The 72089-nt window shown below is 42.5% G+C and overlaps 1 long non-coding RNA gene and 1 pseudogene across 1 annotated transcript; both read right to left on the minus strand.

The window, feature by feature from the left end:
- Positions 1-8498: 8498 nt before the first annotated feature.
- Positions 8499-31893, minus strand: LOC134735586 (uncharacterized). The gene is made up of 4 exons (XR_010118813.1): positions 31705-31893; positions 31423-31476; positions 21531-21671; positions 8499-8588 (listed from the first exon to the last, which is right to left on the minus strand). It is a non-coding gene; the product is annotated as an uncharacterized lncRNA (long non-coding RNA).
- A 14411-nt stretch (positions 31894-46304) lies between these two features.
- On the minus strand, positions 46305-51125 carry LOC129462258 (small ribosomal subunit protein eS19-like; annotated as a pseudogene).
- Positions 51126-72089: the final 20964 nt, after the last annotated feature.

A 72089-nucleotide genomic window follows, 5' to 3' on the forward strand; every position in this document is an offset into this window, starting at 1 on the left:
TTCCTGTAATAAACTCTAATTGTTAATTTTATTATCCTTTGATGTGCTGCTGAAGTCTGGTTGCTAATATTTTACATTGGATTGTTGTATTGATATTCATAAATGAGATTGGTCTAGAGTTTTCCTGTGCAATCATTGTTGCACACTGTTTTCAATGTTATGCTGACTTCATATAAAATAACTTGGGTATTTTCTCTTTTTATGCTCTGAAACAATTCAAATAGCTTTGAAGTCATCTGGATCTTTCATAAAATTTCTTTTTTTATGATTCTTTGCTTTACCAACTTTTTCAGTTAATCAACTATCTACTGGTCCTAATTGCCTCGGATAAAAGTATTTTTATTATTTTTATATTTTCTATAATAAATACTGTATACAATATATTACTCCTATAATCACAAGGGTACTAAAATGAGGAAATAATCAGACAAATGTGCAATTGTCTATGTGCAACATTTTCAGTTTAGTATTATTTATAAGAAAAGCAAAAAGCAAGCAACTTAAGGGCCAATGTTCACAGGGAACTGGTTAAGTAAATTATGGTGTTTTCTATATAAGAAAGTGCTATGCAGCTATTGAAACGTATGTTTTGGCATAGAGGAATATACAGTCCTGAATCGTCTGAGGTTTTTATACTAGGATGTTATTACTTTTGTAATAAATAATATGTTTTTTTTCTTTTTTTTTTTTTTTTTTTTGAGACAGAGTCTCTGTCGCCCAGACTGGAGTGCAGTGATGCAATCTTGGCTCAGTGCAGCCTCTGCCTCCCAGGTTCAAGCAATTCTCATGCCTCAGCCTCCTGAGTAGCTGGAACTACAGGCGTGCACCACCACAGCTGGCTAATTTTTATATTTTTAGTAGAGACAGAGTTTCACCATGTTGGCCAGGCTGGCCTTGAACTCTTGGCCTCAAGTGATCCACCAGCCTCGGCCTCCCAAAGTGCTGAGATGATGGGTGTGAGCCACTGCGCTTGGCCAATAATATATAATTTTAAAATGAAAGTAAAGATGATGGCCTAGTTGCATATTTATTAACGTAGAAAGATGTTCACAATATAGGACAATGCATACACCTGTGTTTAATAAACTCCAGGTATTCTGAAGCATACTAACCACTTACATAAATATCCTTAATCCAAAATGATTGTCTGAAAGGATGGACAGACTGCTAGTAGGGAAGAAAGGTCTCTTCCCTCTAAGAAATCTTGAAAAACACTACTTGTTCCCAGAAAATTTCTAGAAAAGTTTAAAATCAGTACTTTAACTTCTTTAACAGTACAGTACTTTAACCTCTAAGTTTTGAGGAACTATTTCCAGTGTTAACCAAGCTTTTTAACATTTGTCTGAAAGTATCTTTGTTCCTGAAAATAGAATCCTAGAATAAGAGAATGTTGCAGTTAACTGGACCTCGGAGGTCATTCTAAAACAACCCCCTGGTTTTCACCAGGGGACACTGTTAAAAAAAAAAAAAAAAAGAGGACCCTCTGCTGAAAGAGGTGATTTGACAAACAGCAAAGCACGAACAAGGCAAACAGAAGGTAGATGCCAGTTTGTTTGGATTTGTTCCCAACAAACTCCAAGAGATCAAACTACAGTTACTTAATAATGTACCAACGTGTCACCCAGAACTGCCAAATGAGGACATTCTGGAAGAAGACAAAGATTCTATGGGAGTAAGATCCTTCCCTCTCCAGACCAATGACAACAGTCTCTGGACAAACCTGACAAAATCCATTCTCAACACGCTTTCTCACTGCAAATGAATTTCAATTTACAGCAAAACTCAACATGAAACCCAAACCTCCTTGGAAAGGCCAAGGGGAAGAGTCTAATTTAACTATTTACCTCCCAAGTAAATGCACATTAACTTTTTCCTAAAACTCATTTTCCAGATTAACCTTTAAAACAAATATATGCTCCTCAAGGATGTTAGAAAACACTGAGTTACATTTAGCAATTCTTAAATTAATCATAATCTTTCATCAGGCAAGATTTCTTACTGTAGCTGAAGTTCTGTTCAACAAATACTAGAGACACAGCCAATAGATAATTATTTGAAATAAGTGGGTCCACGTCCAAGACTTGAGTCATTGTTTTGTTCTGCAAACATGTTTTGCTATTGTTGTAATAATCTTTCTCTATACAGCCTTTTGAGTTTATGATGTAACTCCTTTATGGAATTTGGACTCCTCCATGAAAATTTTATGTGTTCAAGTGAAAAAAAAGTACAGTTGACCCTTGAACAACACAGGTCTGAACGGCACAGATCCACCTATACGTGGATTTTTTTCAACCAAACGTGGATTGAAAATACAGTACTTGAGGGATATAAAACCCACCTGTACAGACAGCTGAGTTCTCCTATGTGCGGGTTCGGCATGGCTGACTGTGGGACTTGCCTTGAGCATGCATGGATTTGTTATATAGGTGAGGGGGTGGGTGAGGCAGAGAGGCCTGGAACCAATCCCACGCGTATACCAAGGGACGACTGTATAATCACTTTGGAATCACTGTACTGGAAAGAAGTGTTAATATATCAATATATTCTTCCACACAAGTTAGTTTGCTGATTACTGGGTGCACAACCAGAGAGGTTTAACACATAATCCCTGCCTTAAAATAGCTTCATTGCCAATAAAAACATTTATCAGCCTCATAGAGGCAGAATTCAAAGCAAAGCAAGTTCAGAAAAGGTTTAAAACTTTACTGGTCATGCCCTGTTTTTGCCATTAGGTGTCCTTTCTCCTGCGTGTGCACAAAATCTTTTCCTCTGGGAGCAACCTCACCCTTTGTTCAGCAGAGACACATCCAGGTTTTGTGAGACTTCAAGTTTATACAACTTGGGGGAACCATTTAGAAAATTAAAAATTATAAATACAAAGTTATTTAGAATAAGAAAAGAAATCACAATATTTTACACATTTTAAAAAGCTGACAAATACATATGTGAAGTAATGCATATGTTAATTAGCTCAATTCAGCCGTTCTACAATATGCACATGTTTCTTTTTTTCTTTTTCTTTTTTTTTTTAGACGGAGCCTCACTCTGTAGCCCAGGCTGGAGTGCAGTGGCGTGATCTCTGCTCACTGCAACCTCCGCCTCCGGGACTCAAGCGATTCTCTTGCCTTAGCCTCCTGAGTAGCTGAGACTACAGGCCTGTGCCACCACACCCAGCTAATTTTTTGTATTTTAGTAGAGACGGGGTTTCACCATGTTGTCCAGGATGGTCTCGAACTCCTTAGCTTAGGCAATCTGCCTGCCTCAGCCTCCCAAAGTGCTGGGATTACAGGCGTGAGCCACCACGCCCAGCCATATGTACATATTTCAAAACAACATGTACACAATAAATATATGCAGTTATCATTTGTCAACCTAAAAAATTAGTAGGGCCAGGAGCATCACTAATGCCTGTAATCTCAGCACTTTGGGAAGCCGAGGTGGGCAAATCACCTGAGCCCAGGAGTTTGAGACCAGCCTGGCCAACAAGGCAAAACCCCATGTCTACAATAAATACAAATATGACCTGCACATGGTGGCATGCGCTTGTGGTCCCAGCTACTCGGGAGGCTGAGGTGGGAGGATCGCCCGAGCCCAGGGAGGTTAAGGCCCCAGTGAGCTTTGATGGCGCCACTGCACTCCAGCCTGGGCGACAGACTGAGACCCTGTCTCAGAAAAAAATTAATTAATTTAAAAAAATACATAATGTTAAAATTTTAAAAAAGAACACAACGTGAAGGTAGAGGCACACAGAACCTGCAAACCAATTCAGATGAACACACGTGGACACGTGCCCACCCGCAGTAAAAAAAAAAAAAAAAAAAGGCTGACAAATATTATTTAAAAATCACAAAATCTCAAAAACTAGCCTAATATTTGTATTAATGAATGTCCTGGTCCTCTCTATAACATTTTTATCCTACATGACATTGTTTTCTGGATCAGACCTTATCTGAGTTCAACTACCTGTGAATTTTCTGTTATAGAAACCAATATGTTTCTTTGTTACTTGAACTACTTTGAGTTACTCATGCACAGATATATGAAGAATTCATACTAAGCTTTAAGGATAGATAGACCTACAGTTACGAAGAAGAGCACTTCGAGATTTATCCCAGCTTACAAAATACAGAATGATTTGTGCAATCACATACCAATTTCTTCCAACAGCAGAAAAAACAGAATCACTTAATTTTTAGCACTGTGTGATTAAGTATCATTGAACTATACAAGAATACGTGGGAAAACAAGAATATTTGTAAGGCCAGAACAAGAAAACAAAACATTATTATTGCCTTTACCAACTATTTAGTAATGAGACCTTAATAGAAAATGCTAATACAGCTTCTTTGATGTGGTTGCCTAGAATTAATTATTGCCAAGTACTGCTTTGTGTCCAGTGGAATAAAGAAATAATCAAAGATGAAAAAAAAGGTAGAAAAAAGTTTGACAAAAAACTGTATTTTCTAAAAATTCATTAAGGAAAGGCATTTATAAGAAGCAAATGAAAATCATAACGTGCAGTAAGCATTAGGTAATGTAGCTTTGGGATATGAATGTGCCATGGGAAAACAATAGCGGCTCTTAGAAAATGCCGCACCGCTTTCTGCAGTGTGGGGAAACAGTCGTTTTGAAAGTGTGTGAGCTCAGTGGGATTCTGTTTGCAATAATGAAAGAAAGGAGTCAGAATAATAACTGCAGAATATGATTTGGAATGGAGTCCTGCTAGGGTTCATTGTTTTATTACGGCCGGCTAAAGAGCAGAGACGGCCAAGCACACTAAGTCTTAGCATGTCTTTTATAATTGGGGCTTATTTAATGATGACCTTCTTGGATTTACTTGGAACCATAAAAGAGGAAAGGGACAGAATGACTTAAGAGGTTTATAAAAACAGTTAATAATTGGGATGGATTTTCTTTATGTGTATTTTAAAAAACAACTTCTCCCATTATTGCTCAGGAAAAATAGGTCCCGTGGCAGAATCATTGGGCTGTGGGCTGGGGCCTCAGAAAGCACCTCTTCCAGGACGTGCTTTGCACATAAAGGGACTTGTCAAAGTCCACCCAGGCACCTGGTAGCACAGTGTGTGGCAGCTAGCTCTGCATAACTCAAGTGAAAAGGAGAGTTGAGCCTAACGAGGAAAGCACATGTCTGTTCCAAGCTGTAAAAATTGTGCCTCCCATTTTCCTGCAAATTCATTCTTCAGTTCTCCCAACCTCCCCTCTCTCTTCTACCTGCTCTCACCAGATACCTGAGGATATCATCTTTTCCCCCCCCCAATTATTTCGATTATAAAAATCAGATTTATTCTTACAGAAAAATATATCTCCATAGATTATCCAGTCGAAGAAGGAGTGGCCTGTCTCACCCACAATCACACCTCATCATCTTAGCCTGGTGCCGGCTCTCAGCCGGTTTTTAAGGGAGTTGTTCAGTAAAGGGGCCCTCCCCGGCACCGCACCACCCAGCTGGCCTTATGCTTCCTTGGTTTTTGGTTTGCTAGGACAGCTTACCAGCTTGCCTTGCCAGGGGACATGACGGTCTTCACTTGCCAATTCAGGTTCTTTTATGACACAACTGTGACCATCTGTCCTTCGTCATAGGCAAAACTTCACATTCACCCCTTGCGTGACTGCCTTTCATCACCTAGCCAGTCAGTCTCAGCTGATCCTAACTTCCTATTGCGCCATGAAAATAGAAACAGTTAGTACAGAACTTCTACACATTCCCAGCTCTACATCTAACCCCTCTCCTGTGTTTATGCTCATGTATTTTGTTTTCCCATTGCTATGAAGGACAAACTCTTGTGCTCCTACCTAACGCCAGCCCTACAACCTGTGCACTGGGTCCCTAGCTCCTCTCACATACTCAAGGACGCCAATCCTCAATTGCATCCTTAGTGCCTTTCTTCCCTGCGTTTTCCTCCTCTCGACTTGGGATCTCCCAACATCCAACAAGAATGTTGTGATCTTAGCATCCTCACTTGTTTCCACATCACTTCAAGCTACTGTCCCTTTTTTCTATTCCCTTTTTTTTTTTTTTTTGAGACAGAATCTCGCTCTGTCGCCCAGGCTGGAGTGCAGTGGCACTATCTCAGCTCACTGCAACCTCCGCCTCCCAGGTTCAAGTGATTCTCCTGCCTCAGCCTCCCAAGTTGCTGGGACTACAGGCACGCACCACCACGCATGGCTAATTTTTGTATTTTTAGTAGAGAAAGGGTTTCACCATATTGGTCAGGCTGGTCTTGAGCTCCTGACTTCGTGATCCGCCCACCTCGGCCTCCCAAAGTGCTGGGATTACAGGCGTGAGCCACAGCACCCGGCCTCCTGTTCCCTTTTTTTTTTTTTTTTGAGACAGAGTCTCGCTCTGTCGCCCAGGCTGGAGTGCAGTGGCGCGATCTCTGCTCACTGCAAGCTCCGCCTCCCGGGTTCACGCCATTCTCCTGCCTCAGCCTCTCTGAGTAGCTGGGACTACAGGCGCCCGCCACCACGCCCGGCTAATTTTTTGTATTTTTAGTAGAGACGGGGTTTCACCGTGTTAGCCAGGATGGTCTTGATCTCCTGACCTCGTGATCCGCCCGCCTCGGCCTCCCAAAGTGCTGGGATTACAAGCGTGAGCCACCGCGCCCGGCCCTGTTCCCTTTTAAAGCAAAACTCTCCAAAGAGTTGCAATTCTAATCACTGTCTCTAATTCTTCTTCTCCCATGTTCCCTTGAACCTACACAAGTCAGGCTTTTGTCCACATCGGTGAACTCCACTTTGCCAATTCCTGTAGTGCTTTGTACATCTTCTCTTATTTTACCTGTCAGCAGCATTTAAGAAATTAGATCACTTCCTTTCCCTGGAAACCAGGATTCTATGCTTCCTTGGTTTCCTCCTGTCTCACTGGCTGCTTTTTCTCAATACCTGTTTCTGGATCTTTTCCTTCTTTCTTAGTTTCTTGACATCTCACTGGGAAGTCTGATGGCCACTCAACCTTAATATGTCCAAAACAGGTTTTGTGACATTGATCCTGTCCCCAAAGCTGCTCGTCTCCCAGTGTCCCATATCTTGGTAATTGGTAACTATTTTCTTGGTTGTTTAGGCCCCAAACTTTGGAATCTTCATTGGTGTCTCTTTTCTGCTCACACTCTACACCTAAGGGTCAAGAAATCATGTTACCTTACCTCCAAAATGTGCCCCATTCCAACCACTTGTCACCACCATCCTTGCCACCACTCTCTAGTACAAGCCACTTAGTCACTTATCTGGACTATTTGCAATGGCCTGCCACTGTCACTGCTTTTGTTCTTGATCCCTGATGCCATGTCTATTCTCAACACAATAGCCAGGGTGATCCTTTGACTGTATGAGAACTGCTGTCTTAGAGAAATTTTCATAAGAGGACATGTACTAGAAACTATCGTTTGCAATAGAGAAAAGTTGGAAACAACCTGTCAATGGATTAATACATTGTGGTATATTCCTAGAGTGGAATACTATGCAATAGGGGAAAATAAGGTAGAGGTATCTCCCATAATGAGATCCACATGGGCTATATGGGAAGACCACGAAATATTGCCATATGAGAAAAACAATTTAGGAAAGTGCTTAAATAAATATGGTGCCTCTGTATAGTGAAATACCAGGCAATCATTAACAATGAGTTGGTAGAACAATATGTACTAAGTGGAAAGATGTTCAAGATATTAATATTTTGCCAAAAAAGTGAATAGAATAATCTTTTCTATCCAATAGAATGTCTTTTAATAAAAGTATACACATATATGCTTAAATATATACAGAATATCTCTGGAAGGACGTGCAAGAAACTGATAACTTGTTTTCTCCCGGGGAATAGAACACGAAGGTTGGGTGAAGAAAGGGACATTTATTTTTTACTTTACACCCTTGGGTGCTACAAAATTTTTACATGAGTACATGAATATATGTATGTGTGCACATGCACATATGTACACATACATATATATGGGTTTATTCTGTTGCTTTAAGGTTTGTGTTTCTTTGTGTTTTACATATAAAACCTCATCTGTGATATGGTTTGGTTCTGTGTCCCTGCCCAAAACTCATCTTGAACTGTAATCCCCACATGTCAGAGAAGGGGCCTGGTGGGAGGTGATTAAATCATGGGGCACACTCCCTCCTTACTGTTCTCATGCTAGTGAGTGAGTTCTCATGAGATCTGGTTGTTCAAAAGTGTGTGGCATCTCCCCCTTTGCTCTCTGTCTCCTGCTCTGCCATTGTAAATATGTGCACACTTCCCTTGACCTTCTGCCATGATTGTAAGTTTCCTGAGGCCTTCTAGTCAGGCTTCCTGTTAAGCCTGTGGAACTATGAGTCAGTTAAACCTATTTTCTTTATAAGTTACCCAATCTCAAGTAGTTCTTTATAGCAGTGTGAGAACAGACTAATACAATCTGGAATTTTTATTGGTAGAAAGAGTAAGATTGCAAGGAGCAGTGGCTCGCACCTGTAATTCCAGCACTTTGGGAGACTGAGGCAGGAGGATCACTTGAGCCCAGGAGGTCAAGGCTGCAGTGAACTATGATTGTGCCACTCCACTCCAGCCTGGGTAACAGAGTGAGATCCGACTGAAAAAAACAAACAAACAAACAAACAAACAACAAACAAACAAAAAACAACGAAAAAAGAAAAGAAAAAGGTAAGGATACATAGATACATTCTTCCAAATAACTGCCAATTGTCCCAAGACTGTGGAGTGACACTAAACCATTTTTTCTGCATTGATTCAAATGCTGCCTTTATCATATACTACACTGCTATTGCAACTATTTTAATTATGAACCTCATCATCAGGTTTTTAAAACTCAAGTAAATTATCAGTTTAAAAAATTTTCCCTTGGGTTTAAACTACAAGGTTATAAAAAAAAATTGACCCCAAACAAAGGTACATATGTATATATACATCATCAATTATGTATTAATTTATTTTAATAAAAAATATGTCTCAAACTATAAAGACATTCAAGCATAAATATTGGCCTTTTCCTTTAAAAAAAAAAAAGTGAAGGAGATCCTGTATTTCTTTTATAGCCATATTATTAACCTTGAGAAACTGTGCTCATTGCCTGACTACGTGCTTTCAGTCCACTCCGTGGGGGTGTAATTGTGTGTTTTACAAGCACTCACCTGGATTTATATAGTCATTCTTCAGGAAAGCGCCTCAGAATCAGCATGTGGTTAAGACTGTTCATCTCCCATTTAAATGCTGCTATGTAACATTCCCCAGCTGGGAGGTTTAGTACTTGGTACTCACAAGAGCTACATCTAAATATTGGAAAGGACCTGGAAATGTTCAGATTTTACTGAGATCTGAGCACTTTTCTTCTTCCCAATATATTCAAAGGGCAAAGTATTACTCTATTTCTTCTGCCTCCCCAAATAGGATAGTTCTGTGTTCTGTGATGAGATTGCACTACAGAGAAACAATTTGTACATTCCATATGATTGATCTATAACTATAATGGTAACAGGAAGAAAATAGCAGCAATAACGGGTAAGCAAATAATTGCAAACTTCTGTTTCCAGGATTATTGCAAGCTCAACTCCCTGAACATCCCTTCCACTATAAAACAACTAAAACTTCTAGATGAAATTATCTAAATGTGTAACATTTAAATTTAGATGAGTAACAAAACACTGAATTGGAAGTGTTGAGTGAAACACAAAGACATGATAAATATTGGACACAAAGGAAATTTTGAGACAGACCAAGATGAAGACATTCAATGCAAGTGGCCAAGAATATAGGCCACATAGAAGGCACAAAACAGTCTCGTGGCTCTCCCCTTGGAACTCCACTGGGAGTGGGCTTACAGGAAGAGTTCCTGGTGAGAGCTGCTGCTACCTTGTGAGGGGTGATGACACTTTCTCACCATAAGTCTGAAGAGGAGCTTCAAGGAAACCTCTCAGAGAGCTTGACACATGTCCCCTGAAATTGTGAGCCACGGGACAGGTTATCCAGGGTTGAGGAAACTAAAGCAAAGAGGCTATGGCTGTTGGCCTGGGACAACAGGGCAGAAAAGGGGGATGCTCTGGTGTGGCGATGAACTTGCATTCTAATATTTTATGAAAATGTAAAGCATCTAGAATAGCCAAATATCTTTGGTGAAAAAAGAACAGATGAAGTTGGAAGACTTATTCTATCTGATTTCAGGAATTATTAAAAAGCTACAATAAGTAAAACAGTGTGCATTGGCATAAAGGCAGATACATAGATTAGCTGAGCAGAGAGCCTAGAAACAGGAGGCCAGACACAGTGGCTCATGCCTGTAATCCCAGCACTTTGGAAGCCCAAGGTGGGTGGACTGCTTGAGTCCAGGAGTTGGAGACCAGCCTGGCCAACATGGTGAAATCACATCTCTACTAAAAATACACCCTTTGGGAGGCTGAGGTGGACGGATCACGAGGTCAGGAGATCGAGACCACGGTGAAACCCCGTCTCTACTAAAAATACAAAAAAAATTAGCCAGGCGTTGTGGCGGGCGCCTGTAGTCCTAATTACTCGGAGAGGCTGAGGCAGGAGAATGGCGTGAACCCGGGAGGCGGAGCTTGCAGTGAGCCGAGATCCTGCCACTGCACTCCAGCCTGAGTGACAGAGCAAGACTCTGTTTCAAAAAAAAAAAAAAAAAAGCAAAAATGAACTTGAAATAGATCAAAGACCTAAATGCAAGATTTAAAATTATAAAACTTTAAAAGATAAATGTACTAGTTATCTATCGTTGAGTAACAATGTTACTGCTCAACTGGAGGCACTTACTGGCAGAATTGGGTTTCTCATGGTTTTGGGACTAAGGACTTCAATATACTGCCTTCAGCTCCTAGACACCACCCACACAGTTCTTTGCCATGTGTTCCCCAGCGTAATCACTTGGTTCCTCAAAGCCAGAGAGAAAGAGACCCCAGCAAGATGGGTGCTAATATCTTATGTAACATAATCATGTAGTCACACATAATCACATACATCCCAACAGCTTTGCCGTATTTTATGGCTTAGAAGCAAGCCACAAGTCCGGCTCACACTCAAATCCAAAAGCAATAGGAGAGTAACTGCAGAAAGTATAGAACTCTACTGCTCTGAAGGGGAGAAATGTACATGACTATACAGATCTTTTGTGTATTTGTTTAAAAAATAGTTCTACATGGCCGGGCGCGGTGGCTCATGCCTGTAATCCCAGCACTTTGGGAGGCCGAGGCGAGTGGATCACGAGGTCAGGAGATCGAGACCATCCTGGCTAACACTGTGAAACTCCGTCTCTACTTAAAAATACAAAAAATTAGCCGGGCGTGGTGGCGGGCGCCTGTAGTCCCAGCTACTCGGGAGGCTGAGGCAGGAGAATGGCGTGAATCCGACAGGCGGAGCTTGCAGTGAGCCGAGATCACGCCGCTGCCCTCCAGCCTGGGCAACAGAGCGAGACTCCGTCTCAAAAAAAAAAAAAAAAGGAAAAAAAGTTCTACATGGATATTCCTTGTATGCTGCCTTGTATGGCAGTTTCTTTTCCGTGTATGTTTTTATTTCCCTATTTAGGCCATAAGTTCCTGAAGGATGGGAGTATATTACTTACACTTTGTCAATTCCAGGGGACCCAGCAACAGAGTCTCACCTGTATTCAGTACTCAGGAAATATTTGTCTAGAGAGTCATCTTGGCAGAATGGAAAGTGCATAGGCTTATAGAAACATGGGAAGTTAAATCAAATCCCAGCTCTTCCATTTACTAGTTAAGTAAACTACAGCATTAGTTAGTATCTGTGATCTTCAGTTTCCTTATATTACCTCATAGTTCTGAGATTGAGATACTGTGTATCAACTGTTTCACTAAATAATAGTACTTACTGTTATTTATAGATTAGGTTAACTAGTAATAAAATATCTTAAATGAGCAAGTGTAACATTAGACAGACAATTGAAGCAGAATTCTGTGATGGGTATTTCTTAGCATGTGTTGAAACATCAGGAATCCTTTTGACAGCTGCTCCCCTGGCTAAGAACGGCCCCTTCCAGGTGTGCACCCTCTAGAGTGCCCCAGAAACAACTCTTTGCCAACTACCTTCTGCAAACCATCTTTTCACTTGAACTAACTTCCCCCAAACAAACCTGATTAATTACTGAATAAAATACACCAGGGCGTGTCCTCGGATCACAACAATATTTCTGCCACAAGAGGGCACAATGTGACTGTGTATACTGTAGTTTCTTAACAATTACAATCCTAAAAGTTCATATTCATTACAGGATACACTGTGTTCCAGTAATTGTTTTTATTTGAATATTGTTTTTTATATACTTGAATTAATTTTATTTCTTAAGGGAAGAATAATGGAGAGCAGGAAATTTCCACAATTTCCTTGTGGAAAATTGTTCTCAGGCTATAACTGGTTAAGTACAAACATAACATCATTATTTTCTGTTTAAAATACTGTGCTTCATCTGCTTTCTGGGAGTCATTTCCTGTAGGGCCTTAAGAGGCTTTCTACCTCTAAATTACTCTACATTCCTAGTTCTTGTTATGTTTCCTGCAGGCCATCAAGTTCATGGATTTTATTATAGCCTTGCAAATTAGTAGAAAAAATTTACTAGCCCATAAATATTTTATCAGCTTCATCTTGCTCCTGGGGGCAGATTGGTAATGAAATCGCTGGAAGCACTATTATTCATAACTTACTCAGCTATAAAACTAATGATTGTTACACAACCAGTTTCTAGCTTTTTTTTTCCCTCCTTGGGAAGAGTGTGCATGTCTAGTGGATGTGGGCATGAATGTGGCCAAATAAGCCTGTTGCCCAACATCACATGCAAACCATGGCATGGATGGCAAGAGTGGTCCGTACATAGTCTGGTTTCATTGACAAATGGAAGTCAGTCTCTGCTATGACCTGAATATTTGTGTCCCCCTCAAATTCATATATTGAAATCCTAATCCTCAAAATGATGGTATTAGGAGGCAGAGCCTTTGGGAGGTTGTTAGGTCATAAAGAGCCCTAATGAATGGGATTAGTGTCCCCATAAAACAGGCCCCAAGAGACCCCTCACCCCTTCTGCCTTGTGAGGTTACAGTGAGAATCTGGCCATCTATGAGGATCGGGGCCCTAACCACACACCGAACCAGCTGGCACCTTGATCTTGGGGGTACCAGCCTCCAGAACTGTGAGAAATAAATTTCTGTTGTTTATAAGCCCCCTAGTCTATGGTGTTTTGTTATGACACCCTAAACTAAGATACCTTCCTTTGAGAAGTTCTGCTGGCAACAATACTCATCACCTGTTTGAGAGAATTACTGGCCAGAACGAGCCTGTTTCCTCCTCCTCCTCCTCTTTATCCTCCAGCCACTTATTTCCCCAGACACCTAGTGGGAGACTGGGCAGAATCTTGTTACACGGTTTTACAAACATTTCTATCTCTGGGCTGGAGACGGATGTTTCTGTGCTCAGGAAGCTGGTGTGCTTCTGGTATGGTACAGTTGTCCGAGTCATTGTCCATCTGTCTCTCTTTGCAAAGTCACACGTTTCCTTGTGGTTGCCATATCCATTTCAACTTAGACTTTATGTTGCATGCCAGCTTTCACCTGGCTAAGGGGAAGTGCCCTTCCCCTTGTACTTTGGGGGTGCCTGCCTTTTTCTGGAAGAATAGCTGCGGGTCAGCATCCTTCTTCACGCATTATGTCTATGCCCCCCTCCAACTGGTCCACAACTAGAATAGGATGGCAAATGAACTATACAGTTATTAATAGTGAAAGCAAATGTGCCACACAAAAGAAGCAGCCCCCTGTAGGCAAGAGGGTGGGTGAGGACAACCATGCAGAAGAGGCAGCTCTTCCCTCCACTGTCAGCTCCCCTCCCCTCTTAGTTTAAGCTCTGAGGAAGTGTGTGGGACCCTGATCTTCTCCATTATTGAGCCCTGTCCCATAAACAAAGGGAGTCGGTAAGGATCAGTGGAGAGAGGGCAGCAGCAGGATGGGGCAGCTGAAACCAGGATTCCCAGTGGATGAATGTGCCTGAGGATGCTGACAACTTGAACTTCAAGACAGATTTCAGGACATGTTTTCCTCATGGCTGTACTGAGAGAGGTTAATAGATGTCCTGTGAAAACAGAGTTCCACAAAATGTCTTTGTCACAGGACTTCTTGGAGCCTTTAATATGCCAAAACTCTTATCTCCCGAAGGGAGCTATTATTTTAACCACAAAACTTGTTTTTGAAGTAGTGTCATACAAACCTACTGTTTTGAGTTACGTCTATGGGAACTATTTTTCTAATTATCTAATTTGGACCAATTATTCTAAAAGCAACAATCACAATGTGTTGTTCCCTTATTAAATACGAGCAAAAAGTGTTTAGTTATGTGTGATGCAGAATAAGACGGAGGAGTACTTTGGGGAGGGTTGTTGGGGGATTGGAGGTGGCATTGTCACTACAGATTTGCAAATGCCTAGACTCTCTGTGAAGGGTACAAAGCTTCCCTGTTATCCAGGTACATATTTATTTCAACATGTAACCACCCATTGAATTCTTCTTGCCCACTGCCCAAATAAAGCTGACTTACCAAGGCAGGGGAATTGCAATAGAGGAAGACTTTAATACACATAGAGCCAGCTACATAGGAGACCAAAGTTTTATTATTACTGAAATCAGCCTCCCAGAAAATCTGGAGGCTACGGTTTCTCAAGGAGAGTTTGGCGGTCAGGGGGCTAGGGAACAGGTGCTGCTGATTGGTTGGGGATGCGCTCACTGGGGTGTGGAAAATGGTCCTCTTGCTCTGAGTCCACTTCTGGGTGGGGCCACAGGACTGGGTGAGTCATGAGTCTCGAGTCCAGGTGGAGTCATCCGGTCATCAGAAATGCAAAAGTCTGGAAAAACATCTCAAAAGGTCTACAATAGTGAGGTTATTTATAGGAGTAATTGGGGAAGTTACAAATCTTGTGACCTCTGGAACAATGGCTGATAATCCTTTGTGCCTACATCTTAGCAGAATTCAAGTCCCTCTCATAATCCTAAACTTGTGGCCTTTTATTAGTTTTATAAAGGCAGTTTCATTCTGGGAAGAGTTATTATCATTTAAACTATAAACTAAAATTCTCCCAAAGTTAGCTTGGCCCATGCCCAGGAATGACCAGGGCAGTTTGGAAGTTAAAGGCAAGACGAAGTTGGTCAGGTCAGATCTCTTTCACTGTCATAATTTTCTCACCATTATAAGTTTTGCAAAAGCAGTTTCTAACAAGCTTGCAGTGCTTCCCTGGCGTCACCTTGTAAGAATTTCCAAGTTCGTCAGATGTGGTGGCTCAGGCCTGTAATCCCAGCACTTTTGGAGGCTGAGGTGGGAGGATTGCTTGAACCCAGGAGTTTGAGACAAGCTTGGGCAACATGGCAAAACCCCATCTCTACTAAAAATACAAAAATTACCTGGGTGTGGTGGTGCATTCCTGTCACCTGAGCTACTTGGGAAGCTGATGTGAGAGGGTCACCTGAGCCTGGGGAGCTAGAGGCTGCAGTGAGCTATAAGCTGTGATTGTGCCACTGCACTCTAGCCTGGATGGCAGAGTGAGTACTTGTCTAAAAAAACAAAAAAAAATTCCCCAGTCCTAGAAACTGGTTTAGAGGTGGCCCAGCCCACGGTGTGATGGATGCGTAAATGAAGGGGCTCATGTCCGTTAGGCAGAATTTGAATGTCTAAGATCTCAGGGAGATATACCCAGCCCCTGTGTCTTCTTAGTGAGGTATAAGAAGCTGCCTTTTCCAGAAATCACAGGTTAGACTATTCCCCCATATGTAAATAATACAAGTTGATGATCTGAAAGAACAGAAATTGATTAAAAGGAGGCAGATTGTAGGCAAATAAAATCCCAGGAAAAGCTGGTATAACATGTAACTTGATGGTGTTACTATTGTCTTATATAGTAGGAATTGCTATGGTAACACACAGCACAAGAGTGCTGAAAAACATTTTGGCTGGTTCCTTTTGCAGGCTAGGGAGTGTTTTCACTCATGTGCAATATGTCCCTGAGCCCTGCTGATCTTGCTTGCTTGGGACCATGAGGATAATGAGAAATGGCAGTGTCCTCAGAGCACGTTCAAGGATGAGGGGATTGGAAAGCATTATCTTCTGAATTCCTAATAGAGCAAAGCAAACCAACGATGTTCAGGGCTCGAGAATAGAGAGCAATAACTACGTCTATATCTAATTCTGCCCATGTCATCTAGCCACAAACCATCAACACTTTGCACCTATAGAAGCTTCCTCTAGAGTGTCTTCTGTGAATACCTGTGTCGAGTTGGCCCAGAAGGATTCTGGCCTGGGACCAAATTCGGCCATCTATTCTGAGAGACCAAAGTCTGAATTCAAAACCAAAAACCAGAAACTGAAGAAAGGAAGAAAAAAAACAACAATCCTTAATCTCCTGAGAAACCTAGGGAAAGGGAGGAGGTGCATACAAATACCCATGGCCACACGGAGAGAGGGCTTAAATGGCCTGAGAAAAAATGTGCCATTGTAAGTGGAGAAGAAAACAGCCATTGTCTAACACTTAAATAAAAAATACTGTATAAACAGCTAACAGCTGTTTTTCAGCCTTTGCTTTTTAGAGCAAAAGCCAATAAAAGAGAAGACATGTGCTTTCAAATGTGGTTTTTGTTCAGAGCCCAGATTTTCTACAACTAATTTACAACCCAGAAGTAGACCCTGTTTCAGATAATGTTGTTTTGAAGAATAGAGAAAACTACAAAGTTCAGTAGAATGCCACAGGACCACATGGAGGTTGAGCCAGACAGACTTTGCTGTACCAAGGAAAGACTTTGCTGACTTGATGGACAAGTCAGCAGTGATTTTAGTGTTAAAAAACAGAAACCAGAACTCTCAAACCCCACCTCAGTAAGTGGACAATGAAAGGAAAAAACAGCAACTTTGCATGCAAGAGTAGGAAACAAGGTGCGTCTCAGAGAGATGCTGTTGCTTGATTGATTTCAGCACCCCTAGCTACAATGATCATCAAAGGAGTAAACAATACAGTCCATACATTGTCCACATGTAAAAGCCACCTGATAAGACTATGAGGACTCTAATGGGCATCCATATTGTAAATAAGGAAATTATAGGGGACTCTCCAAAGGGATATTTGTATACAAAATTACTAGCTAAATTCTGCAATTATGAAGCCAGAAGGATAACAGTGAGGCAAGGCCCTTGTTATAAACAGAGACACAGAGATGATCCCATACTTATTCCCTCCCAGCGCCTCTGTTCATGCTGTTTCCTCCACCCTGAGTACCAGCTTCAGTCCCTTAAAGGAAATCCTACACTTACTCAGGGTATCAGTTCTTCACCAATCTCTACCTTTGTATTACATATGAGGACATTTAGATGATACAGCTGTAGATATAGACATAGATAGACAGATGTAGACAGAGAAAGAGAGATAGAGAGAGCTTTGAAATGTGCTCTAGTTCTTTCCTATGTCTATGTCTTATTGTTCCTAAAATTTTGAAGTGTGGGCTACACCTACTCGTGCCTGTCTAATTCTCACCATTGTGTTCCTATGCCTTGAACATTATGAACACACGCCATCCATTCTCACTATTCTGACAAAACTGATCCTCTGAAGGCCTCCTGCTATAATTCTACTACATTCTGGCTACAACATGTTTTTTAATGCACTGCTGGACTTGCAGCAATGGCAAACAAACTCTCCAAACAAAGAAACAATGGCAGTGAGCCGAAATCCAGGAAAGAGCTAAAAGGTAAGTGTGGGACAAAATCTGACACTAAGCCCCAAGTCCATTGCAAGGTGCAAAAGTCAACTTCAAGTCTCCCACTGTAAACCATGACCCTTGAAGGAGGCTCAACCAGTCCTCTGGGCCATGGAAGAAGCAAGTGACAACCTCTTCTGGAGTACATAACTTCAATTTAGGCCCCCAAGACTTCCAATGATCAAGCACAATGTGTTCAGGATCAAAGACCACCACCAAACAGCAAGAGAATAAGCCAGCATATGAAAGAGAAAGCAAAAATAACAAACAATAAATTTACACTCCCAAGACTTTGGTATTAGAATTATTAAATGCAAAATAGTGCATTTTAAATGCAAAATCATGCATAGCAAGCGTTGTATAGGAAATATTAAAAGAAATCCAAGATGAGATCATAAATGTGCGAAAGTAACCCAGATACTATGAAATATGACCAGGCAGATTTGAAAAAGAGCCAAGTAAAATATTTATAAATGAAAAATCTCATTGTTGATGTTAAAAACTCAATGACCAAATTAAACAGTATATAAGAAACAACTGAAAAGAGAATTATTTAACTGATATATCTGAAGAAATTACCTGGAATATAACACAAAGAGACAGGAAGATAGAACATAAAAGAGGGGTTAAGACATAGAGGATAGAATAAGATTTAATATAATAGGAGTGGCAGAAAAGACTAGAGAAAATAGATGAAAAACCAATATTAAAAAAGATAATAAATGAGAATTTCCAGAACGGATAAGAGATGAGTTCCCAGATATAGAAAGTTAAACCACCCTTGCAAAAATTACAACAGTGAGAAAATTATGACAGTGAAAGAGATCTGACCTAACTGACTCCATCCTGCATTTAACCTCCAACCTGCCCCTCTTCCTTCCTGGGCATAGGCTGAACTAACTTTGGGAGGAATTTAGTTTATAGTTTGAAACAAAGCTGATAACAGCCCCTCCCTGAAACAAACCCCCTCCTTGTGTGGGGACCAAACTGCCTTTGTAAAACTAACAAATTAACCACAAGATTAGAAATTATGGCTTAGGAGTTATACAGCCAGAGGGCACCAGATCCCTAACCTTCCTAATTGCTTTTGTGAATAACACCTAAGATTGGTGTTTGGGATATTTTTCAGACTCTGCACTCTGATGGATCCAGCGGCGCCACCCAGACCAGTAAACTGGCTCCTCTGGTCTTGTGGCCACCATCCAGGAGCTGACTCAGAGCAAGAGGACAGCCTGGACTCCCTGTGATTTCATCCTCAACCCAACCACTCAGCACTCCCCATTCCCTAGACCCCTGCCTGCAAGACTGTGTTTCAGGGAGGCTAATGTGAGTAATAATAAGACTTCAGTCTTCCATTTAGCCTGCTCTATGTGTGTTAAACTCTTCCATTCAGCCAACTCTGCATGAATTAAACTCTTTCTCCGTTGCAATTCTCCTGTCTTGATAAATTGGCTCTATCTGGGCAGCAGGCACAAAGAACTTACTGGGCAGTTACACATGCACACCATATACCACGCAGGATAAAGTTTTTAAAATCTACACCCAGTCTGCAAAAGATAGTAATAAAATTGCAGAATGCTAAACTCAAAAAGATCTTAAAGCAGAAAAATGATAGATCATCTACAAAAATTATTAGCAACATACCTTTATACAGCAACAGAAACTAGACAATCGTGGAACAATATCTTCAAAGTGATAAGAGAAAATAACTGAGAATTGCATGTGCAGCAAAACTACTTAAAAAAAAAAATAGGGGAACTGATGGCCAGGCACGGTGGTGCACGCCTATAATCCCAGCACTTTGGGAGTCTGAGGCAGGTGGATCATTTGAGGTAAGGAGTTCGATACCAGCCTGGCCAACATGGTGAAACCCCATCTCTAACAAAAATATACAAATTCGCCAGGTGTGGTGGGCACCTGTAATCCCAGCTACTCAGAAGGCTGAGGCAGGAGAATCGCTTGAACCTGGGAGGTGGAGGTTGCAGTGAGCCAAGATCACACCATTGCACTCCAGCCTAGGCGACAGAGGGAGTCTCTGTCTCAAAAATAATAATAATAATAATAAATAGGGGAAAAGGTATACAAACTTATTTAATGTGTACACATGGGAACCTTCGGAATGAAGACCCAACTTCTCAGTGTGGTACAGCAGCTTACATGCCATCTTGAGGTTACAGAAAGAATGGGGGCTTGAATCTGGGTAGAATGGGTTATGGGAATGGGGAGGAGAATAACTATATTGAGGGGCAATAAATGATCACCAGGGAAAATGGTTGGATCGGGGAGCAGAAATTAACTTGTAAGTAGTTCTTGGAATTTAAATGATCCTTGGAGACAGTCATTATCTCAAAAAGGTTCTGTTCGGGTGTGGTTACATTCTTGGTCTTCTTTCTTGTAATGGATACTGAGATAACGGAGGAGAACAACAGCAATTGTTCTCCTTGGTGGGTCAGTCCTATCTTTATGTAGATGGGAAAAGCCTCTTCCAGTGCTTGTTGATCTCTAAGGTTATTGAATTCAACATACTCACTATACCAGGGAGCCATATTTTGGGGTGAAATATTTCAGTCATCACTTTGAAACTTAAAAAAATTCACATATTAAAAGCCAAGCAGATAGCTTTGGAGAAATTTGTTTTAGAGCTTGTTAGAGATAGACAAAGAAATGGAAAGACAAATTGGAAAACAGAAAAGAGCAAATTTAAATATATCATCCTCATATCTTCTTTAGTCAGTCTCTTAGTCCTGAGAATAGATCAGTTCAGTTAAACAGCTGTGTCTCATTCTAGGAGGTGGCATTGCAGACGGGGTGGGCCACTACATATGATGCGGGCAAACAGATCTTTAATAGGAGGCATTTCTACGGAAACAGAAGCAAAGCAAAGGTGAATGTCCTGGAGCAGTCGATAGACTAGTTTTTCTAGAGTCTCTCAAGCATCTTCAGGTTGCAGTGGCAACCTGACAGATTTTTCTGGATTGTGGCTCGAATCAGGTGTTCAAGTGAACTTTCTGAGAAATCCATACATCAGCAGGCAGGCACAAAAGTTGTGTGTGTATATATATATAGATATTAACTACATATGTTGCTATTGTTTCTCCCAAAGTTTAAGTTGCTAGCTTCAGTTTATAGAGCTTTAAGAAAAGCATAGTTTTAATTTCTAGTGATTCCAAGTCAGAAAAATGGAAGAAAATTTTGAAAACAGTTGTTTGGAGACTCAGCAAAATTTCTTTTAAGAATGAGTGTGAAATAAAGAATTTCCAGGTAAGCATTATGTATGAACAAGAAAATGAACAATACAGGGGGTGCTATGCTTAAGCTTCTTTCTGGGCTTCATACCAGGAACACTTTTATGTGAAAAAGAAAAAGATTTAAGTATGAGGTTAACATTTACTCCACTGAGTGACAAAGAAGGTTTTCTCATGTTCTCTGACTCTCTGGGAATTCAGGAAACAATTGAGTTATTGGTAGTTTAAAATGTCAGAGAGCAGTAATCACTTGCACAATGTGCTTCCCACTCTCAATTACTTCAGGCATTGTCTGATTTTGAGGCTATTCTTGAGAACTAAAATGTTTTTCTAGTGTATATTGTGTGGTTTCCACGTGCTCAGTATGACTAATGCATTAGTCACAGGTTACACTATGAAAGACTCAAGAAAAGACAGTCTTGATCTCTAGAATGACCTCGCTTCCCAACTCTAAATTCCTCCTCTCCAACCAATGATTCCCCTCTGCCTCCACCTCTGAGACTGGTTCTTTTCCTGGCAGGAGATACTTACTGAGCAGGTATTTGCCGATTCTCGAAGCCTTTAGTTCAGTAAGAAATCTCCACCGTCCTTCTTATGCAGACATTCTCTCTGGATTCCTCACCCCTTTTCCGGTAATCTCTTGCCTATCGGTGGGAAAATATGTGAGCACAGCTGTTAGACAACCGAGAAAGGAAGAAACAAGAGAAAAAATTAGGTGGGGTTGATGCAACTTGAACAAAAATATTTTGATCTGTGCTTTTTGTAATATGGAAAAGCATGAACCAACCCACATATCCCACAATCAGGAACTAGCTTAGCAAATTTGAGCATGTGAAGAAAATGGAATATTATATTGCCATGCCTGATGACAAATGCAAGGACTATGTGACCAGTGGCTACTTGGGGACTATAGGGCTATCAAACTGCTTACGTAAACTAAGGTCAACTCATAGAGTGCAGACTCAATTATGCATGCAGTTTACAAATATGGAAAAATCAGACAGATAGCCAAGAACTGAAAGAGAATATAGAATCTTCTAACTTAGTAAATTAATAGTGAAAGTGTTTTCATATTGTTTTTGTTGCTTCCATGATTATTGCAGGTTTTTTCATGTAAAGGGAGCTACATTTTTATTTTAAATGGTGGACTGAAAAAATATGGTGAATGTACTAAACTCTGAACAGGAGACAAATCAGTAATTTCTACAAGAAAATTAACTATAACAAATTAGTAACAGGAGATTGAAGTGATGAAAGATTGGCTAGTAACCGGTAAAGAGAGCTCTAAAGAATATAGGAATAGCAGATACAGACAGCAGCTATCTCCCCTAGGACTGAGATGGAGCATTCAAGGAAGAGCTGAGATCCAGGACTCATGGAAGAGGGTCTGGCCAGGGCTTTCAGGATGGGGGAAAAGTTCATGAGGGGCCTCACTGCTGAAGCTCTCCAGAAACCTGTCTCTAGAGTGCTTAGCAAGGCACCCACTGCAAAGCTGCCCAAGTGGGTGCCAGGGAAGCCATCCAAGGGGTGGTACCCCATTTTGTGCACCCTACTGCAAAGCTTCCTGAGGGGGCTCTGGCAGAAGTCATTCACAGGGAGGTGCCCAGGGAAGCTGTCCGCAGGAAGGCATCTCAGGCTGCTGGCCACCTGGGGCTGCAGAGAAAGCTGTGCAGGCTGCAAGAGCCTGAGAAAGCAAGCCCCCTGGAACTAGGAAGAACAGCCATTTTCTCTCACAGTGTCCCTCCAGGACTTCCTACTGACAAAGCCTAACCCTCATCATTCTCACAGAGCGAGTAATGAAGGGCGAATTTGGAGCTGAGAGGCAGCTAACTGATAATTGTCACAGTGAATTAAGCTGCTAGTGGAGCTTGGGCCATACATATGTTCATTCCAGGCTCAGAGCCCTGGATTTTCCTATCAGAAAGCCAAGCTCATGCAGAAAGCCTGAGCTAGTGACAGACAGCCCAGCAAGCTGGTTCTTAACTTTCCTGTGTGCAATATCTTACGAAAGCTCACTGGCTTTCCATATGAGTCATTACTATCATGTGCCAGGCCCTAAAACGTAGATATTTTACATATAATATATATAAGATTATATATATTCTTTTTTAAAAATATCAACTGTTATTTTAGATACAGGGGGTACACGTGCCAGTTTGTTACATGGGCACATTGCACCTAGTTTGTGAGCATAGTGCCTAATAGGTAGTTTTTCAACCCACGTCCTGCTTCTTCCCTCCTCCCTCTAATAGTCCACAGTGTCTGTTGTCCGCATGTTTATGACCATGTGTGCTCAATGTTTAGCTCCCACTTATAAGTGAGGACATGGGTATTTGGTTTTCTGTTCCAGCATCAATTCATTTAGGATTATGGCCTCCAGCTCCATCCACATTGCTGCAAAGGATGTGTTTCATTCTTTTTTATGGCAGTATAGTATTCCATGGTGTATATGCACCACACTTTCTTTATCCAGTCCACTGCTGATGGGTACCTATGTTGTTTCCATGTCTTTGCTACTGTGAAGAGTGCTGTGATGAACATACAGGTGCATGTGTCTTTTTGGTATAACGATCTATTTTCCTTTGGGTAGATACTCAATAATGGGATCGCTGGGTCAAATGGTAGCTCTGTTTTAAGTTCTTTGAGAAATCTCCAAACTGCTTTCCACAGTGGCTGAACTAGTTTACATTCTCATCAACACTGTATAAGCACTCTCTTTTCTCCACAGCCTCACCAGCATCTGTTGTTTTTTACTGTTTCATAGAATCCATTCCGACTGGTGTGAGATGGTATTTCATTGTGGTTTTGATTTGCATTTCTCTGATGATCAGTGCTGATGAACTTTTTTCATATATTTGTTGGCTGCTTGTATGTCTTCTTTTGAGAAGTATCTGTTCATGTCCTTTGCCCATTTTTAATGGAGTTATTTGGTTTTTGCTTGTTGATTTAAGTTCTTTATAGATTCTGGATATTAGACCTTTGCCAGATGCATAGTTTGAGAACATTTTGCGACTCGTTCTGTAGGCTGTTTACTGTGTTGACGGTTTCTTTTGCTATGCAGAAGCTCTTTCATTTCGTTAGGTCCCACTTGCCAATTTTTGTTTTTTGTTGCAATTGCTTTTAAGGGCTTAGCCAAAAATTATTTGCCAAGGTCAATGTTGAGAAGGGTATTTCCTAGGTTTTCTTCTAGGATTTTTATAACTTGAGGTCTTATATTTAAATCTTTAATCCATCTTGAGATAATTTTTGTATATGGTGAAAGGTAAGGGTCTAGTTTTATTCTTCTGCATATGGCTAGCCAGCTATCCCAGCATCATTTATTGAATAGAAAGTCCTTTTTTTTTGGTCAGCCTTGTTGAGCGGATGGCTGTAGGCATACAGCTTTGTTTCTGAGCTTTCTATTCTGTTCCATTGGTCTATGTGTCTGTTTTTATACTGGTATCATGCTGTTTTGGTTACTGTAGCTTTATAGTATAGTTTGAACTCAGGTAGAGTGATGCCTCTGGCTTTGTTCTTTTTACTTAGGATTGCTTTGGCTATTTGGTTCCATATGAATTTTAGAATAGTTTTTTTCTAACTCTGTGAAGAATAACATGGTAGTTTGATAGGAATAGCTTTGAATCTATAAATTGCTTTGGGCAGTAGGGGTATTTTAATGATACTGATTCTTCCAACCCATTCGCATGGAATGTTTTCCCATTTATTGGTGTCATCTCTGAGTTCTTTCAGCAGTGTTTTGTAGTTCTCCTTGTAGAGATCTTTCACCTCCTTGGTTAGCTGTATTCCTGGGTATTTCATTTTGTTCATGGCTATTGTAAATAGGACTGTGTTTTTTATTTGACACTCAGTCTAGATATTTTTAGTGTATAGAAATACTACTGATTTTTGTACGTTAATTTTGTATCCTGAAATCATACTAAAATCATTCATTGATCAGTTCTAGTAGCCTCTTGGCAGAGTCTTTAGGGTTTTCTAAGTACAGAATCATATAGTCAGTGAAGAGAGATAGTTTGACTTGCTTTCCTATTTGGATGACTTTTATTTCTTTCTCTTGCCTTATTGCACGGGCTAGGTCTTTCTATATATATATTCTTATCTTCCCCAAGGCAGACTGAACCAAATGGGTCTTTCCATTCTTGTGATTTCAAACATGTTATACAACAATACAAATATGCTTTCAGATATTAATATACTATGTTAAGGAAAATAATGAATAAAGAACACTGTAAAAATATTTAGTGGCTGCATAAATGCACATGTCATGGTTTTAAAGTTTCTGTTCCATACTCTTTGACAATGGAGTGATCAAGCACGTGGGCCCTCAGATACTTACTGTGTGACCTTGGGCAAACCATGTACCCTTCTCTTCCTCAATTTCCTCATCTGTAAAGTGGGTATAATAATAACATTTACTTCACAGGATTGTTGGGAGGCTTAAATGAAGTAATATATGTAAAGCTCTTAGGACAGGGCCTAGAGAGAGTAAGCACTCCACATGTTAGGTATTTGTATTAATATTTGAGAATGTCAATACCCAGACCCATGTGTGCCCAGACCCCTCTCGAGTCCCCTACAATCTCTGCCGGTCTCCTTCCTTAGAATGTTCACCTTCCTCACAAACTGTGTGCCTTCTAAACACTGTGTGCCTCCTAAGGGGCACCTGGGCATGGTGCCACCACCAAGCCATGCTGATAGCCCATCACTGGCCATGCAGGACACAGGCCCACTCTTCTATCATCAATGCTGAACAGAAAGGCTGAAAGCCAAAACAAGTAAACTGGCCTCCACACAACCGATCCAAACAGCCTGGGGCCTGGCAGTGCCAGGGGAAGAGCTTGAAAGGAAAAACAACCAAAAACAACACACAGGCTTGTCTTTGTCATGGCTGACCCAGCTCGCAGCCAGGCACGGAAACAGAGTGGCTTTTTAAGAAAATGCCTTTCTTTCCACGCAGTAATTGAATCCAGTTGTGGCTTGAGGTTGTACATTAGTGGGGTTTTAAAAAGTTTTGTCTCTTAGACACTTCTGCTCCAACTGAGCAATCTTATATTTCTGTTAAATTCCTGTGAAACAGCGTGCTAAAGCATCCATCATATCATATAATCCTTTGGGATCTGACTCTCACACTCACCCAGCAGATAAGCCAGGAATCCTTTAGGCTCTTTAAAAGCTAAACCTCTTGAGTGGAGTCCAGGACAACCCCTCTAGATACAGAATTCTGCTTTGCAGTAAATAGCATTTGGGGCAGTTCTAGGGCCGCTGAATTTTCAGAAGGCTTCAGGTTGACTTTAGCACCATTCCTCTTCAAGAAGGCTCTCTCTCCTTGTCCAATCAACACTCTTCTGGCTACCCCCTAAGGGGGAAGAGTTCAGCGGTGGCTAGGACAGGATGTTTCAGAGTCAGATTGGGTTGCATCTTGTCCCGTGGCTATCACTGCTGGCTGACAGCACACTTCACTGCTAATGAAATGAAACAGTCCCTGTTTTAGCAACTGCCACCCACATCAGGACAGCAAGTCTTACACCACCAGTGGGGTCCTGCCCTGGAGCCCTCAGGGGCACAGATTCAAAGGCCTTCGCCAGAAGCTCTTCACTAAAGCAGGCTTTTTACAAAGTTTTAATGACTTTGGTCATCCCGCAATGATAAAATGATCCACGTGGGCAGTAGAGTGGGATATGGGTTGAATTAAGAAGAGTGAAGTTTCTTTTGTAGACATGAGTATGCACTCTGTGCAGCGGACTCTGGTTGTGTGGAAGCTACAAAGAGTGTGCAGTCTCTCCTGTCCTTGGCACCTTATGTGCCTCTGTCCTCCAGCTTCTCCCTGGTTTCAAAACGCTTTCACTCAGGGTGCTGGGCGGACAGGAAATGGCACATATAGACACTTGGGAGAGTTTAGGAAAGACACTATTTGCGAAGGTGTGAGCAGGGTGTGGGGTTGGGGGCTGGGCGAGGGCTCCACCCCTGGCCTGAGGGTGAAGGGAACAGTCACTAGATCCAGAGACAGCAGAGTGGGAACTAACAGGAATCATGACACAGCCGACAGGGCGACCCCACAGCAAGGGGCAGGGAAATCCAGCCCCTGCAGCTTCAACCTCTGCTCTCCTGGGGGTTCCCCAGCCACAGACCACCAGAAGCCAGAGGGCAATGGGGCCTGTGGATGGTGCCATACGAGTCAGCCCCTGCCCTGCTCGTGCCAGCTCTCTCCTGGCACTGCCAGGCCCCAAGCTGTCTGGTTTGGTTATAGGGGAACCAGTTTGCTTGTTTTGGCTTTGGGTCATTTTGCCCAGGGCATGAGCGGAGCAGAGGCTGGATATGGAAGAGCCAGTGGGAGGCATGCAGCATACACACCACACCTGGAGACCTCTAGAACTCAGGGACTAGGTCTTACTCATCTTTATATTCTAGAGCCTGGTGCATAATGGCACATGATGTATTTTTTTCAGAACAAACGTTAGAAAGAAAGAATGAATGAAAGCATACATACATACATGGAAATGTAGCAGCACCAGGTGGAAGGTGGGGAAGCTCCAGAGGCGATACTATTGCACAGGAAGGAAACCGTCATGGGAGAGAGAACTCTGTGGCCTGGAGCAAGTGGAAGAGGCTTTATGGAGGAAGGAGGAAAGCTCATTCTTAAAGGAGTGTGTGGTAGGTCAGCAGAGAGGGCATTCCAGGTGGAGGATGTAGGAGCATGGAGGCAGAAGTGGGCGCCATTGTGTCCAGGAAAGTGTGGTCAGAGTGGGAGATTGATGCAGAGACCGGGAGCTGTTAGGGGGAGCAGAATACAGAAGGGTCTGGGTGGTGGCCAAAGAGTCCAGGATGTCCCCTGAATATGGTGGGCAAGCACTGGGACCCAGGCAATGGAGCAGCTGAGGGCAGGCCAGGAGGTACAAAGACCAGAGGTTCCAGATAAGGACTCTTGGACAAGCCAGCTTGAGAAAGAAGGGCAGAGGTGCATGAAGTGAGAAAGAAGCAAAGGACTCAGTGCCTCGCTGGCCTGGGGAAGATGGAAGAGAAGGGCAGGCACTAGGACCAGTAAGGTTGGGTCTGGGTGGCTGGGAAGTGACAGTGTTGGCAGCGCAGAACCCTGCTGCAATCTCTCCCAGGGCCACCCCGCCCAGCAGTCACCCCTAGGGCTGCCAGACAACAGCACACAAGAGGACTGGAGTGGCTCCTGGAGGTCCTTACACCTTGAAAGTCTATGTCAGCTCTCCCTAGACCAAGATCCCTCACCTCCTTTGGTCCTCAAAAATAGAACCTCAGGTCTGGCTTGGAGGAGGATCTCGGCCAGAGCAGCACCTATCTCACCCAGGCAGAGTCAGGGAGAAGACAGGGATCACCATTCCTCAGGCGCCTGGCCCTGAGGTCCCCTGTGCAGTCCAGTCTCCCTGGTTGCTGAGAGCTGACACCTCATGACCCTTAGAAGGGTTGGGACAATCCCCATCAGCAGCTCAAATGCACAGTAGTTATCAGAGGGAGGCCTCCCTGGCACCCTGCCCTTTGCCACGTGCTGCCCCGCTCGGTCACAGGCCCCCCCGTCACCTGGTCTGTGTGCCAGGGCAGGAGTGGGACTCCAGGGAGGAGCTCCCCTTGCAAGCTCTGGGCCCCGCTGGCACCAATGTCCCAGCTTAAAAAATGGAAGTGAAAGAGAAAGATATCAGTACTAAAATATTTGTTGACTTTCTATCCTCTGGGGTAAAAGTGTGAGAAAAAAATTTAAAAAGAAATAAAATATCTGTTGATTTTCTAAAACCCACTGGGAATGAGACAGGAAAAAAATGAAGACAGGAAAAAAATGAAGACAAAGTTGTCTCTTTGAGAGAAATACTGTCCTGTGAATTTAAGCCCCAAGTGAAATAAACTCATAATAACTGATTGTGTTGGCCCCGGGTGGGGCATGGAAAATGAGAAGCCTGAGACACAGCCCCACTGCTCAGGACCTCAGACTGTGGCCAAGCTCCCCGCCCCTATTAGATTCCTAGGGCTGCTTTAACAAATCACCACAATAAATATGGTGGCTGCAGACCACAGAAATACACTCTCGCACGGTTCTGAGAGGGCAGAGGTCTGAAATCAAGGCGTCAGCTGTGCCACGCTCCCTCACCAAAGGCTCTAGGGGAGAATCCTTCCTGTACCTTCCAGCTTTTGGTGATACCCAGAGTTCCTTGGCTTGTGGCTGCATCGCTGCCAACTTTGCCTTTATCTTCACACGGGCTCCTCCTATTCTCTCTGTCTTCTCCTCTTCTGCCCTTTATAACGACACTTGTCATTGGATTCAGGACCCACCTGGATAATCCAGATGATCTCATCTCAAGATCCTTATGAATTACCTCTGCAAAGATCCTCTTTTTAAATAAGGTCACATCCACAGTTCCAGGAGCTAGGACGTGGACGTATCTTTTTGGGGGCCATCGCTTACCCACCACCTGGCCCCCATCTTCATTCTCACCTTCACCATGTTGTTTCTAGGTTGAGTTGTTTCCAGGTCAAGTTGAGTGTGAGACTCCACAATGAAGGTGGGAACAAAGATGAGGGGCAGGTGGTGGGTAAGCGATAGCCCCCAGAAAGATAAACAAGTTGCCTTATCGAAACAAACGAAAAGCAAGTTCTTTCTTTCCTGCTACCCGTTAAGCTGAGTCACTCATGCTTTCCCTCCTTCACTTAGTTATCACATTTCTCCAAAGTGTGGTTTGTATCAATACTGCTGTTTTTGACCTACCACTTACTTTTCAAAGCAATTTATTATAATGTTTTAAGCATACAGAAACATGTAGAGAACAATATGATTTTTTAAATGTTAATGTTTTTCTCTCATTTACTCTTTTGTAGCAAAATGTAACATAGAATTTTCTATTTTAATCATTTTGAAATGTATGGTTCCATTAATGATTCCCACTCACTTTTAAATGTTTTGTAATTGAGAGAACTCTTACTGGACAGGGATGAGGGTAAAAGCCAAAGTCTGCCAATGTCCATCCTCAACCTTCTCAGCCCTTTACTAAATCAGATACTACTAACCACACCACTCTTTTTTTTTTTTTTCCTGAGACAAGGTCTCATTATGTCACCCAAGCTGGAGTGCAGTGGTGTGATGGCTGACTGCAGCCTCGACCTCCTGGGCTCAAGCAAACCTCTTGCCTCAGTCCCCTGAGTAGCTGGGACTACAGGTGCACACCACTGCCCCAGCTACTAACTTTTTTTTTTTTTTTTTTTAATGTAGAAATGTGGTCTCAGTATCTTGCTCAGGCTGGTCTTGAACTCCTGGCCTCAAGTGACCCTCCTGTGCCTTGGCCTCCCAAAGTGTTGAGATTACAGCCACCGCACCTGGCCCACCCTTTTCTTAAAACTCCTCCCTCAGCTTCCCAGATCTCTGTTCTTTCCTTTCCCTACTATTTCTCTAGCCCCCTTCCTCTACTATTTCTCTAGCCCCCTTCCTCCTCATCTTCCTGGACTTGTCTGAGTTCCACTGAAGGCTGGACTTGTCTCTGAACCCACACTCATATTTCCAACTGTCTTCTGCGCATCCCTACAAAGATGTCCTATTGAAACCTCAAACTCAGTATGTTCAAAAGTGGACCCATGATCCTTTCTTTCAACACTTGTGCTTCCTCCACGTTCGCCCCAATCTGTACACAGCACCACCACCCATGCAGTCACCCAGGGCAGCACCATCTTTTCCTTCGTTATCCATTCTGACCCATAACTTCCATCTCTACGGTAGCTTCTCCCTCCTGATGCCTTTTCCATTCTGATCCTTGATGCTAATGCCTGCCTTCCAGTGTCAGCCTGGGACTCTATCGTAGACATCTCACAGGCTTGCCTACATCCACCCTCTGTTTCTGTTCTATTTCCTATATAGTTAATAAATTTTTCTCCCTAAAACAGTTCTGGCCAGGCACAGTGGCTCACGCCTATAATCCCAGCACTTTGGGAGGCCGAGGTGGGTGGATTACTTGAGCCCAGGAGCTCGAGACCAGCCTGGGTAACATGGAGAAACCTCCTTTTCTAAAAAAAAAAAAAAAAAAAAAAAATACAAAAATACAAAAATAAGCCAGCCTTGGTGGCTTGCACCTGTGACCTCAGCTACTTGGGAGGCTGGGGTGGGAGGATGGATGGCTTAAGCCCAGGAGGCAGAGATCGCAGTAAGCTAAGATCGTACCACCGCACTCCAGCCTGGGCAACTGAGAGAGACTCTCTCAAACAAACAAACAGACAGACAAACAGAAAACACAATTCTGATACATCTGGTCAAAAACCTTCATTAACTCCCACTACTTTGAGAATAAAGCCTGAACTCCATGGCTGAACCCTCGACGCTCCCTGAGGTGGCCCTGTCCCTCCACCCCCATGCCACATTTCCTTTGCTCCAGTCAAACAGACATGCTGCCTTTTCTCTGCACACATCCCACGCTTCCCTCCTTACCTGTCTCCATGCAGAGTGTGAGTTTCATATTATTCTAAAAGATCTCTTTTCTTTCTGTTAAAATAAGCATAACAAAATAAGAGATACTGACTGAACAGAAGACTGTCAAATTCCACAAACTGGAATCATCCACCTCTTATTTCCTGTACCAAATAAAAAACGCATCCCAGATTCTTCTTATATGACAGGGTTACAAACAGAGCTTTGTATGCTCATGGAATTCACCAGCTAAGAGTGGAACCAACACCTTTTGAAGACTCAAACATTTTCTTGTTGACTCACCTGTGGAGGAACGCATCAACCTTCCTGCTTCCAATTTCTTTGACAGAAAAGAGGCTCTGGTAGCAAACACTATCACTTCAAACTGAAATCTTGTGAATGAGATTTCCAGGATGTCCAATAGTGCTAAAGATGTGATGCAAAAATTAAATGGAAACCTCAGCCTGCAGAAATGATGGGAGGCACAAAGAGGATAGACTCTCAGGTGTTTCACTGCATGTTTATTTCTTGTACATTTCAGTTCCCAAGCCCTAGGCTTTACCAGGAGATGGCATCAGAATGCTTTTAAGCAGCCCCCACACCTCACCAGTTCAGCCACACCAAAAGGAATGAATTCTTTGGAAATCTAGGTGTGGCATCCTTTCATCCATTTGGAAAGACCTAAGTAGTATATCTTTGTGTCTATATAATAGCTGAAGTTTTAGATTCTTCTTTTGGATCCTTTTTCCACTTAGTGCTATTTCTGTCCCTGCAGTCACTGAGATGTTCAAAAGCAGCTGAAGCTGCAGCTTTTGAAGCAGCAGGAGCACTGTGGGCACTCAAAGCCCTCAGAAATTCAGCCAAACACAAGTTAGGGAATTTTAGGTTTTCTTAGCCAAGAAGGGCATTCTGGTACATACAACCTGGGCTTGATCACTTGGTGGGCACCACTAGTGCTGTCACTGTTGGAAGGTTATACAATCTCTCTCAGCCTCTTTTTCCTCCTTTGTAAATGAAGAGTACTAAGATTGCTTTGTAGAGTTGTTGTCAGGATTAAAAATAACAACACATCAAGAGCCTAGCTCAGGATCTGGCACTCAAAAGATTCTCAGCTAATAGTAAAATTATTTATTTATTTATTTATTTGAAATGGAGTCCCACTCACTCTGTCACCCAGGCTGGAGTGCAGTGGCACAATCTTGGCTCACTGCAACCTTGGCCTCCCAGTTTCAAATGATTCTCTTGCCCCAGCCTCCTGAGTAGCTGGGATTACAGGCATGCTCCACCAAGCCCAGTTAATTTTTGTATTTTTAGTAGAAATGGGGTTTCACCATGTTGGCCAGGGTGGTCTCAAACTCCTGACCTCAAGTGATCCTTCTGCCTCAGCATCCCAAAGTGCTGGGATTACAGGTGTGAGCCACCCCTCGGCCGTAAAATTATTTTTAACACTGTAAATTTTGGGTGAAAAGGAAGACTAGGTTGTCCTTCCTTAAGAATCCCTTGTGTATATATAAGATACAAGGGATTTTTCTTTAAAGAAAAATAACCCGTCTATTAGTTAATGTATACCCTTCAGATTTGTGTCCTGGGAACACACGTTTGCAGTTGATCTATTTTAACACTCGTAAGTATTTAATATTTTTTCCGTCATTTCTTAGGTATGACACTGACAATTCTTACATTTAAAAGCAAAATCTTCACATTTGTCATATCCTCCCATAAGCAAGGAGAGTTTCACTGTCTATGGGAGATTAATGCCCCAAAGATATTCCCACTATTCCCAGAACAGAGCTCGACCTTCATCCAAGGGCCCTCCTCTGCCCCACTTTTACTTCCTGTGGGCTGGGTGAGGCTTCATCCCAACTCCAGGGCTCCAGCAGGTGGCCCAGATGAGGCCACAGTGAACATCGGGCATAGTCATTGGTTCAGAGATGGGCATGTGACCTAGGCCAAGCCTAGGCATGTGACCTAGTCCCTAGGGCATTGTGGGAGCCACTAGAAAAGACCTTCACTCTTCCCTGCAGAACACAAACCTAAGAGGGCAGGAAGCCCACGCTGCCGCCACAGGGAGCCTGGTGGGGACGCGGGTAGGAAAGCAGGCCAAGCAGTGAGGGACATTCAATGAGGGACATTCAATGGAACAGAATGAGGTTTGAGCACTGGAGGAAAAATCCAGAGTTGAAATGGCAGAAAGGGCAAAGGGTGAAGGAATTAAAGGATGAAAGAGAAGGCCAGGGGAAGAGGAGCCTGGGGAAGGAGGGAAGGATTAAACAGGGAAACCGAAAGAGGCAAAGGAGAGGGGCAGCTTCCCGAGCCTCCCCTGAGGCCCAGCTCCCCCCATGCCTCCACCCCCTTCTCAAGGTCCTCCTCCTCAACCATTACTAGCTAGAAATTCAGCTACTAGACTTTAAAAACGTGCAACTTCCCTGGTATAGCTTCCTTTTGGGAAATTATTCAAAGGAATTATAAATTATGCACAAAAAATTATGAGTAAAGGTGTTCATCACACCTTATTTAAGATAACAGAAAGTTGTAAATAATATAAATGTCCCACATATGCGTATGGAATATTAATCCATTTTGTTTGTATATACATATATATATGTGTGTGTGTGTGTATATATATATATATATTTCATACACTCAATCTCAGAGGAAATACACAAAAATGTTATTAACAGTGGCTGTTTGGTAGTGAGATTACGAGAGGTGTTTATTTATTTGCTTATTTGTACATTCTAACTGATTGTATAAAGAACATATATTATTTGCAGAGTAAAAAGAATAGAAAATAACCAAATGTCAAGACTGCAACTGGGGTGGAGTCCAGCTGCTGCGGATGTTGCCAAGGGCCCTTCCCGGGAGAGCCAGGTGGGGTACCCACATGCCACCTTCTCCTCAGGTGGAGCCAGCGCCTGTGGCCTCCTGTGGGGCCAGCCTGGACTGCAGCTGCCAGGACCTAGTTATGGCCCCAAACCTGAGAGTGGGCCCAGAGTCCCACCCCACTAACCCTGCTGAAAAAGGCCACAGGGCACATGAAGCCTTTGCTCCCTGGATCAGGTCACCCTCTCCAGTTTTCCTTCCAGGCAGACAGGCCATGCACTAAAGAACAGCTGCAGAGGAAAGGCTGGACCAGGTGTGCTGGGAGTCACCAGGGGCAAGGTGGCGAAGGGGAGTTTTCTCCTGAGCCCCTCCTGGGACTCATTAGCACATCACCATCTGCTGGGAACCATCTTTACAAATGTAATTGTACCTGTTGGGGGCAGACAGGTTTTTTTGTTCTTTTGTTTTGTTTTTTTGTTTGTTTGTTTTCTTAAAGACAGAAAAGGCTTTTTCATTTTCTGAAACCTTTCAAATGTGCTCAACCTTCTCCAATGGGTAGCAGATCTCTTAATTACATCTTGGGCGGGTCCAAAATTTTACCATTGTTTTCAGGTATTAACCCTCAGTCCACTTTAAAACATCAATTCCAAACTTGATTCTATTCTCACCTCATCTCCCAGCGCCACTGCCCTCCCCGAATCCAGTGCAAGCTTCGACCCGGACCCTGAAGGAGGGAGGTCTATTTCCGGGACACTCCACTCTCGCTTTCCGCTTTGGGAACTAGTTCCTCTAGTGCGCTGGGCTGAGAGGTAGGACAGAGAAAGGGCAGAGGGTCGTAAACTAACAGGGCAGCGGTAGCCTTCTCTCTAGTGGTGGCCCACTGGGACTGGCTGTGAGGCAGGCATCAACGTGCTAGCTTTCTCTGGAAGACACATCTGGGTTCTTTTAGAGAGACTTGCAGGGCACGGATATGGTAAATCCAGGCTCAACCACCTCCATGCCCCTCAACTCCCATGACTGAATATGTATTCTACGGACTCTTTGAGCTCAAGCTCCCGGTAGATAAGAGAGAGAACGCTGTTGGGGTAGGGATGGAACAAATCCAGCTGCCTGCTAAGTAGCATCCGCTTGAACTGCAGGAAATGCGTTTTCTGGCCCCAACCAACTGGGTGAGTTCAGACTGCCCCTGCAGCTCTTCTTTCTGCCCTTTCTTCTTTCTCCAAGACCCTCCTCTATCCCTAATGATGTATGAATAAGCCAGCAAATCCTTTTCCTAATCAAATGTCCAATGGGGGAGCTACATTACATCCCAATATTTGTGGAATCGTTTTATTAGAACCTTACTAGGGAGAAAGCACAGCCCCCCCATTACCCATAACCACAGGATGGGCAGGAAGTCCCCTCTCCTCACACGTCCTGTGCTCCAGTGACCCTTAGACTTATTTCTCTCTCTCCCTCCTTCCCAGTCTTACTGAGTAGAAGGTGCAGTTGGCGGTAACACAGCCACATATGTCATCTCTTAGGAATCCTTGGTTCTCAGCTCAGTGAGTGTCAGCTCAGGCAAAGAGTACTTCTCTGTCCTCACTCTTGGGTCCTGGAAGCCTCCACAGAAAGATTCCCCATTCATAGCTTGTTGCATGTTTAGAGTAGTTGAAGTTCCACTTCCAGAACTCTTCATTCTTTTTGTAGAGCCAGAATTTTATCTGGTATTATTGTCCTTCTGCTTTAAGGACATCTCTTAACATTTCTTATAGTATAGGTCCTCAGAGGATTTTTTTTTTTAGCTTTTGTATGTTTGAAAAAGTCTTTTGCATTTGTTTTTGAAAGACGTTTTTGCTGGGTATAGAATTAGTGGCCACTGGCCGGGTGCGGTGGCTCACGCTTGTAATCCCAGCACTTTGGGAGGCCAAGGCGGGCGGATCACGAGGTCAGGAGATCGAGACCACGGTGAAACCCCGTCTCTACTAAAAATACAAAAAATTAGCCGGGCGTGGTGGCGGGCGCCTGTAGTCCCAGCTACTCAGAGAGGCTGAGGCAGGAGAATGGTGTGAACCCGGGAGTTGGAGCTTGCAGTGAGCCGAGATTGCGCCACTGCACTCCAGCCTGGGCGACAGAGCAAGGCTCCATCTCAAAAAAAAAAAAAAAAAAAGAAATTAGTGGCCATTTCATGTGAAAGACCAAAAAAAACCCAAAAACCTGGAATTCTAGGTTGACAATATTTTTCTCTGATTACTTTAAAGATTATCGTTCCTCTTTCTTCTCACTTGCTTTGCTTCTGACATGAACTCTGCTGCCATGCTTATCTTTGTTCTCCTGTTTCTAACATAATTTTTTTCCTGTGGTTAATTTTAAGATTTTCTCTTTATCACTGGTATTGAGCAATTTGATTATGATGTGCCTTGTTATAATTTCCTTCATGTTTCTCTTGCTTGAATTTTACCTTGCTGAGTGCTAGATATTCTTTTTATTTTTATTTTTTTTTGAGATGGAGTCTTGCTTTGTCGCCCAGGCTGGAGTTCAGTGGCGCAATCTCAGCTCAGTATAACTTCCTCCTCCCAGGTTCAAACAATTCTCCTGCCTCAGCCTTCTGAGTAACTGGGACTACAGGCACCCCCCGCCACCACACCTGGCTAACTTTTGTATTTTTAGAAGACACAGAGTTTCACCAAGTTTGAGGCCAGACTGGTCTCAAAATCCTAACCTCAAGTGATCCACCTTCCTCAGTCTCCCAAAGTGCTGGGATTATAGGTGTGAGCCACCATGCCTGGCCTGGATATTCTTTAAAAAAAAAACAAACACACAAAAAAACTTTTGAGTGTTGTTCTAGGACACAGTTAATTTACTTGAAAACAGTTTGATCCTTTCATGACTTGTTTTTTGTTTGTTTGTTTTGTTTTTTAGACGGAGTTTCCCTCTCGTTGCCCAGGCTGGAGAGCAATGCATGATCTCCATTCACTGCAATCTCTGCCTCATAGGTTCAAGCGATTCTCCTGCCTCAGCCTTGCGAGTAGCTGGGATTACTGGCCTGTGCCACCCACCACACCTGGCTAATTTTGTGTCTTTAGTAGAGATGGGGTTTCTCCATGTTGGTCAGGCTTGTCTCGAACCCCCGACCTCAGATGATCCACCCACCTCAGCCTCCCAAAGTGCTGGGATTACAGGGTTGAGACACCGCACCTGGCCTTTAAAAAAAAAAAAAAAAAAATACAGAGTCTCACTATGTTGCCCAGGCTGGTCTTGAACTCCTGGCTTGAACAATCATCCTGCCTCAGCCCTCACCCTCCCAGGTAGCTGGGACTACAGGCACGCACCACTATGCCAGCCAAGACTTGCTTTTAAGCCTTGTTAGGAGGGGCCACAGGAGCCTTTAGAGTAAGCTGAATTGGGTTGCATTGCTGAGACAATACTCAGAGTGTTCTACTCAGTGCCTCATGAATTAGAAGGTTTTCAACTGTGGCTGATGGCCACAGGGGCTATTCTCTGGCTGGTGGGAGCTCTAGGAATGGTTCCCTCTAATCTTTTTGGGTGATTCTTTTTCTGGCCTCATTTCTTTTCCTCACCTGCACGTGCTGATCAATACTTCACTGAAGACCCAAAGATGACACTCTGCAGAGCTCCAGAGTTCTCTCCGTGTGCAGCTTTCTTCTCTCTAGTATTCTCTCCTGTGAGTTCTAGGTGCACGAGTGTACCTGGGACCCCAGCCCCATCCCTCTACACAGGGATATGGCTGTGCTCCACCTGTACTCCGCGTCCCTGTTCCATGGCCTGGAAAGTCTCTCCAGGCAGCAAGCTGGGGCAGTCATAGGACTCACCTCACTTGTTTCCATTCGGGAATCATTGTCCTGTGCCACCTGTGCTCCAATGTCTGAAAATCGTTGGTTCGTATATTTGGTCTGTTTTTTTACTTGTTTCAGAACCTTAGTTTTAGTGTGCATTTCCTGGAATTCCTGGAATTGTGGATGTTAGCTCTGAGCTTGGCTTTAAAAATCATCTAATTGCATACCTTCCATTTGCCAGTGAAGAAACTGAGATAGAAGAAGGGACGGTGCCTGAGTCTGCGGCAGACCCTGAACTGGGCCACATCTCCCAACTTGAGATTGAAGTCGCTTTGAAAGCAGTGAGCGCCTGGGAGAAAAGAAGGGGCTTGGGGAACTTCAAGTCAAGACTCTTCTGGGTCAGAGATTAAGGAGGCTCTGTTGCTGCCTGCGTCTCACTGTCTTCTTCATTCCAACATCTGCCATGTTTTGTGCAATAATGTTGGCCTCTTGCCTCAATGTCGGCATTGATAATGTAGCGGCTTCCATTCCCTCTGATGCCTTCTACTAAGTCAGTTCCACAATAATTGAAGGATATTATGGAATCTCAGCACCAAGAAGAGGTATATAGCAGAGCTAGGGTTTGAGCTGAAGCCTCGAGGTCCTCCCAAGGGAGCCTGAAGATCATCAGAACCAAGCTATCATTTTATAGAAAAGGAAACTAAAACCTGGGCAGGTTCACTGGTACACTCAGGCATGCTAAGATCTGGATGTTGCACCTAGACACTCATCTCTGAAAGATACTGGGCTTAAGTCTTACCCAGTCAGCTCTTAAGGGTTTGTATTTTTAGTGTATGTTCAGCTCACTGCATCCTTTGCCCACAAGAACCACTCCAAACCCAATGGAACTCGATGTCAGCTTTTCCATGTGTTTTTTGTCCATGTTATCTGAACACTTTTAACAGTCGCTTTGCTTGTTCACCCACACAGTGGGTGAGACTTCCCGACAGGAGCCTGGGGTCACTATGAGGGGAAGTTTTTAGAGAGGAGGGCCAAATGTCAGAGAAGGAGGAAGAAGAAGGAAGGAAGCAATGAAAGCAATAAACCTATTTCTCGGGTCATTTTAAAAACCTCTACTCTGGGACATTGAGCAGATAGTATCTATTTTTCTTTGCTTTGGGTATTTTTAAAGACACTGCCCCTCCCCATTTACTTTAATACAATACTAAGCACACATTTCTCAGCACGTAACAAGTCAGGATGTTCCAGGTTTTGATGCACGGGGCAAACTTTGCTTTGCCTTGTTGACCAGGCTTGTTGACAATAGGGCCTTTCATTGCAGGAGCACATGAATCCGGGCAACGTGACTTAAGAGCTGGCTGATGTTCCAGGACAGCACAAAAGAACGGAACTTGTTTTCATGCTATGAGTGTGCAAACCAATGGGCAGTTTTTGGGGTTACTCGTGATTGCTCCTCGGTCCAGAGTTCAGGCAGCAATCTGAGCCACTCAACTGCTCTTCTTTACCCCTCTACCTCTGCAGTTCACTGGGGGCCAGAGCTGGGCCAGGCTCCGGGGACAGGAGGAGGCGGGCCCAGGAAAGTCCACCTGGGGTAACACACAATTTGTACATAAAAAAGAAATGTTCACCTCTTTGTATGTACTGTGGTAATTATTTTACCTTCTTTTATGAACTTGCACATTTTCAGAGACAGTTAAATTAAGCAGAGTCTGAAAGTGGAGAATTCTCACATAGATAAAAGAATGGGGACCTGAAATTGGGTCATCAGGAAGTGTCTTGTGGCAAAATACACTTAGTATCGAACTGAAGGAAGAAATATTTCAAACATTTTCTTTAAGGAAAACTTAATGGATGTGACTTAATATTGTCCAGACTGACCCAGCAGCACGAGGTGGTGCATTCAAGGTCTTTTCATCTCAATCCACAGGAAAAGGGTTCTATTTAGATGAGAAAGAGGGAGCGGGGCACAGCTAGACTGGAGAGGCATCCTGTCCATGGATTAGTCTTCACTCTTCACGTGGGCAGTAGAATGGTAAACGGGGCCTTCTTAAAACAGCAACTCCCAAACACTGGGAGGTCGATGTGCTTCCTAAACCCTCACTGATTCATGACATTTGGCACAGCGTAGGGCCTCCCCAAAATGGTGCTGATCATATGGATTTTGTGGAACATATCCTTTGTGTACTACGGGGACTCTGCTATCCTCCGTGATCACAATTTCACTGGGGACCAGTCGCCTAGAAGATCTCACGGGGTATCCAATCTTTTGGCTTCCCTGGATCACACTGGAAGAAGAAGAATTGTCTTGCACCACACATAAAATACACTAACATTAACGAGAGCTGATGAGCTAAAAAAGAAAATTCCAAAAATATCTCAATGCTTTAAGAAAGTTTACAAATTTGTGTTGGGCTGCATTCAGAGCCATCTTGGGCCACATGTGGCCCGTGGGCCATGGGTTGGACAAGCTTGAATATAGCCATGAGACTACTGATGACAAGAATAAAGGTAGTTTATTGAATCCGTACTGTGTACTAGACTCTTCACATGCAGAGCCTCATTTAATGCTCGTAACAATCTCATGAGGCTGGGAAAAGCATATGCCCCATCTTACAGAGGAAGAAGCCCACTCAGAGAAGCTAAGGAACTAACCCAAGATCACACAACTACAGTGGGGATTCAAACCCAGACAATGTGGAACCACAGACCACAACTTACCCACCAGCTGTTGTAAGCACACAGGGAAACCAGAGCAGGAGGGCAGAAAAAAGGAGGAGACATATGGGGGTTATAAGCAAGGTGTGGGTTATAAGGAAGGTCAGTTGACATCTTCCAGGAATCTCATGAAACCAGGATTAAGAATTCCAGACCAAAAGACTATAGAGAGAGAGAAAAACTCCTGCTCCAAATGAGAGAAGAGAAAGAGTGTTGACGGTAAAATATCAGCGAGACGCTGTGATTTATGCCCTTTGTCTTTTTCTATCTGGCTCCCCTAGCAACAGTTAAGTAGTATGAATGTAAATGCTCAGTAACACGCCAGCGAGACTGTTCCACCAGGCGCAGCGTCCCTGGTAAACAGAAATGCATGCTAATTTCTGCTCCGTTAAGCACAGGAAACATCACTAGGGGCTGCCCAGTGGAAAGGAATAAAAAGCAGATGCAAAAATGTTTAAATCTCAAGTTTATGTGAGAACAGAAAAGAAGGAACATGTTGTAAATTATTTTTTGAAATATTAAGCTACTAACAAAATCCTAACACCAAGACAGACAACAGGGGCGGTAAAAGGGGAAGGAGAGACGGAGTCATGATGCAGACGGTTTTGCTACAGCACATCGTTAACTGCCACGTTTTTCTGGAGTATTCGAAAATATCAGTCTTGGAAATACCTATGCATTATTTTTTCAGAGGTGTGTGTCTATAGCCTCAGGGCTGGAGCTGGAAAACAAACAAGCTATTGCCATGAGCTCATGCTGGAGTCTGTGTAAATTGTTTCCTCTCCTTATGTATGATGTTTCTAATTAGGACTGTTAAAGAGGATGAGCTCTGTGGGCTGTTGAATTGACTCTTTGTGCTCACTGCAAATCTAGGGCTTTATGCCTGCCCATGCTTGGGCCAACCTGCTTCTTAGATGCATCACTAGATGGGGAAGGTGGCCCTGTCCTGCTTCCTGATGTCTGATATCAGGGCTGTTGGGGAAACACCCAAGAGATATGCTCTCACACCTGGAGCGAATAGATACATGACTCTGGTTTCTCGATGCATAACTCTTGTTTCTAGTTGGCCCTTTTATCCAATTATACCTTTAATAAACAAAAGTCCATTTTGAGGTCATTTCTCTAAGAGACAACTATTTACCCAAAAGTTGTAGGGTGAGCAGTAGACACTAGTTCCTCCCTCTGCATCAAGAATTTAAGAAATGGGCTGGGCACAGTGGCTCACACCCATAATCCCAGCACTTTGGGAGGCCAAGGTGGGTGGATCTCTTGAGATCAAGAGTTTGAGACCAGCCTGGCCAACGTGGTGAAACTCCATCTCTGCTAAAAATACAGAAATTATCTGAGTGTTGTGGTACATGCCTGTAATCCCAGCTACCCGGGAGGCTGAGGCAGGAGAATCATTTGAACCCAGAAGGCGGAGGTTGCAGTGAGCCAAGATTGTGCCACTGCACTCTATCCTCGGTGATGGAGCCAGACTCCATCTCAAAATAAATAAATAAATAAATAAATAAATGAATTTTAAAAGAATTTTGGAAATATTTAGGGAAAGTGGAGTAGGACTCTGCTTCCCCAAGATGCTGAGGCTTTGCAGAGAGGATGTGACCCAGAGGGTATGAGTCTCCCCGGCTTGGACCCACTCCTGCTCCCTACCTCTGACATGTTTCTAGGTCAGACACACTTAGAAAATTAATCCTCAGCCATCTGAGTAGCTGACTGTCAGCAGGCAATTCCCTTCCACCGGTAAAACTTCAGTCAGCTATGCTGGGCGATGCATAGAAATACAGTATTGGCTTGGCTTAGAGGTCTCCGGACACTTGGTGCCAGAGGACCAAGTAAAGGTTGCTTGTTGATCTAGTATGACATTCCCACTGTGGGACCTGTTAGGCTCCATACTGAAGAGGTGCCAGGAATTCAAGGAATGTGGAGGCTGGTGCTGAAAATCTTCCCCCAGTGATTCTGATAATGCTCAGAGGGTGTGATGGTGGTGATCTTGGGCAGGCTTCCCATTGTGTCAGGCCCATGGTATCACTAATTCTTGTCCAGACCTGCAGAGCCAAAATAGCCCAGCCCACAGAGCAGAAGCCACAGTGTAAGAAGCCCACCCTGGGCCAGAAAGCCTGATGATGCCAGAAGAAAATCCCCATCAGTGTGGTGCCATGGAAACCCTAGATAGCAGGCAGATCTTTCTGCCTACGAGCCCACTGGCACCTCCCTGGGAACTGGGAGCTGAGTAGGGAGGTAAATCCTGGAAGCCAACAGAACACAGGTTTCATGGAGAGCCTGGATGCAAGACTGCTGCTCGGCACTGCAGAGGTGCTCATGCCTTGCACCTGGTGGTTTGCCAATGGACAATTTCTCCATGACCTAGTTTTCTACCTGGTCTGAAATGAGAAAAATAAGTACAGCATAGCAAGTTTTTCATTAAGCTAAATTTGTTCTATTTAAAGAACTGCCGTTTGTTCTGGAACTATGTCCTTTCTACTTTTTTTGGTAGAAGAAAAGTACTTACTTTTAAGAAACAGATGTGACAATATGGTAGTGGATGACAACATTTTTTGGTGTTGCTTTTTAATATTTCTATTTGTCAAAATAAAACCTGGCAACACTGTGTTAGTCCTCTGTTTTGTTTGTTTGCATGCTTGATTTTGCTTCTGTGTGTGGTGGATTAGGGATGGACACAAACTCTTTGGAACTTTTAATACTGAAAGGTGCACCTAATTTGCCTTCTCTTAAATCTGGGCTGGCCTTAGTGACTTACTTGACTAATAAAATGTGGTGTGCACGACCGCGTAGGTCTTCTGAAACTAGATCACGGGAAGCCCTGCAGCTTCCTTTCCAGGCCTCTTGGAACACTTACTCTTGGAACCCAGCTGCCATGCTGTTAGGAAGCCCAAGTGGCCAAGGCAGAGGCCCAGACAGAGAGGAAGCAAATACCTACATGTTTTGCTTTGGTTAATCACTCCAGTAAAGTTACTAAAAGACAAAAACCACAATATTTTTTTTTCTTTCTGAGACGGAGTCTTGCTCTGTCACCCAGAGCTGGAGCGCAGTGGTGCGATCTTACCTCACTGCAACCTCTGTCCCGCTGGGTTCAAGCAATTCTCCTGCCTCAGCCTCCCGAGTAGCTGGAACTACAGGCACTCGCCACCATGCCCGGCTAATTTTTGTATTTTTAGTAAAGACGGGGTTTCACCATGTTGGACAGGCTGTTCTCAAACTCCTGACCTCGTGATCCGCCCACCTCGGCCTCCCAAAGTACTGGGATTACAGGCATGAGCCACCGCGCCCGGCCCACAACATTTTTTAGAGACAAAAATATCTACATTACATACTCTCCTTTACAGATTATGTGGCTTTTAACAATGCTCTATTTTTAAATCTCATCATTTCTTTTAATTACACATTATTATGTTTTCATATAGGTATGTGGTACAAAATTCAAAAGGTACAAAAGAATACAATGAAAAGTAAGTTTTCTTTTCATCCCAGCCACCCAAAGGTAACCAGAGTGGTCAGGTTCTTGTGTATTCTCCCGAAGATATCAAGCCATATAAAAATATATATACATCTATTTTTTTATCTTTAATGAAGGCCAGCCCCTGAGCTGTGGTTGTTTCACCAATAATACTATCCTGTGAGGCCTCTCAAGAAACAGCCACCTGTCTGTTGGCCAGGTGAGAGCATGTTTCCTTGTATAATACCTTTTCTATGCAAATAGAAATTTACCATACCCAGTGTTCTGCTCCTCACATTTCTTACCTAACAATAAATTTGGGAGATAAATAACTTATCATCTCTCTTGTCATAACTATATTCCCTATCACAGCACCTTCTGCATGCAGCAGGTGCTCAGTAAATGCTTTTTAGCTGGTGGTAACGACAGTTTCCTGTTGAGAATTGAAGTATGGAAAAGCTGTTTACAACCATAAACCACCATAGAAAGGTAAGAAATTGTCACGACTGTGTGTAGCTGCTATGAAATGAAGTAGGTCCTGTGTTGATCAATGTTCCTTCTGTTTTAATGGCCAAACTCAAACCAGAGTGTCCACTTCTTCCCCTGGGTTCTACTCTCAGCAAAGCGGAGGCTGTCAGTCCAGACAATGCTATGTAACAGAAGCCAGAAGGTGAACTTCCTGTTAAGTCAAGCTTGTAAAGTCACAGAGAAGGTGAAATGGTTGGGGCAGAAAAGAACCTCAAGAGAATGGTTTATTTACTCAGAGGAGAGGCTGCAGAGTGACTTTTATAGCCTAAGGGAGCCTCAAACAGGAAGGAAAGGGCTAGAACCACAGGAAAAGTAGAGTGAGCTTCAGAAAGATCTCTGAGCCAGGTGCGGTGGCATGTGCCTATAGTCCCAGCCACTGGGGAGGCTGAGGCAGGAGGATCTCTTGAGCCCAGGAGTTCAAGGCTGCAGCAAGCTATGATCACTCCACTGCACTCTAGCCTGGGTGACAGAGCAAGACCCTGTCTCTAAAAATTAAAAATAAGAATAAAAAGATCTCTGGGATAGCACTATGGACTGCAGCCTCCACCCCAACATTTTCCAGGAGCCCCTACCTCTGCTAGCACATACGGCCCTTTTGTAGGATTGAGGCAGACCCAGCTGAGAGGACTCAGGTATTCAGTGGAGGAAGGCTTTGTCCCAGGACAAGACTTCAGTGCAGGGCGCCAGCTGGATTTCAGCCCCACTCGCCCCATCCTTGTGCAAAGTGCGAACTCCCACCCCTAGGCAAAGGGTCGTGTCCCTTCCCCCAGGTGTCATTCATTTGTTCATTAGATATATATGTATTGATACCCACTACATGTCATGCACCATACTAGGTACTGGGAACACAGCATGAACAAGGCAGGCTCCCAGCTCATGAGGAGTTTATTTCCTAATGGGAAAGATACAACAAATCTGCAAGAAAGGCAATTTCAGAGTGAAAAGTGCAAAGAATGTATATGGGATAACCTGAGAGTGACGTGAGGATGGTGGGCAGTGTTTGGCCAGAGTAGTCAAGAAAGGCCTTTTTGAAAAGGAGACCCCTCAATTTCCAGGCTCCAGGCTGGAGTCCTTTGAGACTCTTTCCCCTCCTTTTCCATCCCTCAAGTGGGTTTGAGCCGGGGTCTTATGTTTCCTGGTGGAAACAGCCTCCAAGATAGCCCCTAATGAGCTTCCTTCTTGGTGTCCATGCCCTTGAGTAGTCTCTTTCCACATAGTCTCAGGGTTGGTCTGTGAGGCCAACAGAACACAGTAGAAGTGATGGTTGTCACTCCCAAGGCTAAGTCATCAGAGACTTCATGCTCCCCTGCCCCGCGCTGTCTCTCTCTCTCTCAGGTTGCTTGCTCTTGGGGAAGTGAGCTGCTATGTTATAAACAACCACATGGCAAGGAACTGAGGCCTCCTGCCAACAGCCATGCACATGAGTGAGCTTGGAAGCAGATTCTGCAGCCCCAGTCAAGGCTTCAGATAACTGAAGCCCCAACTGACATCATGATTACAACCTCATGAGATTCCCTGATTCAGAACCATCCAAGTAAGCTGCTCTCAAATCCTCTTTTTTTCTTTAATGAATGAGGCAATTTATTAACCCAGGATCATTTGTTTTAATGCTTCTTCTTGGCAGCTGCCACCTATCCAGCGATTCTGTCCAGATCTTTCTGACCCCGAGGTGTCAGTTTGTGGCCCCTATCTTGGTCCTTTTCCACCATTTTCAGCCCCTCCAGGGCTTGGAAGACCCAGTGGGCCACACTCTTGGAGACTCGGCTGACATGGCTGGGCAGGACACCATTTGTCTGACATTCTCCGTAGATCTTGGTCATGGAGCCAACCCCAGCGCCACCTTGGCGGTGTAGGTGCTACGTTGTGGAAGCAGCTCGTGTAGAACCAGTTCTTATCTCAGAGAGTAAACTCTTTGCGCTTGGCCAGTTTGGTGGTATCCACCCATTCAGGGACTTTCAGCTTCCCAGACTTTTTGAGGAAGGCTACCAGAGCTCTGATGAACTCCTGCTGATTCATGAATTCTATAGTAACTCCAGGAATCATGACACCTCTGCGCTGCCAGCCAGGGGAACAGCTGTTCTTAAATTCTCAAAAGAACACTTGTTATTTTAAGCCACTTGGAGGTTGTTTGTTACACAGCACTAGATAACAAATACACAATAGATAGCCCTTACACATCAATCTCACTGTACCCTGCAATCCAGACCTCCTGGTCTCGTATGTCCTGTCCAGCATTTAGCCTGCCCAGTACTCAACTGCAGCATCTAGCCTGCCCAGTATTCAACTGTGACACTGTCCCAACCCCTTCAAAGACCATCCACCACCCCATATTTCTCAATCACCTCCAGGAAAAAGGTTAAATCAGCCTGGTTTCTAAGTCTGTCCATAAATCTAATTCTGCAAGCATTTATTGCAAATTTGTGATGTGTTTAGCTTAGTGTTTCATGCTGCAGGGAAAACACAAGAACCATTTATTATAATCCCTGTCCTTGGTGGTGTTGGTAAGATAGACGAATGTCTCTGAAACAATCAGAAGACAGTGCAGAATAGTTAATCAAAGGCTTGTGGGGTTGACAGAAAGTGTTAAGTGAGACGTTGGAGAGCTCCATGTTGGCTGGAGGTGGGGAGCAGGGAGAAGCTGGGGTCTGGGTCAGTCCAGCACAGGCAAGGAAAGAAGGGTAGGGCCCAGACAAGCAGAGGGGCTGAGAGCAGAGGTCGGTTTAGGGAAACAAAGCCTGGGCCAGCTAAAGATGTAGAGGGCCTTGAAAGCCTGGTAGAAGAACCCAGGAGGTGGAGGTTGCAGAATTCACTGCAACCTCCGCTTCCTGGGTTCAAGCAATTCTCCAGCCTCAGCCTCCCTGGGTTATAAATTGGGTGGATTTATAACCCAATCCAGTGGGCAATAAACAGTGCTGTGAACCTATTTAGATCGATGAGATTAAAGGTAGGGAGTGACATGGAAAGAAGATGGAGAGGATAAGAAGGTGGGAAAAGAGATCGGGGCTGGGGCAAAATGAATTTGGAGTGATTTGCCATCACTGAGATGTGAGCACCTGAAGCTAGACAGCAGGAACAAAACCAGGGGCATTGCTCTGATTTGAGGCTGCACAATTGAGGTGTCACCCCCACCCCAGGCCTGGCAGCCGCCTCCTACCTGGGAGAGCATAGATTCTATGAAACTGGAGTCAAGAGCAGGTGAGGCTCCTGCTGAGTCTATAGCAGAGGTGCTTAACCCTCCATGGACACCTGGGGAGATGTGTAAGGGCACTTGGGGGCCAATTTGAAGCACTTTAGCGTAATAGTCTAGTGCAGAAACTGACAGACCTCCTGGCTCTACCCCTCACAGGCTGAGGGACCTTCAGTCAGTCACTTAACTCCCCAGAGCCCCATAATCCTCATCCAAACATGAAGGTAATGAGAGTACCTACTCCATAGGGTTGTTGTGCAGATTCAGCAAAATGAAAAGCACTTAGAACGGTTAACTTCTTTGTTATGCAAATGTTCTTGCACTGACCTGGGTTGCAGTTTAGGCATAAACATTTTTAGTTTCCTGAGTACAGCCAAGATTAAGAATCAAAAATCCAGCCACGCACATTGGCTCAAGCCTATAATCTCAGCACTTTGGGAGGCCGAGGCAGGAGGATCACTTGAGACAAGGAGTTTGAGACCAGCCTGGGCAACATAAGGAGACCCCATCTCTACCAAGAATAAATAAATAAACAAACAAACAGAAACAAAAATATAGCCGAGCATGATGGTGCTTGCCTGTAGTCCTAGCTTCTTGGGAGGCTGAGACGGGAGAATTACTTGAGCCCAGGAGGTCGAGGCTGCAGTGAGCCATGATTGCACCACTGCACTCCAGCCTGGGTGACAGCACAAGACACTGTCTCAAAAACAAGCAAACAAACAAAAAAAAAATAAAAAACAACAACAACAGACCAGGTGCAGTGGCTGATGCCTGTAATCCCAGCGCTTTGGGATGCCAAGGTGGGAGGATCATTTGAGCCTTAGAGTTCAAGACTAGCCTGGGCAACATAGGGAGACCCCATCTCTACAAAAAACGAAAATAATTTAAAAAAAAAATCAGAAATCCACAAGGACAAAGAACTCACCCCCCCCATCCTTCCTACCATCCTCCCTACCATCAGAATAGGAAGTTAAAACTATCACTTCAGACATGCTCTTTGATTCAGATGGTGAGACTTGGCTAGATTATGGCTTTGACTCAGAACCATGGGCAAAGTTCATGATTTGGGAGTTTCTGCAGGAAGCTTGGAGATGTTCAGCTGTTTTAGCTGAACTTGACTCTGAGTTCCAAGTCTATGAAATTCCAAAACTCAAAGCAAAACAAAGGCACCCTCAAGGTTAGGGATCATATGCTATCCATCTCCACTCCCTGGCACCCAGCGTGGCACCCACACTTGCTGGTTGGCTGGAGGAGCGAGGCAGGCCTTAACTCAGTTGGTGTACAGAGCTGACTGGTCTCAGATATGGACCACAGCGGGTAAATTTGATGAAACAAAGACAAAGCCATAAAGGAAACAGGCTTTGTGCCATTTAGGAATGCAAATTAGATTTTCTTCACTGCTGAAGAATTCTCATACTACTAAACCAGGAATATTCAGACACCCACTTTCCACCCCCAGTTTAGGATATTTATATTAACGGAAGACTCAGAGGGAGATGACTTTTTGGTCCTTTGAGTTGGTACAATGCAGATACAGGTGCCATATTTAAAGCACAACTGAAACAGGTGGGCAGCCTCCCAACACCCTTCCAGCCAGTGCTTCTCAAACACTGATGCACACACCACTCACCAGGGGAGCTTGTTCACATGCAGAGTCTAATGTGGTCTGAGGAAGAGCCTAAGATTCTGAATTTCTTTTTTTTTTTTTTTTTTCTTGAGACAGAGTCTCGCTCTGTCATCCAGGCTGGAGTGCAATGGCATGATCTCGGCTCACTGCAACCTCCACCTCCTGGGTTCAAGCAATTCTCCAGCCTCAGCCTCCCGATTAGCTGGAATTACAAGCACCCCCACCACTACCATGCCCGACTAATTTTTGTAATTTTAGTAGAGACGGGGTTTCAGCATGTTAGCCAGGCTGGCCTCGAACGCCTGACCTCAGGTGATCCACCCACCTTGGCCTCCCAAAGTGCTGGGATTACAGGCATGAGCCACCCCACCCAGCCGAGGTTCTGAATTTCTAACAAGCTCCCAGGAGATGGTGATGTTGCTGGCCCAAAGGCCAGCACGTTGAGTGGTGAGGCATCAAAGTCCACTTTGGGATGGAAGCCAGCCCAGGTTTGGCGTATCGCCTGGACAGTAGCCCTGACTTGGGTTAAAAGAATTAACAAATCCCTGCCCACTGGTCACATATTGATCATTTTTTCTGCCTTAAAAATATCCCCGCTGGGTGTGGTGGCTTGGGCCTATAATCCTAGCACTTTGGGAGTTTGAGGCAGGAGGATCGCTTGAGTCTAGGAGTTGGAGACCAGCCTGAGCAATATAGTGAGATCCTGCCTCTACAAAAAGTAAAAAAATAAAAAATTAGCCAGGCATGGTGGCATGCACCTGTAGTCCCAGCTACTTAGGGGGCTAAGGTGGGAGGATCATTTGAGTCTGGGAGGGCAAGGCTGCAGTGAGCAGTGATTGTGCCACTGCACTGCTGGGCGGGCCACAGTGCAAAATCTTATCTAAAAAAAAAAAAAAAAATCCTTAAAGTTGAGAGTCTGAACAGTTTTAATTATCTAATGGGCTCACTGGATTTTCAAATTGTCTTTGTCACTTCTGGTGTGGTTTGGCACTTTGAGCTTTGCTGACTCTGAAATACTCTCCGTAACTGGGAAGGACATATCCATGAACACTCACCCTGCTTGCTGCATAATCAGAGGTATCCTTGGACTCCAGGGCTAGGACAGACCTCTGGGTTGATGATTTAACTGCAGGGCTGGTTAATAAAGGCCCAGCTGGATCTGGAGACTTGCCCCATGTCTCACAGCTGGTGGAAGAGCCAGGAAGATCTGAGTTGTGTTTTCCTGGTATGCTGTTTGGTGGTGGTGGTTTATATAATATCCTGCTTCCATCTCAGGGCACTGGTTTAGTTCAGGAAGCAAACTGGCTCCTTTTCAGGAACCAGAGTCCAAAGGGTAGCCAGTGGTTATCTCAAAATGCCAGGTGAGAAGATGGGAAATGAATGTCTGGCCTCAGACATTTCACCCCACCCTGGATGAGATCTATTAATATTACACTCTCTCAGCACCATACTGAAAGCACTCTCACAGGGTTAATGAGAATGTCAAGCCAGGCTCTAGACAGAGTTTATAGCTAGGCACTGACCAGGGTGTGCTGGTGCACTTTGACCCACTTCCCTGCAGTTGCTCGCTAACCGAGAGTCACGTAGCACACGGACCACCTGCTCCCTCATTGTTCCTATAGAGAGAATCTGTGACACTGGACCTTTTTACTAAAAAATTGCTTAAAGTATTTTTCAGATCCTGCATTCCAGCAGAATGCCTGACGTCAACGAGTCTGCAGAACCCCAGCCCCAAGGTGCCAATCTAGCACAGAAATGTGATTCCTTCATCTCCTTGTCTCATAACTGCACCCATCACTTCTCGACCAATCAGCAACCCCTAGCTCCTCAGCCCCCTACCCACCAAAATTCACTTAAAAAGTCCAGTCTAAAACTCCTTGGGGAGGCAGATTTGAGGTTCCCTCCCACTCCCTTGTTTGGCTGCCTCATGATTATTACACTGTTTCTCTGCTACAACTCCCACCATTTCTGTGTATTGGTCTGTTACTGTCCAATGTGCAGTTGAACCTGGTGGTCCTATAAACAGTGCCTCTCCTTTAAGCACTGTGTACTGTTATTTACGGTACAATTATTGATTAAAGTCTAAATGTCCCTCATTTAGACTAGAAGCTTCCTGAGGGCAAGATCAGTGCTTCTTTGTATTCACCATTGCATCTCTATCACTTGATGCAGCACGTAGCAAGTGGGTGTTCAATACATATGTGTTGAATAAATAAATAAATGCACAAGATCCAAGCCTTATGCTATATGCCAGTCATTATTCAATTGTTTATATGGGCTGGGTGCAGTGGCTCATGCCTGCAATCCTAGCACTTTGGGAGGCCAAGGTAAGCGGATCACTTGAGCCCAGGAGTTGGAGACCAGCCTGGGAAACATGGCAAAACCCTGTCTCTACAAAAAACACAAAAAATTAGCTGGGTGCGGTGGTGCACACCTGTAGTCCCAGCCACCTGGGAGGCTGAGGTGGGAGGATCTCCTAAGCCCAGGAGGTCAAGGCTGCAGTGAACTGTGATCACACAACTGCACTCCAGCCTGGGCAACAGAGTGAAACCATGTCTCAAAAAATTGTTTATAAATATTTACTCTTTCTATTCTTATAAGTTTATGAAAACAGGTGGTATTATTATCCCTTTCACATAGAAGGAAACTAAGGCGTAAGGTGCATAAGTAACTTGCCCATGATTGCACAGCTAATAAATGCCTGGCACCAGAGCTTATCTTCTTAACTGCTGCATGATTCATTGCCTTTAGACAATGAATTTAGACAGCTGCCTGAAGAGTGAGGCTCAGGTGGCAAATAAAGCAACAAGCGCTTGCAGAGCCCAGAAGACAGAAACATGTGCAAGACCGAGGACACAGAAGCAGAGCGAAGAAGCAGGCAGACCAGTCTTGGCTCTGTGAACAAGGACACAGGTGCTGGAAAAGGAAGATGACCTTTAAGCCATCTCAGTTTCCCCATGTGTATCCTGGCCATGGCAAAACCCTAGCTGAAGAGATTCTGAGGTGACAAGGGGGTGGGGAGTGATATTTAGGACTTGCAAGGAGAGGCCAGAAGGAAGTCAGGCAGCCTCAAGGGAGTCAGGGTCTTCTCCACCACCACAGTTGGGCTCAGGGAAACTGTTGACACAAAGACACACTAGTGACTCCAGGCTCTGCCCTCAGCGGCTTCCACATCCTCCTTGTGGGCACCTTGTCACCTTATCATCTGCTGTCCCAGAGCAGCTCTCAGTCTCCCTGCCTGCTTCCTCCCACCCAGCACTTCTCACCTCTCTGACTTTTTATTTTATTTTTATTTTTTAGAGACAGGGTCTTGCTCTGTCATTTCACTCTGTCACCTAGGTTGGAGTGCAGTGGCATGATCACAGCTCACTGCAGCCTTGACCTACTGGGCTCAAGTGATCCTCCCACCTTAGCCTCCCAAGTAACTAGGACTATAGGTGCGCATCAACACACCTGGACAATTTTTAAATTTTTTTTATAGAGACTGGGCCTCACTATGTTGGCCAGGCTGGTCTCAAACTCCTGGGCTCAAGCAATCCTCTCGCCTCAGCCTCCCGAAGTGCTGGGATGACAGGCGTGAGCCACTGCACCCGGCCTAATTTTTTTTTTTTTTTTTGGTAGAGACAAGGTCTCACTCACTATGTTGGCCAGGCTGGTCTGGAACTCCTGAGCTCAAGCAATCCTCTCGCCTCAGCCTCCTAAAGTGCTGGGATTATAGCTGTGAGTCAACCACACCTGGCCTCATTCTGACTTTTGTCCAAGGGACATCCTTCACGTTACTGTTCCTCCTGCTGAAACAGGCCTGACACCTTCTCACTTATGAGTGGGAAGCTCACTACTCTTGTGGTGCTGAAGGGGCCCTGCAGTGTGGTACCTTGTGTACGAAGTCAGCCATATCACCTCAGAGAATTGCTTATACTGCCCAGAGCCCCGAGGAACCTTAACCTGTTCTTTGGCAAAAATATCGACATGGGTTTTAGGTCTGACGAAAGATGGCATCCAAACACAGGCAGAATCGTGTAGGCAGGAGGCCTCCGTTCAGACACCTAGAACTCTCAGCAGGCTGCTCCCTGAACTGGCTCTGTATCAATCGCTGCATTTTAGTTTGAACCCCTGCCTACGGTTCTCCTCTCCTGCAGTTAGCATTTTAGACTTTCTGTCTCTAATGTAAGTAAATGCTTTTTGTTAAAGGAATTTGGGGCATCATCAAGTACATGAGGAGGAACATAGGGCCCAGGGAGGGAGGGATCCCACATTGCTCAGGCCCGGGGATACTCAAGCCTGTGACTGCAGGTTCTCACCAGCATCAGCTCAGTGAGTTCTGCCTCAGCTAACCCAACAGTAAGTCTCCACACCTGCCCACTCTGTTACAGATTGAAGTGGGGGAAGAAGTTGTGTCACCAGAGCTGTGAGCCAGAATTTTGGGAAAGATGGCAGATTGGTAAGGAAAGAAATTACTCAATTTATACCACCTATCATTTCCTTTTTCAGATTGCAAAATAAAATAGAAAATAGAATAGAAAATTAAATAAAATATCCCTCTTGGTGATTTTGGAGGTAGACCAGTTCTGGTTTCCTGCCAGCAGAGATTACCCTTCTCCATAGCACAATAGTCTCATTCAGCTTTTGGTACTAGAGTAACTATTTAGAATAAAGTCCAAGGTCCCAGCTAAGAACAGAGAATGAGGAAATACTTAGAAATTTCTTTTTTCTGCACATGCCATGCCATTTACAAACATGGCCACTTTGATGACTTCCTCACTGCTTTGCCCCTGAAAAAGGAGATATTATAACATACCTTGCAAATGACAAAACCTGATTGTGTCCTCGTGCAAATGTCCCTGTCATGCAGGGGAGGTGGTTCCTCTGTGTGGTTAGGGTCTCAGAGGCCCCTGCTTGTCACTGAGGACTCTGCTGGACCCCTGCTTGGTCATGGGACAGATGAGGGGGCATCCTGCTACATTTGCTATTTTTAATTTCATGCTTTCATCTTTTCCTTATGGATCAACGAGGTCAAGAGATCAAAACCATCCTGGCCAACATGGTGAAAGCCCGTCTCTACTAAAAATGCAAAAATTGGCTGGGCGTGGTGGTGTGCGCCTGTAGTTCCAGCTACTCAGGAGACTGAGGCAGGAGAATCACTTGAACCCAGGAGGTGAAGGTTGCAGTGAGCCTAGATCGCACCCCTGCACTCCAGCCTGGGCGACAGAGCAAGACTCCATCTCAAAAACAAAAAAAGAGAGAGAGAGAAATGTGTTCTCTTTTACCCAAATCAGCATTTCCACTCACTGTCTACTCCACAAAATATTGGAAGAAAATTCATTGTATTTCTTTTAAATTGCAATATTTTAATTCTCATTAAAGAACTAAACTATGTTCATTATTGAAAATTTGGAGGAAAAAAACTCCCCATAATCTCATCATCCAGAAACAAATTATTCATAATTTAGATTACCAGGGTAAACCCCTCTAGGTTGTGATGTATTATCTTTTTATTTATATTGCTGAATTTGACTTGTTAATATTTTGTTAAGGATTTCTGCATCTATGTTCATGAGGAATTTGGGCCTATAAGTTGATTTTTTTTTTGTATTATCTTTTTGTAGTTTTGGTGTTAGGGTATCATTGCCCTAATTAATTGAGTCGAGATGTGTTTCTTCTGCTTTTATATTCTGGGAAGGCTGTAGAATTGGCATTATTTTTTCCTTAAATGTTGGTAGAATTTACCAGTGAAAACATTTGGGCCTAGAGTTTATTTTGTTGGAAGGTTTTTAGCTACAAATTCAATTACTTTACTTGTCATAGATGAATACAGAATTTCTGTTTCTTCTTGAGTTAGTTTTGGTAATTTGTGTCTTTCATAACAGTCCCCTAAAATCCTTTTAATTTTTTTTAAATTAGTAGTGATGGCTCTCATCATTAGTGATTTTGATCATTTGTGCCTTTTCTTTTTTTTCTTATTTAGTCTAGCTAAAGGTTTATCCTTTAAAAATATTTTCATACTTTTCATTCAATTAAATTGATTTTCTGTATTGTCTTTCTGTTTTTATTTTACTGATTCCTACTATAATTTTTATTCTTTCTTTCCTTCTGCTTAGAGTTTCATTTGTTTTCTTTTTTTAATTGCTTAAAGTGAAAGCTGATTTGTAATAGTTTAGTAATTTTTTTCTTTTTTGATATAGGTGGTCAGTATTCATGAGCTGTGCTAAACGTTGGTTTAGCACAGCTCATAAATTTTAACATGTTGTATTTTGTTTACTTTAAATTTTTTTTTTAATTTTTGGTAGAAATGGAGTCTTATCACGCTGCCCAGGCAGGTCTGCAACTCCTGGTTTTAAGCAAATCTCCTGTCTCAGCCTCCCAAAGTGTTGGGATTACAAGTGTGAACCACCACACCCAGCCTCTTAATGTTTTTAAATTTTCTTTTTTATTTACTTTTTGGTGCATGGTTACTTAGAAATACATTGTTTAACTTACAAATATTTGGGGATGTCTCAAATTTCTTAACTCCATTGTATTCAGAGAACATGTTTTGAATAATTCAAATTATTTCAGATTTGTTTATATTTGTTTAATGGCCTAGCATATGGTCTATCCCAGAGAATGTTTCATGTGCACTTAAAAAGAAGGTGTATTCAGTAGCCAGGCCCAGAGGTGGGTGCCTGTACTCTCAGCTACTCAGTAGGCTGAAGTGGAAGGATTGCTTCAGTCCAGGAAATCAAGGCCAGCCTAGGCAACATAGTGAAACATAAGACCCCATTAAAAAAAAAAGAAAAGAATGTATAATCTTCCATCACACTTTTTTCTGGCATTACTCATCTTCTGTGCAGTTGTTCTATCAATTATCAAAAGTTGTGGAATTGTCAACTTCTTCTTTTGATTCTGCCAATTTTTGTCTTATATATTTGGGAGCTCTGTTTTTAGGTGTGTATACACTTTTATCTTCCTGATGTACTGACATTTTTGTCAGTATGAAATATCTCTCCATATTTCTAGCATATTTCTTGTCTTAAAGTCTATTTGTATGATGTCTGTATGACCACACCAGCTCTTACTGTTACTGTTTACATAGTAAAACTTTCCCTATTCTTTGTCAATCTATATTTATCATTGAATTTCAAGTTTGTCTCTTGTAGACAGCATATTATCAGATCTAGTTTTGTATCCAGCCTGAGAATTTCTACATTTTCATTAGATGCTTAGGAAATAATATACTTTTAATGTTCTTGATAAGATTAGGTATCTATCATTTTGCTATTTAGTTCCTATATGTTGCAGATTTTTTTGTTCTTTTGTTGCTCTTTTACTGTCTTGTGTTAAATGAATATATTGTGTAACATTTTTATTTACTTTTTATTTTATTTATTTGTTTGTTTATTTATTTATTTATTTTTCAGACAGGGCTTTGCTCTGTTGCCCAGGCTGGAGTGTAGTGGCATGATCGCAGCTCATTGAAGACTCAACTTCCAACTTCCGGGGCTCAGTTGATCTTCCCATCTCAGCCTCCCAAGTAGCTGGGACTAAAAATGGGCACCACTATGCCTGACTAATTTTTGTGTTTTTTATAGAGATGGGGTTTCACCACATTGCCTAGGCTAGCCTTGAATTCCCCAGCTCAAGCAATCTGCCTACCTTGGCCTGCCAAAGTGCTGGGATTACAAATGTAAGCCACCATGCCTAGCAGCTATTTTAAAATTTTATTTTAGTAATGGTTGCTCGACAGATGAATATATACATCTTACCTTGTCACAATCTACTTCAAGTTAATACTGACTTAGTTCCAGTAAAATATAACAACTTTTCTCCACTATAACTTTATTTCTACCTTCCTTTATGTGATTAGTATTTAGATGTTACACATACATGTGTTACAAGTTTAAAATTGAGTTGTAATTATAGTTTTACAGAATGTTATGTTTTTCAAAGTAATCATGATAAGAAAAGATCAACGTTTATATAAGTCTTTACATTTATCCACATATTTACCATTTCCTGCTTTTTTTATTTCTTTATTTTTTGTAAACAGGTCAGTTAGCAACAAATTATCTCACTCTTTCTTTATCTGGGAATATATTTTACCTTCATTATTAAAGATTTGTTTTTCTAGATTTTGAATTCTTGGTCGTTTTTTCTTTCTTTCTTTCTTTTTTCTTTTTTTTGAGATGGAGTTTCACTCTTGTTGCCCAGGCTGAAGTGCAATGGCGCGATCTCAGCTCACCGCAACCTCTGCCTCCCAGGTTCGAGCAATTCTCCTGCCTCAGCCTCCCAAGTAGCTAGGATTATAGCCATGTGCCACCATGCCCACTAATTCTGTATTTTTTAGTAGAGATGGAGTTTCTCCATGTTGGTCAGGCTGGTCTCGAAACCCCAGCCTCAAGTGATCCACCCGCCTCAGCCTCCCAAAGTGCTGGGATTACAAGTGTGAGCCACCATGCCCAGCCAGTTTTTTTCTTTTTTTTCAGCAATTTGAATATATCATTCTACTGTCTTTTGGCCTCCACGGTTTAAAGACAAGAAGTTGACCATTAATCATATTGTCCCCTTGTATGTGGTGATTTGTTTTTCTCTTGCTAGTTTTAAGATTTTCTCTTGTCTTTGGTTTGGCTTCCAGTGGTTTGACCATGATGTGTCCAGGTGTGAATCTCTTTGTATTTATTCTACTTAGAGTTTCTTGAGCTTCTGGAGTCTGTGAAATGATTTTTTAAAGTCAAATTTGGGGAATTTTCATCCATTATGTCATTAAACATTTTTCTGTCATTTCTCTGGAGTCCCCTTCTGGGATTCCAATTACATGTATGTTGGTATGCTTCATGTTATCCCACCAGTCTCTGATGCACTGTGTATTTTTCTTCTATCTTTTCCTCTCTTTTTGTCACACTGAGTAATTTCTAATGATCTATCTTCAATTTCACTGACTCTTCTGTGACCTCCTCTAGTATTTTTATTTTTGTTATTATTTATTGCAACTCAGAATTTCCACTGGGCTCTTTTTTAAAAAATAATTTCTGCATTTTAAGTGAGATCATCTATTTGTTGAATCATTGTCATTACACTGATTTACTCATTCTTAAGCATGGTTTTCTTTAGTTCTTTGAACATATTTATAATAGCTGCTTTGAAATCTTTGTCCAATAATCTCATTTCTGGAAACACTCATAGTTTATATTTGCTTTTTTTTTTCCTGAGTATGGGTCAGATTTTGTTTCTTCATGTCTCATAATATTTTTTGAAAACTTGACATTTTAGATAATACACTCTAGCAACTCTGGACTCTGATTTATTTTCCCAAGGCAGTTATTATTGTCTTTATTTGCTTTCCCAGAGGTGATCTGCAGAATCTTTGCCTCCTGCAGCACATGGCCACTAATGTCTCTGTTCAGCTTTTTGTTTTTAAGTCTTTTGTTTAACTTTTAGCCTGGCCTTCTAAGAGTAGTCCCTGTAGCTTAGTTTAGTGGTCAGCCAATGATTGGGCAGAGGTTGTGCTCAAACACCTTAAGCCTACAAGATCCATCCTCTGCTGATGGATCTGTGTGTGGGATGAAGAATACATTTAAAGTTCCCTCTGTTTTTAAGTCTGCCTAACTTTAACTTTTGTCGAGGCCCTTGTGGCTTTCCCCTGTGCATATGTATAGTTTCCTGGTCAGTTGGGGTCTGTGGAGAAATTTCATAGAATTTCTATGGCTTTCTTGTTTCTAGGCATTCTCCATTAACCTTCTAGCTGGTCAGCTGCTCACACCAACCAAGACTGTGTTTGCAGACTAGCTGAGCTGTGAGTTTTCCTTTCCAATTTCTACTGAGTTTACTGCTTTTACTGACAACACTGTTGGGTGTGGAATTACATTTCCCCTTCCAAATCAAATCTATACTCCTCTGACAGTGAGGCTGATGGTTTTCACAGCCATACTGCCCTGGTAAAATTGCCAGGCGGCATGTCCTCAGGGCACAGGGAAGGGGGAAGCTTGAGGCATGAAAACCATAGATGCTCATCAATCATTTTTACATAAAATTTTAGTAACTTTTCTTTTTCTCTCTCTTTTTTTTTTTTTTTTTTTTGTCATCCAAGCTGGAGTGCACAGAGAGTGACCTTGGCTCACTGCAACCTCCGCTTCCCGGGTTCAAGCAATTCTCCTGCCTCAGCCTCCCAAGTAGCTGGGATTACAGGTGCCTGCCACCACGCCTGGCTAATTTTTATATTTTTAGTAGAGACGGGGTTTCACCATGTTGGCCAGGCTAGTCTCGAACTCCTGACCTCAAGTGATCCACCCACCTCAGCCTCCCAAAGTGTTGGGATTACAGGTGTGAGCCACCACGCCTGGCCAGTAAATTTTCAGACTAAAAACTTCTTAATTCCTTGTTTCCTTTTGGTTGCTTTCCATAGCCCTGAAATTGTTTTTCACAATGTTGCCCATTATTGTGATGAGAATTTGCCAACCTCTTCACTCTGCAATAGCCAAAAGCCCCACCCTATATGTACTTTACAAATGCAACCATACAGTACATCCTGTTTTCTACACTAAAAAGTCCATATATTCTAGATTTTGTTTGATTTACAGATTTGATAACTAGGCTTTTTTTTCTTTTTTGAGACGGAGTCTCACTCTGTCACCTGGGCTAGAATGCAGTGGCTTGATCTCAGCTCATTGCAACCTCCGCCTCCCAGCTTCAAGCGATTTTCCTGCCTCAGCCTCCCAAGTAGCTGGGATTACAGGCACCTGCCACTACACTCAGCTAATTTTTTGTATTTTTAGTAGAGACTGGGTTTCACCATGTTGGCCAGGCTGATCTCGAACTCCTGACCTCGTGATTCACCTACCTCAGCCTCCCAAAGTGCTGGGATTACAGGCATAAGCCACCACGCCCGGCCGATAACTAGGCTTTTTTTAGTTGATTTTCTAAATTCTCACATTAAACTTTTGGGATCATTACCTCCTATTAAATAAAATTTATAGGAGGCCATTGATTTGGACTAGGTTCCTGCACTAGACCCCACCAGACCAAACCAAAATGGAGTCACTCATGCTAAAGTTTCATATCACCAAACTGAAACTAAGTTGTTTATCTAACCTTCCAGATAAATCAGGAGAGAGATAATAGCCAAATCCTCAAACAGGCCAGTTTTAGCCAGCACTACAGGGAAATCCACCCCTCCTCCTGCTTTAACCCTTTCAAGGATAACAACGTTGAAATGATCACTCCATCTTTTATTCTGATTCTGCATTCTTCAGCCTTTTCTTGTCTATAAATATTCACTGGCCACACTGCAGAGCAGAGCTCTCTGAAGCTCTTTAGGTTGTGAGGGCTACCTGATTCTTGAATTATTATTTGCTCAAATAAACTGTTAAATTTATTTTGTCTAAGGTTTTATTTTATTAGATGTAGGGTCAAAAGCAAGGGTTCAAAGGAGATCCCCATTGATGAACTCCAGGATTAACAAGCAAACAGACTGGCTACTCTGCTGAGCCCCTTGTGCTCACTGCTTCTCCTTGCACATTTGGAGGGTGTCACTGCTAAGTCCCCCTTGGATATGAGCTCCATTATTTGTGTCCAAGTTTATATGAACAGTTTTGATCCAGACTATCTGTGGAAGTCACAAGAGAAACTAGATTAGGTTCTATAGGAAGGCTTCAGGAATCCAACTAGGTTAGACAAAAACTGAACTGGGTTTATTAAAAGACCTCTAGTAGGAAAGGTTTCAGGAAGACAGAAAATAATGAGTTCATTTAAATTCAGGGAGTCTGGGTGGGACTCTGTAGGGGCAAGAGAAAAGTTCTCTTTGGCCCCTGAAGATTTGCTGAAAAATCAACTCACAGAAGGTAGATTAATTGGATAAAAGGCAAACAAATTTATTTAACAGGTATACATGGGAGCCTTCAGAATGAAGACTCAAAGATACAAGGGAAATTGTGAAGTTTTATGCTTAGGTTCAACAAAGTAGGAACAGCTATGTAGAGACATGATTGGACAGAAAGGGTATGATCTGATGCTAACAGACTGAGCGGGGAAACCCAGCACGGCCTGTCTAGGTTCCTGTTGGCCTCTCTGAGCATATATTCCTACCTCTGGGTGTGGGGCAGGACCCCCTCTGGATTGAGGGTCTCGTGACCTACAGTCAAACAAGATGGATCAGATCATTTCTTTACAGCCAGTTTTTACACAGAAAGGTGGAGGGAAAGGCAGGGTAGTATGTTTCGTTTTCACAGCTGGCTTTGAAGAAAAGCGGTCCTGGTTTCTATGACCTGCCTTGGGGAAGAGCGATTCTGGTTTCTATAGCTACCTTTGGAGGAGAAAAGGACTGAAGCAAAAGGGCAGAAAAAGTTCAGAAGAAAACTTTCATTTCTGAGGCTGCTTCTGCTGCCTTCATTTTGAGGTATTGTTTTCTGAGCCCCAACATGTGTATTTATGTATGTCTGTTTATATGTTATGTATATGATATTTTCCTACCTCAGATACTATTTCCAAATTAATTTATAAAATCTCTTAAAAAAGTCCATTTGATTGGCTTAAAGGAAAATATGTACTCTTAGGAATTAAGTATTCCTTAAACTCTTTGGAAGTTCAGAAACTAACCCAAATGCTTTCAGAGTTTACATGACTTGGGTAAACCTTTGGTAAATAAGATTTGTTTAATATTGTTGATTTTTCTAAGATAATTGTTGTAAAAATAAAGAGAATTTTTAAAAATATTTGTGGGTTAATGGTAAACAGCTGTGTCTCCTCCCCTGACTTACATGTAAAAAAACATGTATGTAACTTTTAGTTTCTTGCTTTGATGATGACTGCCTAATATGCACATGCTGTAAAAATAGTTAACAGGGAAATGATTTAAGATGATGGCTAGTTTTTGTTTGTTTGTTTGTTTGTTTTTGAGACAGAGTCTTGCTCTGTCGCCCAGGCTGGCATGCAGTGGTACCATCTCAGATCACTGCAATCTCTGGCTCCCGGGTTCGAGAGATTCTCCTGCCTCCGCCTCCTGAGTGACTGGGACTATAAGCGCATGCCACCATGCCCGACTCATTTTTGTATTTTTAGTTCCATCATGTTGGCCAGGCTGGTCTCAAACTCCTGACCTCAAGTGATCCACCTGCCTCATGAGGCCTCCCAAAGTGCTGGATTACAGGCGTGAGCCACCATGCCCAGCCTGATAATGACTAGTTTTGTTTAATGTCTTGTGAAAATTTTCATGAGCAATTCAAGCATAACTGTTAAGAACAAGGGAATTAGGTGAATGTAATTGAGATAAAAGTTTATAAGTAAACTTTTCATAGTTTCAAAATTCTCTTTGGTAGCTCAAAAGCTTTAAAGTTATGGTAAGTTAAATTAGGTAATAGATATTCATTAGATGCCTGGGTCATTTCTAATTAAGTTTAAATAGGCCAGGCACAGTGGCTCATACCTGTAATCCCAGTAATTTGGGAGGCCAAGGCAGGCAGATCACTTGAGGCCAGCAGTTCAAGACCAGCCTGGCCAACATGGTGAAACCCCGTCTCTACTAAAAATACAAATATTAGCAGGGCATGGTGGTGCATGCCTGCAATCCCAGCTAGTTGGGAGGCTGAGGCACAAGAATTGTTTTAGCCTTGGAGGTGGAAATTGCAGTGAGCCAAGATCACACCACTGCACTCCAGCCTGGATGAAAGAGCAAGCCTCAGTCTCAAAAAAAAAAAAAAAAAAAAAGTTAAAATACTGAAGCATTAATGACTAAATGTTAGTTTATGTTTAAATATGGGGAGAAAAGAACCAAGTTGGGAAACATACTTCAGGATATCATCCAGGGGAAGTTCCCCAACCTAACAAGACAGGCCAACATTCAAATTCAGGAAATCCAAAAAAACCCAGTAAGATACTCCATGAGAAGATCAACCCCAAGACATGTAATCATCAGATTCTCCAAGGTCAAAACAAAGGAAAAAAATGTTGAGGGCAGCCAGAGAGAAAGGCTGGGTCACTCACAAAGAGAGACCCATCAGACTAACAGCAGACCTCTCAGCAGAAACCCTACAAGCCAGAAGAGATTAGGGGTCAATATTCAACATTCTTAAAGAAAATAATTTCCAACCCAGAATTTCATATCTGGCCAAACTAAGTTTCATAGGCAGAGGAGAAATAAAATCCTTTTCAGACAAGCAAGTGCTGAGGGAATTCATCACCACCAGGCCTGCCTTGCAAGAACTCCTGAAGGAAGCACTGAATATGGAAAGGAAAAACTGTTACCAGCCACTGCAAAAACACACTGAAGTGCAAAGACCAATGACACTATGAAGCAACTACATCAACAAGTCTGCAAGATAACCAGCCAGCATCATGATGACAGGATCAAATTCACACATAACAATATTAACCTTAAATGTAAATAGGCCAAATGCCCCAGTAAAAAGACACAGAATGGCAAGCTGGATAAAGAGTCAAGACCCATTGGTGTGCTATATTCAAGAGATCCATCTCAGTGCAGACACACATAGGCTCATTATAAAGGGATGGAGGAAAATTTACCAAGCAAATGGAAAGCAGAAAAATGCAGGGGTTGCAGTCCTAGTTTCTGGCAAAACAGACTTTAAACCAACAGAAATCAAAAAAGACAAAAAAGGGCATTACTTAGTGGTAAAGGGTTCAATTCATAGGAGGAGCTATCTTAAAAATGTATGCACCCAATACAGGAGCACCCAGATTCATAAAACAAGTTTTTAGAGACCAACAAAGAGACTTAGACTCCCACACAATAATAGTGGGAGACTTTAACACACCACTGGCAATATTCGACAGATCATCAAAACAGAAAATTAACAAGGATATTCACGACTTGAACTCAGCTCTGGATCAAGTGGACCTTGATAGGTATCTACAGAACTCTCCACGCAAAAACAACAGAATATACATTCTTCTCAGCAACACATAGGACTCACTCTAAAACTGGTCACATACTTGGAAGTAAAACACTCATCAACAAATGCAAAAGAACTGAAATCATAACAAACAGTTTCTCAGACCACAGAGCAATCAAATTAGAACTCAAGATTAAGAAACTCACTCAAAATCATACAACTACACAGAAATTGAACAACCTGCTCCTGAATGACTCCTGAGTAAATGATGAAATTAAGGCAGAAATCAAGAAGTTCTTTGCAACCAATGAGAACAAAGGGACGACATACCAGAATCTCTGGGACACAGCTAAAGCAGTGTTAAGAGGGAAACTTACAGCACTAAGTGCCCACATCAAAAAGCTAGAAAGATCTCACTTTCTAGCTTTTGTTAGAGAATTGACACCCTAACATCACAACTAAAATAACTAGAGAACCAAGAGCAAACCCCAAAGCTTGCAGAAGATAAGAAATAACCAAAATCAGAGCAGAACTGAAGGAAATAGAGACATGAAAAACCCTTCAAAAAAAATCAGTGAATCCAGGAGCTGGTTATTTGAAAAAAATAAAAGAGATAGTCCACTAGCTAGACTAATGAAAAAAAGAGAGGAGAATCAAATAGACACAATAAAAAATAATAAAGGGGATATCACCACTGACCCCACAGAAATACAAACAATATTATAAACACCTTTATGCAAATAAACTAGAAAATCTAGAATAAATGGATAAATTCCTGGACACATACACCCTCCCAAGACTGAACCAGGAAGACAATGAATCCCTGAATAGACCAATAGCAAGTTCTGAAACTGAGGCAGTAATAACTAGCCTACCAACCAAAAAAGGCCCAGGACCAGATGGATTTACAGCTGGATTCTATCAAAGGTACAAAGAGGAGCTGGTACCATTCCTTCTGAAACTATTCCAATTAAAAAGGAGGGACTTCTCCCTAACTCATTTTTTGAAGCCAGCATCATTCTGATACCAAAACCTGGCAGAGATACAACAAAAAAAAGAAAACTTCAGGCCAATATCCCTGATGCAAAAATCCTCAGTAAAATACTGGCAAACCAAATCCAGCAGCACATCAAAAAGCTTATCCACCATAATCAAGTCGGCTTCATACCTGGGATGCAAAGCTGATTCAACATATGCAAATCAATAAACGTAATTCATCACATAAACAGAACTAAAGACAAAAACCACATGGTTATCTCAATAAATGCAGAAAAGGCCTTCAATAAAATTCAACATCCTTTCATGTTAAAAACTCTCAACAGATCTCAAAATAATAAGAGTGATTTATGACCAACCGACAGCCAATGTCATACTGAATGGGCAAAATCTGGAAGCATTCCCCTTGAAAAACCACACAAGACAAGGGTGCCCTCTCTCACTGCTCCGATTCAACATACTATTGGAAGTACTGGCCAGGGCAATCAGGCAAGAGAAAGAAATAAAAGGTATTCAAATAGGAAGAGAGGAAGTCAATATATAATATATATGTTATATATTATATGTAATTATGTATAATATGTAATATATATTATATATTATAAATTATAATTAATATGTAAATATATTACAAAGATACATGCATGCATATGCTCACTACAGCACTATTCACAATAGCAAATACATGGAATCAATCCAAATGCCCATCAGTGATAGACTGGATAAAGAAAATGTGGTACATATACACCATCGAATACTATGCAGCCATAAAAAAGGAACAAGATCATGTCCTTTACAGGGACATGGATGGAGCTGGAAGCCATTATCCTCAGCAAACTATGAAGGAACAGAAAACCAAACATCACATATTCTCATTTATGAGTGGGAGCTAAACAATAAGAACACATGGACACAGGGAGGGGAACAACACACACTGGGGCCTGTTGGTGGGGGGAGGGAGAGCATCAGGATAAATAGCTAATGCATGCAGGACTTAATACCTAAGTGATGGGTTGATAGGTGCAGCAAACCACCATGGCATACGTTTACCTACGTAACAAACATGCACGTCCTACACATGCATCCTGGAACTTAAAATTTTAAAAAGTTTTTTTAAGTTTTAGAAGGCTTTTGAAAGAGAAATTTTATATTTGGTCAAGATGGTCAAAATTGAATAAAATTATTTAAGAGTTTGAAAAATGAAACTTAATATCAAAAGTACCTTGGTACAAAACTTGAAGCTGGTTTCTCTAAGTTAAAAAAAACCAAAGTTTCATTGGAAAAACGTTTTCTTAAGTGTTCTGCCTAGAAAACAAAGAATTGGTGTTTTATCAAAATGATTCCTTGTGCTTTGTCTTTTTTTTTTGCATACTTATGAACAGTTTATTTCAGGAATAAGGCATGCACACATATTACAGCTTCATGGAAGTCCACACTACCTCAGATTTATTCAACATTCAACAAGTTTTCTACTGAGCTTCTACATGTGCTGGACTCCAGTAGACCTCATGAGGAAGGACACAAAATTCTGAGTAGGATATTTTCAGATCCTGTGCCTGGGGCCAGACTAGCTACATAAGTGTCCCTCAAGCTTCCAACTAACGTCTGAAACTAGAAGTGATTAAAAATGACATAGCTCTTCTCCAGTATTTAACTTTTCTTGTTTAGATAATTGTTTATCCATATGAGATAAAATTCACTATTTCACCAACAATTGATAAAGAAAATCTAACATGAACTAGTTTAAGCAAAAGGGGAAATTTTGCAAAAAGTCCACAAGTAAATTTGACTTCTGGCTTGACAGGGTTCAGGAACTTAAATTATGTTCTCAGATCCAAGTGTCTGACATATCAGCTCTGTTGGCTTCTTTCTTAGACTCCACATGTTTAGCAAGATGGCTGCCCACAATGCAGTTTCTTATATTTTCTTCTATAAAAGTTCTGTACCTGACTCTTATTGGCCTATATTGGGTCACAGGCCAGGGGAATCACATCTCTGATTGGCCAGTCTGAGTCACATGTTCATCCCTGGAGTCAGGGATAGAGTTAAGACTAGTTGAAGCCCTTAGGGTGGTTCTCCTAGAAGTTCAAATTATTAATAGCATTAACTAAAAGAAAATACATACTGCTTAGCCAAAAAATAGCATATATGTTCACCACATGATATACTTATGTCTCTCAGGAGGTAAAAATTTCTATCTGTGAATAGTGTGCTTCAACAGAACTAAAAATTTTTTCGTTCTAATGGTAGCTTAACTGCTTTTAGCTACATGACAGAGTTCTTGTAAGAAGTAAATGAGTATGCAGTGAAAGTATTTCATTAACATCTGAATAATGCTTTATAATTAAATACTATCACCATTACTCAAGAGGCTGAGAATGTATGTGTTGGAGAGGTATCTTTTGAATATCTGAATTTCATCAAAGCCACCCAGTAACAAAGTTTATGAACGTAATGAAGAAGTTGTAGAAGATATTTTGTATTGCCCATGTTGTCTTGTATTATATCTTTTAATTAAGAAAACAGAGCATTCTCAATGTTAAAATTTTTTTTTCAACTATGTAACTTTTCTGTATTTGTCTTTAAAATCTTTTGTCATTCTGGTACTGTCCCATAATGATCTGTGATCCTAGTTAATGAAGTGTTTTGATATTTTTGACAAACTTTCCAAACCAAGCCTTTGATATTGATAAAAATCAAACCTTTAACATTGATATTAATATTGACAAACATTTTGGTATTTTTGACAAACTTTCCAAAATCAAATTCTAAATTAAGCCTTTTTTACCCCACATTGACTTTGGAACCTCCCAGGGGCCCTGGAAGGTCTTCTTATGAAAGAGAAATGTTAAGCTAATTAGACTTAATTGATAAGTTAAATTTGCAGAATAAGCATTGTCAAATAAGCAATGATGATTGAGTGTTTACGTGTTCCAGAAATTATGTGAAATTCTGAGAAATCTGATATGTCCTAGCATAATGTTATTAGTCATAATTCTGGTTATTATGTTAAAATGTTGTGTGTCACAGAAATAATGATTTTACCTGTCAATTGTGTCATTACCATAATAAATTCTCATTAGATCTTTAACCATGACCTTTTTTTTTTTTTTTTTTTTGAGATGGAATCTCACTCTCTCGCCCAGGCTAGAGTGCAGTGGCACGATCTCAGCTCACTGCAGTAGCTGGGACTACAGGCGCCTGCCACCACACCCAGCTAATTTTCTGTATTTTTAGTAGAGACGGGGTTTCACCATGTTAGCCAGGATGGTCTCAATCTCCTGACCTCGTGATCTGCCCGCCTCGGCCCCCAGAGTGCTGGGATTACAGGTGTGAGCTGCCACAACCATGACCATTTTAAGTCCTGTCGTCCATAGACAGTAAATTGTTTTACTCTGATGCTCTCCTGAAAGGTTTTGCAAGCAACTATAATCCTAAAATAGTGTATCTCCAAGGAAATTTATGGAAAGAACTCTGACAAGTACAGGTTTCTGGTAACATAGGAATATACTATTGGACTGTGTAAGAACTTAGAGTATATTCCTATGTTACCAGAAACCTGTACTTGTCAGAGTTCTTTCCATAAATTTCCTAGGAATATACTACCGGACTGTATAAGAACTTCCAGAACTTTAGTGGCCGGGTGCGGTGGCTCACACCTGTAATCCCAGCACTTTGGGAGGCCGAGGCAGGTGAATCAGAAGGTCAGGAGTTCGAGATCAGCCTGGCCAACATGGTGAAACCCTGTCTCTACTAAAAATACAAAAAAAAAAATTAGCTGGGCGTGGTGGTGGGCACCTGTAATCCCAGCTACTTGGGAGGCTGAGGCAGGAGAATCGCTTGAACCCGGGAGGTGGAGGTTGCAGCGAGCCAAGATTGCGCCACTGCATTCCAGCCCGGGCGACAGTGTGAGACTCTGTCTCAAAAAAAAAAAGAACTTCCAGAACTCTAACGAAGAAACAAATTGGTTCATAAGTTGCTAGCCCAACATCAAGCAAATTGAGAATTAATTACATGGAACTAAATGAACTGATGAAAAAGAATCAGGCTGGGCGCAGTGGCTCATGCCTGTAATCCCAGCATTTTGGGAGGCTGAGGCAGGCAGATCACTTGAGCCCAGGAGTTCAAGACCAGCCTGGCCAACACAGCAAAACCCTGTCTCTACTAAAAATACAAAAAATTACCTGGGAATGCTAGCACATGCCTGTAATCCCAGTTACTCAGGAGGCTGAGGCATAAGAACCACTTAAATCCCGAAGGTGGAGGTTGCAGTGAGCCACGATTGTGCCACTGCACTCCAGCCTGGGTGACAGAGCAAGACTGTCTAAGACAGAGAGAGAGACAGAGAGAGAGAGAGAGAGAGAGAGAGAGAGAAATAATTCAGTTTTTGTTTTGTTTTGTTTTTGTTTTAGAGACATGTTGCCCAAGCTGGCTCGACTCAAACTCCTCGGCTCAAGCAGTCCTTCCATCTCAGCCTCCTTAGTAGCTGGGACTACAGGCATATGCCACCACATCCAGCAGTAATTTTTTTAAATTATCTTTTTCATATTTGTATTTCAGATTTAAGAGATTTTTAAAATCTATCTATAGCTTACAAGAACTTGGTAAATTATACCTTTGTAACATAATTGAAACAATTCCTTTTTTCTCCCTACTTGATCTCTCCATAATTCAGAAACTATTAGTGAGAAAGGGTCACGCTCTGTCTCCCAGGCCAGAGTACAGTGCCATCATCATGGCCTCCTGCAGCATCGACCTCCCAAGCTCAAGTGATCCTCTTACCTCAGCCCCAGGTAGATGGGACTACAGGCATGTAACATGATACCCAGCTGATTTGTTTGTTTTTTGTAGAGACAGGGTCTCACTGTGTTGCCCAGGCTGGTCTTGAACTCCTGGGCTCAAGAAACCTTCCCACTGAGTGTAAGCTAGTTCAACCATTGTGGAAGACAGTGTGGCGATTCCTCAAAGATCTAGAACTAGAAATACCATTTGACCTGGTGATCCCATTACTGGGTATATACCCAAAGGATTATAAATCATGCTACTATAAAGACACATGCACACGTATGTTTATCGTGGCACTATTCACAATAGCAAAAACTTGGAACCAACCCAAATGTCCATCAATGATAGACTGAATTAAGAAAATGTGGCACATATATACCATGAAATACTATGTAGCCATAAAAAAGGATGAGTTCATGTCCTTTGCAGGGACATGGATGAAGCTGGAAACCATCATTCTCAGCAAACTATCTCAAGGACAGAAAACCAAACACCGCATATTCTCACTCATAGGTGGGAATTGAACAATGAGAACACATGGACATAGGAAGGGGAATATCACACACCGGGGCCTGTTGTGGGGTGGGGGGCTGGGGGAGGGATAGCATGAGGAGAAATACCTAATGTAAATGATAAGTTGATGAGTGCAGCAAACCAACATGGCACATGTATACCTACCTGACAAACCTGCACATTGTGCACATGTACCCTAGAACTTAAAGTATTATAATAAATAAATAAATAAATAAATAAAATAAAATGAAAAGAAATCCTCCCACCTCGGCATCCCAAAGTGCTGGGATTACAGGCGTGAGCCACCACACCTGGCTGAATATTCTTATTTTATGACAATATAGTTATCTGCATAAGTTCAATACGAATTTATTCTCTTTATAACAGAATACAATTGGAAACATTGGTTATTTTACCAAGGCTTTGGCTGGAGCATCATATTTGAAAATGTGCATAGACTACTGGGTTTTTTAGCCTTATGAAAAGGAGGCCCAGAAACTTTAAATATATTTTAAAGATCTGAAGAAGAGAAGAATTCACCCAAACCTATTGGCATTACAGGTATGATGGCATGAGAGATGAGTCTGTGGCTTGGCTTCCTAGTCTGGAAAGGTGATATAGTTTGGGTATTTGTCCCTTCCACACCTTATGTTGAAATATGATCCCCAGTGTTGGAGGTGGGGCCTAGTGGGAGGTGTTTGGTTTATGGGAGTGGATCCCTCATGAATGGCTTGATGCCCTCCCTAAAGTAATGAGTGAGTCTCATTCTATTAGTTCATACAAGAGCTGGTTGTTTAAAAGAGCCTGGCGCCTCCTCCTCTCTCTTTTCTCTTGCTCCCTCTCTTGCTATGTGACACATCAGTTCCCCTTGCCTTTCACCATGAATTAAAGCTTCGTGAGGCCCTCACCAGAAGCCAAGCAGATGCTTGCACCATGATTTTTGTATACCCTGCAGAACTGTAAGCCAAATAAACCTCTTTTCTGTGTAAATTACCCAGCCTCACGTATTCCTTTAGAGCAATGCAAAACAGACTAGACAAAAGGCTTTTAAAAGTCTAATCTGAGATTCCTGACCAAATGTTTCAGTAAAGCAGGAGTAAAAAGAGCTTGTGCGGTCAATCACTATTCTTGTTACACTTGTATAGGTGATCAGCCCATGTTAATGAGATTAGACTTGTTTTGCAGGCTGATTGATCTTCCCGTGATTTTCTTTGGTGGGAATGGGGATGATTGGGAGAATAATAATGTTTCAGGAGAAAAACTATTGTGCACCCGTTATTAGATTCTAGCTCTGTTCATTTTGTAAAGCTTTTACTTGTAAACAGGACTGGATCCTGGATTTTTTCAGTTTCCTTCGATATCTGGTTGTAACTCTTCAAACTAACATTTCCAATCTTCTCCTATCTTTCTGACTTGGAATCACTAAGAACAAAAACTGCCCTTTCCAGAAGCCCTGCAAGCT

Source organism: Symphalangus syndactylus, chromosome 2 (genome assembly GCF_028878055.3).
Source record: "Symphalangus syndactylus isolate Jambi chromosome 2, NHGRI_mSymSyn1-v2.1_pri, whole genome shotgun sequence".
Classification (NCBI taxonomy): domain Eukaryota; kingdom Metazoa; phylum Chordata; class Mammalia; order Primates; family Hylobatidae; genus Symphalangus; species Symphalangus syndactylus.